The 72,089-nt window shown below is 44.4% G+C and overlaps 2 long non-coding RNA genes across 2 annotated transcripts; one reads left to right on the top strand and one right to left on the bottom strand.

The window, feature by feature from the left end:
• Window positions 1-22,769: 22,769 nt before the first annotated feature.
• On the top strand, window positions 22,770-41,184 carry LOC121020868 (uncharacterized). The gene is made up of 4 exons (XR_005786333.1): window positions 22,770-22,872; window positions 22,945-22,948; window positions 24,048-24,055; window positions 41,174-41,184. It is a non-coding gene; the product is annotated as an uncharacterized LOC121020868 (long non-coding RNA).
• Window positions 22,866-36,209, bottom strand: LOC121020869 (uncharacterized). Its single transcript, XR_005786334.1, has 3 exons — window positions 36,198-36,209; window positions 31,336-31,338; window positions 22,866-23,018 (listed from the first exon to the last, which is right to left on the bottom strand). It is a non-coding gene; the product is annotated as an uncharacterized LOC121020869 (long non-coding RNA).
• Window positions 41,185-72,089: the final 30,905 nt, after the last annotated feature.

The raw sequence follows: 72,089 nt of genomic DNA, 5'->3' as shown, positions 1-72,089 counted from the left end.
GTTCTTCCAAAGAAATTTCCCTCTGTCTCTGTCTCTATGTATATATACATAGTGTTTTATTTTATTTTATATACATATATAGTATTTGTTTATTATTATGTATATACACATACGTTTTGTAAATGTACAATGTTATTTATGTATGCATTTCAGTAGGCGTTCATGTATGCATTTATGTATGTAAGTGAAGAATCTATACATCAATATATATCTCATAAGATGTGCATATATATATACACATATGCCTCGTTGCTTCTGTTTCTTTGAAGAACCCTGGCAAATACACCTGGCGTTAATATCAATCTCTGAAGGAGACATCTGACCTCTCGCCATTGGTATAATCCTACATACCAAATCCTGGGAAGAAGATGTGTTATACGAGTTCCAAAGGCCCTGATGTTTATCATCAAGATTCAAGAACACTGAATTTAGAAAGGAGCAGAGAAGCCGAGCCAGTGGCAACCTGAACATGACTGTGTCTGTGATTCCTCAGAGGTCAGCTTTGCTACCCAGGCTGGTCCAGTTTCACAAGATTTACCTCAGTGTGACCAAGAATTCATTTCAAAAATCCCTCCTTCCAGGAAAGTGAGTTTTGGGTATATTTTGTCACCCACAAGAATGTTAACTGAGCTTGTTTTTCCTCCGACCTCAAGATTTTCTTTCTTTCCTCCATTGCTCACCTTTTAAAAAGATACTTTTTTGAGTACAACCGTAAAAAAGGAAAACAAAAAAAAGGGAAAAACGGCTGTGGGCCACTTATGGTCATTGGAGAGAACACTGAGATCTCAGTGTTATCCACGGTCAATTTTCCCTCCTCAAACTCCCTTTACCACCAATGATTCTCGTATGTTCTTTCTCTGAGAACCTTTTCCAGACCATCATGGGAGATTTCCCCAGTATCATCAGCCCATGGGATTCGATTCCTTTTCAAAGGGATTAGAAAGACCCCATTTTTGCACTAGGTGGAGTACTGCTTGCAAAACTACTTATCTATTGTTTAATTGGGTTGATTTTTCAACCGGTTGATTATTAAAATTTTAAAATAATTTTTTTACTGGAAGATACATAAAAACACAAAGTAAGTCAATATTACCAAAACCATGCCGGTTTTTTTTATAAGAGAGAGAGAGAGCAAATAGCAAGCAGGGGAGGGGGGAGAGAGAGAGGGAAAGAGAGAGACTCCCAAGCAGACTCTGCTGTCAGCACAGAGCCCACTGTGGGCCTCGAACTCATGAACTGTGGGATCCTGACCTGAGCCAAAATCCAGTCGGACGCTAAACCGACAGAGCCACCCAGACGTCCCTCAGGCCACCTTTTCAAATGATATGAAACATAAAAGGGCTTCTCTTCAGGAGACATCTTGCTAACTATTTACAGTATATGCTTCATTTCCTATCCTACTTGTAAATTTATGTTAGGGTTTTACCACACACCTTACATCTCAACTGAACAGTATGGTTTTTGAGGGGCAGACGATGTCATATACACCACTATGTGCCCCATCATTTTACAGTGACCTGAATATGTAGTAGCAGCTCAAGAAAACACCTCTTGTTGAATGAAAGCAATCAGCGTTCTTAGTTTACCTACTTGTCCCCCACTGCAGGGCTCGTCTTTCGACATTTGGACTTTTGTTCATGGGCAGATTATTGCAGATAGGCTAGTTGTGTTGTAAATCAGACAATTCTTTCTCGCAAACAACAGGCTTCCACCATTGGCCCATCTATCAGCCGAGTCTCCAACTCAGAAGAGATCCCCTTGTTGTCACGGAGATCACTACTGATGTATTATTCTTCGTGGAACTCTCAAGTGAAATGAATCCAAGTGTATGTCAAAATAAGGTCCACATTCTCTTTCTGCCCCAAGTCTGTGCCGCCTCCTCCTGGCCCCGTGGAGCGGCTGGCTGCCTTCTCCTTGACAGAGCAGTGATCCCATCATCCCCAGGGGGCTTCTCTCCAAGCCCTGGATGTGCGGGATAGTTCTAGAAGGCATAACAAGAAGATAGAGGGCTCAGGGAAAATGTCAAGGCAAACACAATTTGAAAGATTTTAACTGAGACCAATGGAGAGTTTCCCAAGAACCTTAATATGACCAAATCATAAAGCAGCCACCAGATGGTTATAATTACTATCCGGCCTTGTTCTCCTCATACCCCCCTCATGAAGGAAAAAGAAGAGGAACCGTTACCAATCTGCAAGGTCTGCTGTGGGTTTATGCAGACAAAGATGAGGCCTGTCTGGGCCCAGACGGGACAAGTTCATCCAAACGTGGCCAAGAGGTACTAAGAGCCTAAACGGAAACCATACAGCGTGATTCTCTCCCAGACTCCAACCAAAGCCCAAGTAATTTAGGGAAAAGTAGGCAGCTACTTCCACACTGTATGTCTGGGGGGAGCACTAAGCAACAAGTTGCCACCAAATGTCTCCCTTAGTCTCCTGCCACGGTTCTAGGCGTCATTCTGATAGAAAATGATTCTCTGCATTCCTGGGGCTTCCGGGTCCTAAGAAGCCCCCTGCTGTAATGTCCCCATCACGAGCCCCTCTCTTTCCTGGCACTACCCACACCGTTGGAAGCACCAGAAGTAGCAAGTTGTGGAGAGAGGGTGATGGAGAGAGAGATGTCTAACGAGGGTGGGCCGGGAGTGCCACAGAGAGAAGGGATGGCCGGGGGAGGAATCGGATAGATTTACAATGCAGTTAAGGACTGACTCTGGAAGTAGGCTTTCCTGGCTACCTACTTAACTCTCAAGGCACTGCTTGAGGAAACACAACAGAAGTGTACTAGGTAGCCATTCCATGAGGCCAGGAACCGTGCCTTGTTTCTTATTCGTATTTTTCTCCAATCAATACGTGTAGATGAACGAGTGCAATATGCACGAGATGAAGTGCAATATGATTCCAAATACCACAGAAGTAGGTTTTAGGGAAGTTCGGTTCTTGTGTTCCCATTCCACATCTAGCCTGGCTCAATGACTCTGAGACACCCCAGAGAGACTTCTTTCCTTCAACCGGCTCCTCCCATGGTGCATTATCTGGTAACCCTGTTTCTGAGCTCTATCTCCCAATGGCCATCCAGATGCGGGCTCCTTGAGAATGAGGCTGCCTCTGAGACACCCAGCCCCTTTGAGACACCCAGCACCCGATGCATAGTTGACTTTCAATATCGGTTTGTACAATGAATGTGGCCCGCAACCACCTTCCCAGAGTTCTTGAGTCCGCACCAACAACACCACAGCTAACCTCATGCTGGGGAGAGGCACCATATCCTTCAGAAAGCTCCTGTTTGCACCAACGGTTCTGTGGTGAAATCAGGGTTGACGTGGGGCCCTCACGATGTGGAAGGTTTCTGCCCTTTGGAACCCCGTGAACTCCAAAGGCTTAGTGGTTGCACAGTGGCTTCAGCTGTAGAATAAAGGGATGGAGAATCCAGGGGCCCCTTCTCCTCATGCCTTCAGCTGCCGTACAGCTCCCACCTCCTGTGGCTGCCGGGACCCCAGCCTGTCCGGCTCCTTTGAGAAAATGCTGCGGCTTCTCCATTGACGGTTGGGGGTGAGGACACGTGAGGAAACCCAGGACCCACAAATGAGATATTAGATTCCTATCCAAAATATTCTGTCCAGTTGTCCAAACATATCACAGATATCGGGTCTCGGATATCAGTTTTCGGTTTCAGAGGTGGTCAGGGGTTAATGTGGTGCCAGATACTAAATAAGTCAGTCCATCTGGCCACGTTACCAAATGTATTTTCCCTCTGGAAGCAAAAAGCAATATGGCCTAGTGGAAAGGGCACAGGCTCTACAGCCCAAGACGATCCAGTTTCATTTTTAGCCCTTCTGTGTACTAGTTGTGCAGCCTTAGGCACGTTGTACCATTTCTCAATCTCAGTTTCCTCATCTGTAAACTTGAACGGTAATAAGATTGTCCACTTCACCTGTAGACTAGAGATCATATACATAAAGCATCTCACACTTATTAGACATTTCTTAGTCTCATTCTATGTCATTGAATCTAACATACTGTCCATTGTAAGATGCACCTTTATTTTACGCATCCAAAAGAACGAAAAAAATGTTCCCAGTTAAACTCTGCCACATTACTTTATCCTTTTTTTTTAATGTTTGTTTATTTTTGAGAGAGAGAGAGAGAGACAGAGTGTAAGCAGGTTAGGGACACAGAGAGGGAGACACAAAGGTCTGAGGCAGGTTCCAGGCTCTGAGCTGTCAGCACGGAGCCCGACACAGGGCTCTAACTCATGACCTATGAGATCATGACCTGAGCCGAAGTCTGACACTTAGCTGACTGAGCCACCCAGGCGCCCCGTACCCTTTTTAATTTCTATTTCCTACTCATTATGAGAGTTCTTTAGACTTCTCTCACATGGGTTTTTTAATCCTAGAAAACGTGTGCAGACATGAAAATACACACAAAATAAAATGTCAAGGTGTTCTTAAAACTTATTCCCATCAGTTCTTAGAACCCAGTTTTCAAAGATTTTAAAATATGAAAATAATGGATTTTATAATGGAGGCACTGAAGAGCTGTTTCATAGGCAGACAATAGGGCATAGCAATTTCTCTGCAATCCCCAGCTCCATAACTAACCATGGGGCCTTCTGCAAAGTACTGACAGTCCTTAGACTCGGGGTTATTGGAGGATTGTGTAAAACAATAGTTACATCAGACTTTGCACATGGCACAGAATAGAACTTAACAAATATCCCTTCTTGGCCAAGAGCCAACAATGTAGTCAGAAACAGCAGCAACAATGGGGCACCTGGGTGGCTCTGTCAGTTAAGCATCTGACTTCCGCTTAGCTCACGATCTCACAGTTGGTGAGTTCGAGCCCCGGGCTGGGCTCGCTGCTGTCCACACGGAGCCTGCTTCGGATCCTCGGTTCCTCTCTCCCTCTGCTTCTCCCCATCCCTCCCATGCTCTATCCATCTCTCGAAAATTTAAAAATTTTTAATTAAAAAAAAAAAGGAAAGAAACGGCAGCAAAAGAAGCCACAATAATTCCTATCTGTATCAGCAGCTTCACCCACATTCTCTCATTTAACATCCCCAACAGCCTTGCCAGATGGGGAAAGTAAAAAATGTGACCCCCCCCCTTCTGTATGAGGAAACAGAGGTTCAGAGAGATCAGGTCATTTGTCAAAGGTCACAAAGCTAGTCAGTAGCTGGGCCAGGATTCAAACCCTGACCTCTACCTATTTGGGGCTATTTCCATCATACTTGGATGCTATTCTATGGGCACAAAATATTCTCCCGTGGTCAAGTACAAGGGGAACATCTCTCTGACTTTTGAACCCTTGCAGTACGTGTAGGATAGACGGTCTGATCGACTTGGATTCACATCCCTATTGACCCCCCCTCCCCTCTTTGAAGGAAATGAGCCACAAGGAGGCAAAGTAACTCTCCCAAGCTCCCATGGATAACAAATATGTAACTAGACTGTAGAGTGCCAGGACCCGAAATCTTAGCCCCTCAGCTGCACTGCCTCTTCCACATAAGGGAAAAATTGTACCTGCTTTTCAGAGTGGTCAGAATTTAAAGTAATTTAGATAAAACATCTAGCCCAACGGCCAGCATACAATAGGCGCCCAACAAATAGCACCTATAATCACCTGTAGTTAGCAATAGTAATATTGGAGAGGAGCACATCTTTTCACACGTCCCCTAGCTGCCTTGTCTCCTTTCTAACTACAGAAATAGACTGGAAGCTACATACAGAAGAAAAATGGCCAAAAGAGGTCTTTGACATTCAGGGACTAATTGATTTTGTGTTTCAGAATTAATTTTTACCTTCAGCAAAAGTCTTCTGCTGAAGGAAGAGTATTAGTCTTACTCAGAGCGAGTGCGCTGGCAAATTCAGCTTTCCTACAGGAAATGCAAGCCTCGTGACAAGGTTCTTGTGAAATCCAAACAAGGTTTCTCGCTCATGACTGCTGTTGGCTCGTAACCAAGGGACGACCATCAGCTCCACAATCTTCAGAACTGACATGTAAACAGAAGGGCAATCTGCAAATGTGCTAATGGTTCCTCTTTACCATGGCCTAAACCTAGATGCCAAGAAAAGAAAAACAAAAGCAAAAAAAAACCTTGGTGCCTAAGGTCCCAAAGTAACAAATGTCTAATTGGCCCATTGGTCTATAGATTCTGAGTGGCTGAATTCTTACTCAAAATGCCCCATATGCAGGTACTAATTAAAATCAGTTGTGATGTTTTAGAATGATGTTTTAGAAGAGAGCCTCTTTACCTGAAGGATCTACCCATGCATTCTAAGAATCTGAAATGTCATCCAAAATTCTCTGGGTACGTAGAGAAGTTTTCCTGGAAGAAGCCCTCAAAGCTTTTGTTACTTTCTTGAGTGAGCTCTGTACCCCCAAAGCCATGGGGAGAATTATTGATGTGCAAGTAAAGTGTACATAGAAAACAATGCTCACAATACGCTGTTAAATAATAACAACAAAAATTGGATAGAGTATTTTTAGGTGTCATGCTATTCTTGTCCAAGCGTGTTTATAGAAAAATACTTGAAACATACACCAAAAACAGACGCCAAAAATATTAACACTGGTCATCTGTTTGTCAGATTGTTTTTATTTTGTTCTTTATGCTTTTGCGTGTTTGGTTCTTTTTCTACAATGAACACGTGTTCGTTTTAGAATCTGCAAAAGCCTGATACATGTTCTTTTCAAAGGGATTTCACAAAGTCTTTCTATCCTCCTCGGAACCTTCCCGAGTTATTGCTCACAATTCTCTGTCTACCCTGTGTAACAAGTGTAGGTAACAAGAATCAACACTCCAGTCCAGGAAGGCCATCTGTATTCAGATGCCCACTCCTGAGCAGGAAAATCTAGATGCACAAATGTTAGGCCAGTTCAGATTTGAACACAGTGGGGCATTACTCTTGCAAGAAAAGAGGACTGGAGACTGAAAAGAAGAGGAAGGACACAGAAGAAAAGCTGTGTAACCCAGAGAGAGTTGAAGCTGTTTTTTAAGTCTGTGAGCAAGCCATTTGAAAAAGATGGCTGTGCCTTGTAGGATGTTTCCACCTCTTTAGCTCTGCAGACAAAACAGGAAAATAAGGTTTACATCAAATACCCTAGTAGAGTTTTCCTGTTCTTTGAGGTAGAGCTGACATACAATAATACATCAGTTCCAGGTATGCAACATAAAACATAGGACATATGAACAACATAGTTCAAATATACACCAAACCCTAATTCTCCATGGTTCGGGGATTGTGGATCTCATTTCTACACGTTACAAAATGCTCACCACGTAAGTTTAGTTACCCCTCTGTCACTATACAAAATTGTTACAATATTATTGACTCTATTCCTTATGTTGAATTGATACTTTGTGTTTGTGGCAGAACTGAGAAACCCATCCAAATGCTAGAAAGCAAATACGGTACTCAAAGAGAATCTGGTAAACCGTCCAAAGCTTGGCTTACTATTGGCAGTCCTGTCCGTGTGCAGGATTTAGAAAGCAGGGACCTTAGGGGACTGGGGATACAGAAAGCATCCACACTGAGGTTGCCAGTTTAGCAAATGCAATTCAGGATGCCTAGTTAAATTTAAATTTCAGCTCTCCAACAAAATTTTTCTTAGCGTAAATATGTCCTGAGAAAAACGTACACTAACAATTATTTATTGTTTCGATGAAATTCGAATTTACTTGAGCATCCTGTAGTTTATCTGGAATCCTAATCCGCAATGAACAAGGAAGCACGAATCTATGGGCATATTTTCTCCCCTTAATCAGACCGTGTACATATTGAAGAGAGAAAGGGTAGCAATGCAGGAAGTCCAGGGGCAAGGAAGGATTCTTTAAGGAGCCAGAGAAGGCTCCTGGAAATAACAGTGAAGCAAGGAGCTATAGAAAGCCTCTCTGTGCTCCCATGTAAGAAAATTAGATCTTTCTAATGTTGTTCTTCTGGTGGTTAAACCAATATTACCCCAAAAGCAGAAGGTAGAGAAACCCAGGAAAGTCCCAGGGCATACAGTACGCAAGAAGACAGCAAAAGGAACGTGTTAATGGCAAAGAGTAAACCTCAGAAGTGCTGTAGTTGGGGTTGAAGTAAGTGTTGGTTGATTATGCTTAGCTTTTCCTGCAGCCAAGATCTCAACACTTCATCTGAGTAACTTGCACCTTGCAAAATTGTTTTCCAGAAAAATCCCACTGAAAAATAAAAAGATACATTAAAAAAAAAAAAAAGGAAAAGAGACGCGTGTTGATGCCTAGATCTATATGACACCAAATGAATGAAAAATGGGAAAATATCATCCCTCCAGATGTTTCATCTAGGTAATAACAGAGAACACGTTTGCATTCCACACACAGATGTTTGGCACATAAATGCAGACCGTGGCAAAGATATTGAAAAGCATTGATTAGAAAATCAGAAAATCATCCTTTTTTGCATTGTTCACAAACGGCCATGGAAACTTTTTTGTCAGTTTATTTTTAGCCCCTCTTAAAGACAGAATTAGCTGCAAAATAGCCCGGCAATCTGTTAAAGTAAATTAAAACACTGAAATGACTTCTCAGTCTTCTGTTTTGCATGGAGTACCTCACCCACCTTTGTTCTCTGAGCGGCTGATTGAGGAAGTCCTTAGGTTCCCAGAGGCCAAGGGTTCAAATCCCACTGAAACCAGCCTGCTCTCTCGCTATCCTTGTGGGTGCAGACTACCAGACGGTTGGAGTCTGAAGGAAGGTAACAGCTACAGTTGGATGGCAGGAACCACCATATGTGACGTGAAATAAAGAGTTCCTTGTAGGCGCAAGACCACACACAATTGTGGGAGCTGGTGACAAAGCCTGTTGGAGGCTTCTGCCTCTGAAAGTGGCCCTGAAGTCACTACAGGTCGGCAGAGCCCGCGTCAGGAAGCTGAGCTGAACGTGAAGCAGGGAGACGAGGGATGAACCCGAACCCATGTCTCATTCCCATGGCCTCCAACCTGGACACTATAGATAACCTGTAGAAGCAGCCGGTGCCCTTTGCCACAAAGCTGCATACGGCCCAGGATTCCAAGAGCCTAGAGGAGGGGCTCTGCTGGGATCCGGGCTCTGGAACAGGATGTCGCCCCATACCCACAAGGCTGCCGTCTTACTTCCTCCTTCCAAGTCCCCTGCAAATTCCTCTTGTGCCAATCCCTGCCTGGAACCACACAGAGAAAGGGGATTCTGGGGCACAAGGCCCCCCTCACAGCATAAAACCTTCACACAGTACCAAGCCTGATTCCCAGTACTGCCAGTATCTAGCCGGGTGAATCTGACAGAGTATCGAATCTCCCTAATCCTCTGTTTCTTCGTCTGTATGGATAATGTTGATTAAGTCATTCAGAACGCAAACGTACCAAGTGCTCAGCGTATACGAACGAACCCAGGTTCCTGCTTTCATCCTATTTATATTCTTTTTTTTTAATTTTTTAATTTATTTTTGAGAGAGAGAGAGAGGCAGAGTACAAGCAGGGGAGGGGCAGAGAAAGAGGGAGACACAGAATCTAAAGCAGGCTCCAGGCTCTGAGCTGTCAGCACAGAGCCCGACACGGGGCTCGAACTGGTCAACCGTGAGATCCTGACCTGAGCCAAAGTCAGCCGGCTTAACCGGCTGAGCCACCCAGATGACCCTATATTCTTTTGATAACAATATCTTCACTGAAAAGTCATTGTTTTGGATTTAATAAGATAGTAAAAAGGAATCTAGAACATAGATAGGCCTCAATCTATGTTACTGACCCAAGTTCATGATCTTGAGTGCTTCTGAGAGTCGGCCCTCCTTCAGACTTCCCCACCCACAGACTTGGAGAACCACCATCAGGAACAGCCAGCTCATGAGTGGACTCCTAACACCATGTATGGTCATTCCTGGCTTTTTAAAGGAGCACCCCACTCTGCTTCCTTACCATTAGCATTCTAGAAAGCCCTGGCTCCTCTTTCTTCAGGGTCACACGCAGAGAAGAATCTGCCAGGGAGAAGGAAAAGGGGGTGAGATCTGCCAGGCAGAAGGGTTCAGGCGGGGAGGAAAAACGCTCACTTTCCAAACGGCTGCCGTGGTACTGTTGCGGAGACCGCCATGGTCATTGTCACATTGGATGGTTAACACGAAAAGAAAAAGGGTCTCCAGCCAGGTCTGGGAGGGTTGGAAGAGAACTTTAAGGGGAGCATAACAAACACCCCACACCCCCACCACTCACTTCATTTGAAGCCTTGTTCCTGCCACCGATGCCAACTGGGCAGCGACCACATCTGCCTCCTTTCTGTTTTCTCTACTATCTTAGTGGCAAGCTGGCAGTTGGGTGTTGTATGTGGCTTCTGTGCTGTGGTTTTCAACATTTTGTAGCCCGGAGCCTAGCTCTCCCCTCTGCGTGGAACAGTTGTGACTTACAATCTGTAGTTAAGTAGTTCCCCAACCAGGGAGTATTGGGAACAAGAAGAGTCTCCCTGAATAACACGTCTGAGTCTATCCTGTCGCACAGATGCGCCCCACCGTGAACATCCATACACAACTCTGGACTACAGGGCTCAGTAGGAAATGCCATGCTTGAACGTATCGTGAACATATCATGCTTGAACAAGCCACTTACCTGCTAGACCAATACCTCTTTAGTATCAGTTAACCGACTACAAAAGAAAAGATCTTGTCTAACTCTTCACAGTCTCTGATCTTGTCATTTGAAAAGTCACATATGCAGATATGCATTCTCTCTCTCTCCTTCCTTCCCCTCCCCTCCCTCTCACCCTCTTTCTTATATGGTCATGTTCAATCTCCACACGGGGAGGTTCAAACTACTCGTTTTTGGTCTACAGTCATATTTACAAGCTCAGATCACTGTGACAGATAATTATGCTCTGGAAATGATACAATATTTGGGTGTCAAAGAGAAGTCACCGTTCTTCGAAATAGATGGCTGCTAGCTTTCTCAAGAACTCATTTTATGAACTCAAGTAAAAACAAATGAATACGTGTTCCTCTTTTTGCTTCCTCTTTTGAGCAATTTTATGATTGAAAAAAAGACATTTTACCACAATGGAAAATACCTCATTTTTCCATTAAAATGTACTCTCTTTTTTTTTTTTTCTTAACAGTTTTCAATCCACTTCCCTGTCCATTGGGTTAAAAGGAGCTGTTCCAAGGAGACCAAGTCAACGTCTCAACAAGGAAGGTAGAAAAAAGAGGTGCTCAGCAAGGAGGACTGTGAACCACCGAACACCAGGACGACCATGGCTGTGTGAACAATAGCACTGAACCAGCCAGGTGGAAAATGAGAACAAATCACGCTCTTGACCGACAGTTTGGTCTCCTCTGTGCCAGACTGATTTTCTCCACAGTTGGAGGCACGGGCTCAGTCAGCCCTTTTGATAGACCGTGGGCCCAGACCGGGGGTGTTCTTGGTGCATACACTACTTTGTGTCATCAAAGGGAAAGAGTCCACATGGCCCAACACCTAGTTGCAACTCAGTTGAAAAGATAAAAGTGAGATTCCTGGTGACGTGACCAGCGACGTTCAGTTGGTTGAGTTTTAAGCTTTTTGTATAATGGCTCCCATCTCTTCTAGTTAGATATCAACTTCCTCCCACTGAAGTCTTCCAAAGGCAAATAAGAATTCAATCCATCAAGCATACTGATATTGACTATAATGTAAACAAATGGTTTGAAGGACCGATCAGAGGCTTTCCTCTTCAACCTGATTTTTTTTTTGGTCACTAGTTAGGAAGTCACAGTATTGCCAAAGAGAAAACGAAGAAGCTATGGAGAGTTCAGGATTTGGCTCTGCGTAATTTTACTCTCGCAAAGTAAGATTTCCTTATCGACAATAAAATTCTTCCTGTGTTTAAATTCATCTTTCTGGAAGGTTCCTAGGTCTTCCCAAAGCCTGAGATATATCCACAGACAACTTCACCCCTACAATTACCTCAGGTTTATGCACGTGTGGTGTGTTATCATCACATCCAGACGCGTTTTCCTGTCCTTCATAGTTTAACTTTCAAAAGTATACGATGGATAAAATACAGGAATCTCCTCATGATCTGCCCTGAGAGGTGCTCACACAGTCCAAGTAATTTAAATTTATAGGTAACAGAAAATATCACCAATACCTCTCAATTCTCTCTCTTTCTCTCTGTCTCTCTTCCTGTCTCACACACACATACACACACACACACACACACACACACACACACACACACACTATTATAAAAGCATCCAGGTGGTGTTTCTCACAAGAAATTAATTACTTAAATCCCACTGATTCCTCTTTGGGAATGCACTACAAAGCAGTACCTTCTCCCCGAGGTGAAGAACTAACTAAAGGTGAAGAGGAAAAGCAAATATTTGGGATAGTCTTCATGCTAGATTATAACTTAAACCCTAAGTAACCTGGATTTGGCTGAAATTCCTTCTTTTTTTATTGTTTTTTTCTCCCTCCCCAAATAAACGGCATGAGATTGTGGTGCTAAAATAGAAATACCGTCGAATCGTGTTATTACAAAAATTTGGCAAAGCTACCAGTGAAATCATGTCCCTTGAAACATAACAACCACACACAGTAAAAACACAATTCCTCTCAACGCGGCCATAAACAGGGTGTTAGCCCTGTTCCTCAGGGTCAACACTATAAAAGGGTTCCCGCATACTTAGTGAACCCACATTCAACTCAGTAATTCTTATCTTGCCATTAGTGTCGCATGCTAAAATCCACATCCCAGTAAATTGCTGTGTGTGGTATGTGAAATGTATTAAAAGTACATGAGGTAAAATTGTTTTCATGAGATCTCACTCGAACGCCTGATCATTAGAAGATCATTTTCTCATCCCCATTATTGTAGTTATTGTATTCCTCTGAGGCGTTTGCCCGTGACTGTGGAGGGGTGGGGTGGGCAAAGGGGCGCAGGACTTTTTTGAGATTTGTCAAAAGAGTGATGGAAAAAAATAGGGCTGAGAATTTTTTTAAAGCCCCTACACATTGTACTTAGTGGGGCCAAGCCTTGTCAATGCCACCCGGTTGCCGGCACTGGGCCTCATACGTGGCAATGCTCACAGTCTAGTTACCAGGACCCAAGCACGATTGTACAAGGGTCCCACGTGGAACATTTGGTTAACAGGCGAGGACGCTCCAGGCCAGCCTTCACCGAGGCTCGGGGCCATGGGAGTTTCCCAGTCAGGAGAGTGTTCACCGCTTGCCTCCAGTTATATGTTGCACAGCCCCACAGCGTCTGCTGGCACAGCCCAGATCCCTTCCACTGGGCGCCATATTATTTCACTCAGTCGGGAGCAAAGGAATATATGTGAGAATGTGTGAGGAGCCCACAGATTTTTCCAAGACTGTGTTTTCAGCATTCATAAAGGTAAAGAGAAGTGGGATGGCTTAACATTTTCCGTTTCAGTGATGTGAGTCTGTCTGAGGTGATGGTGGGGCTGCTCCAGGAGGCAAGGGGAGTGAACCACAGGCACCGACCTCTCCTCGCCCTGTGTGTCTGCCCGGCCCAGAGCCCAAGACGTGTCAAATAGCGACATCCCCCATTCTTTCTCGCAAGGTGCCCCAGAGAGCTGATTTCAAGGAGTGGGTACAATTACAAGTGGGATGGCGGCACAGTTTAGCACGAGGAAAGGAAAGAAAAAAGAAGTCATTCTCGCTAAATATACCTGTGGTTTAAAGAAGATTTGGTTTTGGGGCGCCTGGGTGGCTCAGTCGGTTGAGCGTCCGACTTCGGCTCAGGTCATGATCTCACGGTTCGTGGGTTTGAGCCCCACGTCGGGTTCTGTGCTGACAGCTCAGAACCTGGAGTCTGTTTCAGATTCTGTGTCTTCCTTTCTCTCTCTGCCCTTCCCCTGCTCACACTCTGTCAATCTCTTTCTCTTGGAAAAGAAATAAACATTAAAAATTTTTTTTAAAAAGAGAAGATTTAGTTTTGGGGTGCCTGGGTGGCTCAATCGGGCAAGGGCCCAACTCTTGGTGGCTCTGGCCAGGATCTCATGGTTCGTGAGTTCCAACACCGCATCAGGCTCTGCATTAACAGCACTGAGCCTCCTTGGGATTCTCCCTCTGTCTCTCTCTGCCCCTCCTTGCTCTCTTCCTCGTTCTCTCAAAATAAATAAATAAATGTAAAAAAAGAAAGAAAGAAGATTTAATCAGATGCTTCAAAGACTGGACACCAGACAGAAACTAGGTCCTTTTGGAGGCTGACAGAATCCAAATGGAGAGGAGGCACTCCTGCAGGGGGAACGCTGTGTCTTTTGCAGGCCCTGTATGAGACAAGAAGTAAACCATTCATGGGAAAAATAAAACTGATTTTTCTGGAGTCGGTGCCATGAAGAGACAAAAACAAACAAAAAGCTATGGCTATTTGAACATTTTGTATATTAAGAGCTTAAGATGATGCCATTGGGCACAGTCTGGCATTCAGAGTCTCTCAGGAGAATAGAGGATGTTGCCAGAATGTGAGTAGATCGGGTCCAGAAATCACAAGACCTGCAGAACATTTAGAGGCAATAATATACAAAAGCCACAAGGCATGTGCTGATGTCTTTCCTAGAATTCAACTAGAAAGCTTCATTTCCCTTCCTGAAAATAGCCTTTTCTAGTTTTATTTCTCCAAAATGGAATCTTCCTTCCTTCCAAATCTGCTTCTCTCCTCAGAGGCAGCACAACTTTTCCTGGCATCAAAGAATACCAAAAGAATTTCCCCAGGAGATATGGATTTATATAAAAGGGGGTTCTTTCAAATTCAGCATGGGTAATCCCACACCATTCATTCATTCATTCATTCATTCATTCATTCATTTATTCATTCAGCAGTTAACTACTATATGCCAAGCAGTGTGATCAGGGCAGGACTGAGGTGCCACCAATGGCAAACTCTTCTAATATCTGGAGACTTTGTGTTAAATCAGGTCTGTGTGCTTTCTGTATATAAAGAGAGAGTTTCCTTATGTTTGTGTCATATTATCTGTGTGGGTATATATAGAGAGAGAGAGAGAGAAAGAGCGAGAGAGCAAGTCTTTAATTGTCCTTAGCAGGGGGAATAGAGAAAAGTAGGTCTCTTCCACCTCCCCAAAACAGAAGTTCTTATTAAGTGGGCTTGTTCTTTTTTAAGTAATTAATATTGAGCGAACAAAAGCTACTTAATTTGTGAATGTCTTAAGCTATGTCTAAATGGTACCAAAATACACGATTCTTCTAAAAGTCTAGTTAGTCATATTTAATTACATAGGGAAATATTTACCAAATACACTTCTGTGAAAAAGCAGGCCACAGGATAAAATGTGGACCATGATTCCAAACACATAAAAATTATACATATATACATATATGCATAAAGATAAACAGATAGATAGATGGATAGGTAGGTAGGTAGATATAGATGATAGGGAGATAGATGATAGATAGATAGATAGATAGATAGATAGATGATAGATAGATAGAAGAAATGTACCTAAAAAGGTTGAATGAGTGAGAAGTGATGAAAAGCTATAGATATTTTTATGTGTCTCTTTCTATACTTTTAAAATCATGAAAATTATTACAATGTCCACAATACCCAAAGCTATCTGTAGATTTCATGCAATCCCTATCAAAACTCCAATGGCGTTTTTCAAACACATAGAAAATACTGTTCAAAATTTTATCTGGATCTATAAAAGCAATTCCGAGAAATAACAAATCGGGAGGCATCACACTTCCTGAAATCAAATTTTATTATAAAGTTACAATACTCAAAACAGTGTGGTACTGGCATAAAAACAGACACAGAGACCAATGGAGCAGAACCGAAATCCCAGAAATAAACTCAAACACATACAGCAAGTGGTATTTGACAAGGGAGCCAGGGTCTACGGCCCTACTACCCTGAACACACCCAGTTATGCCTGACGAGGGAGCCAGGTATACTCAATGTGGAAAGGACAGTCTCTTCAATGGATTGTTCTGGGGAAACTGGATATTCACATGCAAAAGAACAAAACTGGACCCCTATCTTACCTCACTTGCAAAAATTAACTCAAAACGAATTAAGGACCTAAATGTCATACCTGAATCTGTAAAACGACCAGAAGAAAACATAGGAGAAAATTTCTTTGATATTGGCCGTGGCAGTGATTTTTTGCAGTAGTACAGAAATCACAAGGAACAAAAACAAAATTAAACAAACGAGACTACATTAAAGTAAAAAGCATCTGCACAGCAAAGGACCAAGCACAACGAAAAAGGAACTTATGAAATGGGAGAAAATATTTGCAAACCATCCATCTGACAAGAGGTTAATGTCCCAAATACATAAGGAGCCCATGCAACTCAATATCCAACAAGCAAATAATCTGACTTCAAAATGAGCAGAGGAACTAAACAGATATTTTTCCAAAGAAGACAAAGCAAATGGCCAACAGGTACATGAAAAGATATTTGTCACTAATCATTAGGCAAATGCCAATCAAAACCATGATGAGCTATCACCTCACATGTGTTAGAATGATTATTATCAAAGAGACAGGAGATAACAAGCATTGGGGAGGAAGGGAAGAAAGGGGAATATTCATGCACTGTTGGTGGGAAGGGAAATTAGTACCCCACTATGGAAAACACTGTCGAGTTTCCTCAACTTTTAAAAATAGGACTCCCTTATAATCCAGCAATCCCACTTCTGGTTATAAATCTGAAGGAGACAAGAGCACTATCTCAAACCTTCATGTTCATTGTAGCGTTATTCACAACACCAAGACATAGAAACAATCTAAGTGTCTATCATTAGGTGATTGCATAAAGAAGATGTGATAGTTATATGCAATGGAATATTACTCAGCCAAAAAAAAAAGAATGAAATCTTGTCATTTGCAACAACATGGATGGACCTAAATGGTGTTATGCTAAGTGAAATAAGCCGGATAGAGAAAGGAAAACACTGTATAATATCACTTGTAGGTGGAATCTAAAAAAAAGGTAAACTCATAGAAACAGAGAGTAGAATGGTAGTTGCCAGGGGCTGGAAACTGAGGGAAACAGAATGATATTGGTCAAAGGGTCCGAAAATCCAGTGATAAGGTAAATAAGCTCTGAAGATCTAATATATAGCATGGTACTTATAGTCAACAATACTGTATTATACACTTGAACATTGCTAAAACGGTAGATCTTAAATGTTCTCACCACAAAAAAAGAAAAAGAAAGAAAGCACGTAAGGTGATGGATGTGCTAACTAACCTTATCATGGTAATCATTTCATGGTAGATACACGTACCAAATCATTGCCTCAGACGCTTAAACTTACACAATGTTATTTGTCAGTTATATCTCAGTAAAGCTGGGGTGGGGCGCCTGGGTGGTTCAGTTGGTTAAGCATCCAACTCTTGGTTTCGGCTCAGGTCACGATCTCATGGTTTGTGGGATCGAGACCCGCGTCGGGCTCTGTGCTGTCCTGCTTGGGATTCTCTCCCTCTCCTTCTCTCTCTGCCCCTAGCCTCCCCCCCTCATCTCTCTCAAAATAAATAAACTTAAAAAAAAAAAAAAAAGGCTGGGGGAAAAAATTAACAATTATCTCTAAAGACTGGGATTAGATGAAAAAGACATTTTCACTTTTTATTTTAGATTCATTTGCATTATTTGTTACATTATTCGTACTTTAACTTACTTTGTTTTTACTTAAACCAGTTAGTTAACATACAGAGTAATATTAGTTTCAGTTATACAGTTTACTGATTCAACAATTACACACAAGACCCAGTGTTCGGGGCACCTGGGCGGTTCAGTCAGTTGAACATCTGACTTCAGCTCAGGCCATGATCTCGCAGTTCATGAGTTTGAGCCCCGTGTCAGGCGTCTGCTGCCAGCTCAGAGCCCACTTCAGACCCTCTCTCCCCCTCTTTCTGCCCCTACCCCCACTCATGCTCTCAAAAACAAACAAACAAACAAACAAACAAACAAACAAACAAAGGCCTGGTGCTTATCACAGCCAATGAAACCAACTTAGTTTTAACTTAAATTTAAGTACTTGAAAATTGTATTTATAAATTCAAAATTCAAATATGTAAGAATGTGATCATTTTGACCATATCTGTGTAATATAATCTTGAGAAATTAAAAAAAAAAAATAAGTCAATAAAATCTGACTCTACATACCAAATAGCCAGTTCTTCTGTATTTTAATTTTTTCCATTTTGCTCACCAAATATGACAGTACTACCCATATAGTGTAAATCTGGCCTCAAAAATTAGGTTTTAGGGGCGCCTGGATGGCTCAGTTGGTTAAGTGGCCGACTTCAGCTCAGGTCATGATCTTGCAGTTCGTGGGTTCGAGCCCCGCATCAGGCTCTGTGCTGACAGCTCGGGGCCTAGAGCCTGCTTCAGATTCTGTGTCTCCCTCTCTCTCTGCCCCTCTCCCACTCATGCTCATCTCTCTCCCTCTCTCTCTCTCTCTCTCTCTCAAAAATAAACACTAAAAATTTTTTAAATTAATTAGGTTTTAATATCATATTTGAAAGAAGCCCAACTCTAAATTCCCAATTTTAACAAATTCTCCATTTTTAGAACACAGAATAGTTCTTCATCCTTGGCAATTAAATTCCAAATGCTATTTTGGGTGCTATCCAGGGGCTTCCGATCACAGAAAACCATACAAGCTCTTGTGTGCCTCGCTCAGAAAGTGGAGACTGAAATAAAATTCTCCAGAGTGACTTCCTCCTGGCCCCTGATGCTTCAGTCACCCCACAGAAGCCTGACTGATGCCACGTGCTCCAGAAAAGGGGTCTGCCAACCCCAACAAGATGGGGATCTCAGAAGTGCTCAAATTCTTGGCTGGGTCAGCTGATTTAACAGCCTCTTTATAGAGGATGTTTTTATTTTTGATCCTATATCCCAGAAATTTGAGTTTCTTGGAATAGAAAATGTGAATGTGGGTGGGCCTACCCCTTTCATATTTCCTCTCTCTCTCTCTCTCTCTCCCCCACCCTCATTTCGCATCCTTCAGTCTTTCCCCCAAGCACTTTCTTCTCTCTGTAGGCTGCTCTTTCTCCCCATTCCCTGCAGAGACATTCTCTCTGATTCTCTCTTCACTCTCATGGATGGTTTTCTCTACCCTAGACCTAGCAGTTGCTTGAATCACTTCATGGCTACTCTAATTCAGACACCAAGATGACCAAAATAAACAAGCAGGATGAAAGTCTTCCTAATTTTTCAAACATCTCAAGGATCAGAGGAGGCCAACTGTGGCAAAATTCATCCGTTACTTCTAAATGACTGCTCTCCAAACCGCCCCCCCCCCCACAGGTCTCCCCCACAAAGGACAAGAAACCTGTAGTGTCTCTGACAACTAAATTGAGTCTCTGGATACAATTCCAACATGTTTCTGCACCTTCAATCTCTTTCTTCCTCTCCTTTCTCACTTGGCCAAAGACAGACTATGAACCGATTTTATTTTCAAAGATTCTATTCTGGCCGCTGCAGCCTAAAAACAAAGCAAGGAGTCACAAAGTGAACCTCGTCCCCAGTTACAGCCTTCCCACCAGCCATACTCTCTGAGTCCCTTCGGTCTGCGTGTAAGGCCAAATGTGGGTCACGTAGAGGACAGGGTGGGCTGAGGAACCACGTTAGCTGTGAAGGCCTCTGGAAGTCACATCCCCTCTGTGTGCCTTAGGTACCTTGTAGTTACTTATTAGAGCCACTCACAGATATCACTCTTCTCTGCTCCCAGTTATGTGCTAGAATTTCCCTTCCCTACCCCCTCTGTAGATAAGCATAGCCATATGACCTGTGTTGTTCCAATTAAATGTTAGCAGAAATGCATGGATGGCTTCCAAGCAAAAACTAAGAGTCAGTCACCAGATTCCTTTTTTCCTTTTCCAGAGACCATAACAAACATATTTCAAGATGGAATCTCCATCACCCTGGGTCTCTGGATGACTTCAATGAGTAGCACTCCCTCTGCCACCCCATGTAGAATGGACCCCATAGTAGCATGTACACTATAAGCCACTGAGATTTGACAGTTATTTGTGATGTATCATACCAATAACGTTCTTCCACTTCTTCTTGGGATGTCTTCCCAAACCAATCCTGAATCCTGCAGGTTATCCCATATTATACAGCAGACCACTCTTTCTACTTAGGTTTCCCTAAAAGTGTCTTTTGTTCACTTCATCATTGTCCAATTTTGCTACAAGGACAGGAGCTATGTCCTCTGTTCCTCTGATGCAGTTTCTATATTCCTTCTGCAGTTTCCAGATTTCCCCACGTGCACCCTTCTCTCTTTCTCTTGCAGTTTCCACAATCACCCCATATGTATCCTAACCCCCACCGCTCAGAACCTGTGGCAGGACCTGCATTTAGCAGATGCTCCGTTAATGTTTTTTGCTGACTCGTTTTAACCCATGCCAAGATCTACAGAAAAGGTGAAATAAACAACGGCTTGCCCAGGATGGGTCATCAAGGTGATTGCAACTCCTCCTTCACCTAAATGAGGATTTCTTACCATTTGAACATGTTTTATTATCCAAAGGGGTAGCTGCATAGGCTTGCAAAGCATTGCCCCAAGAGGCCCAAGTGGTTTGTCATCTTGCTCACCTGATTACAGTCATTAAGAAAGTACATGAGAACTTGAGCTACCCAACGCATTCAAGGGTCCCTCTGGGTTCACCAGAGAGGCATGGGAATCACAATAACCCACTTCCACAGCATGGCCACCTCTCCCTGCAGGAATCTGCTGTGTAGACAGTACCCTTTGGGTACTTCCTGCCAAGAAGATAAATCTGAGCTTTCTCAGAGCAGAGCAAAGGCGCTATGAGACAAGGCTTGATTCAGTGGCTTTCCATACATCATTTGTTTGTCTATCTGTTTGGGTTAGCAAGCCAGCTCTCAAAGAGCCACTAAAGAGTGGATCAGGAGCAGAACAGACAACAGAAATCCAGAGATAACTGCTGAACCTGACTTCAGTCTTACACTTCTCCTTTCTCCTTTAAATAGGCAATGCGCTTTGTTTGTGTTTGACAGCTCAGTGGTGGCTAAGCATGTGGGGCACAGAATCTCTTTCAGTTCCACATTGCCTAGTTTCCCAGAAACCAGCCTTAGATCTCTAAGCCACAACAAAGAGATGCCCATTTAGCAAACTGACCTCCTTTATCCCCCACAGGCACTTCTGTATTTTCAAAATGGTAGGCTGCACCTGAGGGAAACGAAAACATTTTATACTGCCTGTTTTCAGCCTGGACATCGGTCCCTCTCAGATGCGCCTGCTCACGGGGCTGCAAATAAACTGGAAACATAAGAGCCATAAACAGCCCCACCCTCACATTAGCCGAGCCTTCAACATGTGCTCCCGTAATTAGAGTACTTACTTATGGGAGATCCACTTCCTCCCTTCTTCGGTGAGGCCCCTTCTCCAGACAACCTCCACACTTCCTTTTGGTTAACACAAAGCACTGTTCACGTGCATAATCTGCTTCCAAGAGATCCAGTGAATAGACTCGGCTACACGGGTACTCTGATTGCAAGAGACACAGAAAGATAAGCATGCGTTCACCCCGTCCACGTAAAATTGAAGTTAAGCTATTTAGGAGAATGAAACTTAAAATTTTGCCAATCAAATTTCATCCCTTTAATTTTTTTTTAAGTTTGATTTTATTTACTTGAGCGAGACAGGGACAGTGCAAGTGGACGAGGGACAGAGAGAAGAAGAGAGGGAATCCCAAGCAGACTTTGTGCCACCAGCGCAGAGCCCCCGCCAGGCTCGAACTCACAAAACCGCCAGATCGTGACCTGAGCCAAAACCGAGAGGCCACAGGCACCTCGGTGGCTCAGTGGGTTGAGCATCAGACTTCATTCAGCTCAGGTCATGATCTCACGGCTCACCGTTCGAGCCCCAAGTCCAGCTCTGTGCTGACAGCGTGGAGGCTGGAGCCTGCTTTGGATTCTGTGTCTCCCTCTCTTTCTCTGCCTCTATCCCGCTGTGCCCCTCCCCCCACTCACATTCTGTCTCTGTGTCTCAAAAATTAAAAAAAAAAAAAATTTTTTAAATAATGAAAATTAAAAAACCAAGAGTTGACGCTTAATCGACTGAGCCACCTAGGCACCCCGTATTTCATCTCTTTAGAGACTCCCTCTTGAACCACCCCATCTAAGTTTATGTCCTCCTCCTTATCACTTTGTGTATCCTAGCCCTGTTTTTTTTAACAGACCTTATCATTTGAAATTCTTTTATTTATCTCTTGGTTTGTTTGTTTATTGCTTGTTTGTAATATTGGAATGTAATCTCCATAAGCAGGAATTTTGCCTAGAACATTTCTTAGCATGTAGTTGGTGCTAAGTAAATGTTAGCAGTTTTAGGTAGAGAGAGATGCTTACACAAACATAAAAAGCTCCCAATTAGTAAGGGAGAAACTATTAACACTGATTCTGTTGTGCCCAGAATTCGTGATCCCCAAAGACCACCAGGGAGTCGAGTCCGATGCAAAAGCAAAGAGCCTTTATTCAAGCTAGCTTGAGCTCAATCCCCTACCTGCACTGACGCAGCGGTGAGATACCGGAGAGAGAGAGCGGGTTTCACACAAACGTTTTATAGGGATCATGGCCTCAGCCGATTGGCTGGGGAAGGGTCGTGGCCTCAGCCGACTGGCTGGGGAAGGATCAGCGTCCCGTCACGCAGGTTGCCGGGCGTGGTTTGATCGGGAAGTTTGAATGGGTGAGCGGGAAGTTACTCAAGGGGAGGATACAGAACAAGATGGAGTCGGCCGGCCTAGGTCTGCTCTTTCATTCCCCCCTTGTCATGTATCTTGCGGACCCAATCATGGGACCGGCTGCATTTCTATTTTGTCCTCTCCTGTTATTAGGGGCTTGTACTGAGCACGGAGGACCATTAGTTGGACGGCCCTCATGCAGTCCCTGAGTTGGTGTCTATGATCTGCCAGGTAATGTTTTGGGGGCCGTGGGTACTCCCGGCAGCATGAGCAATGACAAGCAGAGTTAACAGCGGAACCAATATCAGGTGGGTCGAATGCGCTGTAACTTGACCTCGAGCGGGTTGTGTTGGTCCTGATTGACGGCCCATTGTGTGACGAAGTCCTTCCCGATCGAGGAGGGGTCCGCTGGCCGAACGTGGGTGTGATGGACCCAGGTCGCGATGCCGTCTACTTTGAGAGCGGTGGGGGTTGTCAGCACCACGCTGTAGGGTCCCTTCCAGCGCGGCTCAAGGGTCTCTCGGTGGTGCCTCTTGACGTAGACCCAGTCTCCCGGCCTGTACTGATGAGGTGTCGGGGTCGGGCCAGCATCGCAGATGGCACGGTGGCACGGCCAAATGTCCTCGTGCGCCCTCTGCAGCCCTCTCAAGGAAAGAAAAAGTTCTTGATCTTTAAACTCAGCAGAAAGTTCAGCTCGAAGGTTGGGAATAACAGGCGGTGGCCTGCCAAACATGATCTCGTAGGGAGTAAAACCCGGAGTGTAAGGAGTGTTTCTAACCCGGTAAAGGGCGTACGGTAGGAGAGTCACCTGGTCCCCGCCAGTCTCCATGGTTAATTTGGTAAGGGTCTCTTTTAGGGTTCTATTCATTCTTTCTACCTGTCCTGAGCTCTGGGGCCTATAAGTACAATGTAATTTCCACTTTGCCCCCATAGCCTTGGCTACTGCCTGCGTTACCTGTGAGATAAAAGCTGGTCCATTGTCTGATCCTACCATGGCAGGAAAACCATACCTGGGTAAGATGTCTTCTAGTAGCTTCTTAGCCACCGTCTGAGCCGTTTCATGCTTGGTTGGGTATGCCTCCACCCAGCCAGAGAAGGTGTCTGTAAATATTAAAAGATATTTATAACCATACTTTCCTGGTTTAACTTCAGTGAGGTCGACCTCCCATTGGGCTCCCCGTCTGATGCCTCTGAGCCTGGTTCCTTTTTTATTTGATGTGGCTCTCGCGTTGGTGAGTTGGCAGGTCTTGCAGGCAGATACAACTTGCTCTATTTTGGTGTCCTGTTGGTGAATCTTGATGCCCGCATGTCAGATTAAGTCTTTTAATTTTCGGGCCCCCATGTGAGTAGACCGATGCATGTGCTCTAATACTGAGACTCCGAGCTGGTCTGGTAGCACGAGCTCCTTGTTAGGTGTATACCACCATCCCTTTATCTCCTGGGCCATGGGGAGTTTCTTGATCCACTGTACCTCCCCCTGGGAGTATTTGGGCTGCTCTGGTAAAACTGGGTCTCCCGGGTCCGGTAGTTGTATGGTCATGGTGGGGACTGAAGTAAGGGCTACTGCCTTGGCTGCCTGGTCAGTCTTTCGATTACCTCTAGCTACCGGGTTATCAGCTTTCTGGTGCCCTTGGCAGTGGATAATGGCCAGCTTGGCAGGAAGCCATAAGGCCGTAAGCAGGTCAAGTATCTCCTGCTTATTTTTTATAGTCCGGCCTCCACCGTCAGTAACCCCCTCTCCTGATAAATTGCCCCATGGATATGAGCTGTGGCAAACGCATAACGGCTGTCTGTGTAGATGTTAAGCCGTTTTCCAGCTCCCAGCGTCAGCGCCTTGGTGAGGGCTATGAGCTCTGCTCGCTGGGCTGATGTTCCAGAGGGTAGAGCCTCCACCCATACGGTGTCTGTTTCAGTGACCACCTCTGCGCCCGCATACCTGTGTCCATCCCGCACAAAGCTGCTGCCATCAGTGAACCAAGTAGCCTCGGCATCAGGGAGGGGCCGGTCGGTCAGATCTGTCCAGAATCCGTGTACTTGCTCCAGGATCCCCTCACAGTCATGTAGTGGAGCACCTAGGTCAGGGTCGGGCAGCAGGGTTGCAGGATTGAGGGCTGCACTGGGGTGGAACCGCACCCGTGGAGGGTTGAGTAGGAGGCTCTGGTAATGAGTCATATGTGTGTTGCTCATCCATCTGTCAGGAGGCTGTTTCAGGACCCCTTCAATGGCGTGTGGGGTCGTGATCCAGATCTCCTGTCCTAGGGTCAGTTTGTCTGCGTCCTTGACTAGGAGTGCTGTCGCCGCAATAATTCTTAGGCATGGCAGCCAGCCGGCAGCCACTGGGTCTAGCTTCTTGGACAGGTAAGCCACCGGGCGGTTCCAGGGGCCTAAGGCTTGAGTTAGAACCCCTTTTGCTATTCCCTTGTGTTTGTCTACAAAGAGGTGGAAGGGCTTCGTAATGTCTGGTAGGCCCAGGGCTGGGGCACTTAGGAGGGCCTTTTTTAACTGATTAAACAGTTTCTTCTTTTTCAGTCCATTTAAATGTTTGCCCCTCTTTGGTAGCTTCATATAGGGGCCTGGAGATCTCAGCAAAACCCGGAACCCAGAGGCTGCAGTAGCCGGCCGATCCTAGGAATTCCCTTACTTCCCTTCGGGTGGTGGGAGTAGGGATCTTTAGGACAGTTTCTTTTCTGGCATCTGATGACCTCCGCTGTCCGCCCTCCAGGCTGTATCCCAAGTAACTTACCCTCTCCCTGCATATCTGAGCCTTCTTCATGGATGCCCGTTACCCCAAGGCCCCCAGGGTATCCAGCAGGTCCTGGGTCCCTCGCTCGCAGTCCTTGGCCGTGTCGGCGGCAATCAGGATGTCATCTACGTACTGTAGGAGGGTGAGGCCAGGGTGCTCCCTTCTGTACTCACCCAGGTCCTCGTGTAGTGCCTCGTCGAAGATGGTGGGCGAATTTTTGAACCCCTGAGGCAGTCGTGTCCAGGTGAGTTGTCTGCTGTAGCCCTCCTCCGGATCATGCCACTCGAAGGCGAACAAGGGTTGGCTCTGGGGTGCCAGTGGCAGACTGAAGAAGGCGTCCTTTAAATCTAGTACCGTATACCAGACCCTGGAGAACTTCGCCAAGGAGCTCAAGAGAGTATATGGGTTGGGAACAGTTGGGTGTATGTCCGTGACCCTCTTATTTACTTTCCGGAGGTCTTGTACCAGTTGATAGTCATTTGTGTGAGGCTTTTTGACCGGCAGTAGGGGGGTGTTCCCCTGGCAAGGAACTAGTACCCCTAGGCTTCGTAGTCTCCGGATGTGTGGCTGGATCCCCTTCCAGGCCTCCTGAGACATGGGGTATTGTTTGATCCTTACCGGACTTCTCCTGGCTTGAGCTCTACTAGGACCGGGGTCCTGTGAGCGGCTAGTCCTATCCCCCCAGTCTCTGCCCAAACTGAGGGGAATTCTTGTAGCCATCTGTCTATATTATCCTCTCTCAGGAGGGCCTCCTGGTGGAGGCGGTATTCATCCTCTAGTTTCACGGTCAGGACCTGGATGGGGTGGCCCTTGCCATCGGTGACCTGAGGCCCCCCCTTGTCTGAAAGTTATCTGAGCTCCAATCTTGGTCAGTAAGTCCCGTCCTAACAGCGGGTAGGGGCATTCTGGTATTACCATAAAGGAGTGGGATACCCGGCCTGTCCCCAAATCTACCGTTCTTCGGGTAGTCCATGAATACTGGCTCATACCAGTTGCCCCTTGTACCCAGGACTTCTTGCTGGCTAGCTTTCCTTGTGGGGTGCGGAGGACCAAATGTCGCGCTCCGGCGTCGACGAAGAAGTCAACAGGGGTCCCCTCCACTTTAAGAGTTACCCTGCGCTCGGGGAGAAGGTCCGAACCCTGACTCCCCTAATCACTCAGTTCATCTAGCTCTAAGACTTTTACTCAATCAGTCTTGCTTCCCTTCCCGCCAGCCTTTTTCGGACACTCTCAGGCCCAATGCCCTATCTCCTTGCAGTATGCGCACTGATCTTTCTGCAGCCTCTGCTTCCCCCCCCCCCCCCACCTTGGTGGTTCCTTTACCTCCTCTTGAGTCGCCCGCCAGCTGCCGGAGATGGCGGTCTCGTTCCTCGGGGGAGTCAGCAGTGGTAGCTAGTAGTATTCTGGCCAGGTCTCGAGTCTGCTTACTGCTGGCAGCCGCCATGGCAGGAGCCTGCTTATCCTCAGGAGGCTCCCAGTTATTATATACCTTTTCAGCTACCACTAGTAAGTCCTGCAGACTTTTTTCTCCTGGCCTATTTTCTGTAATTTTTTTCCTAATGTCTATGGCCGATTGGTTTACAAAGGCCATGATAACAGCTGCTTTGCTTTCTGGAGCCTCTGGATCCATGGGGGTATAGGTACGGAATGCCTCCATGATCCGTTCTAAAAAGGCAGCCGGAGATTCATCTTTTCCCTGTTGTACATTTCCTACCTTGGCCAAATTGGTTGGCTTTCTAGCAGCCATTCGGAGACCCCCCCATTAGAGTCTGGCAGTAGACCCGGAGCCTCTCCTTACCTTCTGCCATGTTGAAATCCCACTGGGGCCAAGTTAAGGGGAAGGAGGCATCTATCTGAGCCTGGTTGGTGGTGGAATTCCCATCTGTGCCCAGAACTAGTTTTCGGGCCTCATTGAGGATTCTTTCTCTTTCCTCAGTCGTGAACAGGACCTGCAAAAGCTGCTGGCAATCGTCCCATGTGGGCTGATGGGTAAAAAGAACAGAGTCTAATAAATCAATAAGCCCTGCCAGTTTCTCAGAAAACTTAGGATTCTGAGCTTTCCAAATGTAGAGGTCACTAGTGGCGAAAGGCCAATAGTGATGGGGCTGATTCCCCTCTGCATCTGGGGGGTCTGGTGGCTCGCAGGGGCAGAATAGTGGAGTCGGTGGCAGAAGCGGATTGCTCCCTCTGAGCCCTTTGTCTGGTAAAGGGTGGGCTTCCCACTGGAGCGTTTCTGCCTGCCGCTCTCGGAACAGCGTGTTCCGAGATGGTGGGATGGTGTTCTTCCAGCATCCTAAGGGGGGTTATACGAGGGAGGGAAAATTAATTCTTCTTCAGTCCCCCCTTGTAGGACAGGGTAGAGGGGTGCTGAAGGCTGGGTAAGACTTTTCTTGTTCTCCTTCTCTGTCCCCTGTAAAGCAAGAATGGGTTTTGGCTCCAGAGGGTGTGGGGCTAGGAAGGGCTTAAGCCAAGAGGGTGGGTCTTCTACAAGGTCCTGCCAAGTGATAACGTAAGGGAGCTGATCAGGATGGCCCATCTTAGGCCGAGAGATGATACCCCTGACTTGGTGGTAGGGAGGTCGAAAGTCCCCTCTGGTGGCCATCCGACATTGAAAGCTGGCCACTCGCTAGAACAAAAAACCTGCCACCAACCCTTTTGGACTTCCACACTGAGGTTGTCAGCTCTTTGGCTGACATCCTTAAAGTAATCAATCATAATGGTTAGAGGGGTAGTCTGAGTCTGTCCCATAACGTCCGTCCAGTAAGTCCACAGAACAAAACAGAGAAACACAGAAACAGACAAACAGAGGGCCCTTAGAAACAGTCTTCCACCTCCGTGGAAGCAAAACCGAAAGCTAGACAATGGCCTCACGCCGACCGGCAGGAGCAACCCACCTCGTCTCAGACCTTTGAGGGGATTCCACATCCCTCCAGAAGGGAGAATCGGGACGTCTTCCGAAACTCCCAGCCCGTGGTCCTCCAGTGTGTCCACTTAGACCGCGGCGGGCATTACCAGAATTTCAGAAATGAGCTCACACAGAAAAGACAGGGAACGAACAGACACCAACCGTGGCCAATCAGTCCCTCTGGGTTGGGAGTCCCTTGGGGGTCTTGGGGATCCCGGACGAGCCCCCAAATGTTATGCCCAGAATTTGTGATCCCCAAAGACCACCAGGGAGCTGAGTCCGATGCAAAAGCAAAGAGCCTTTATTCGAGCTAGCTCGAGCTCAATCCCCTACCTGCACCGACGCAGTGGTGAGATATCGGAGAGAGAGAGAGGGTTTCAAGACCACAGAGGTTTTATAGGGATCATGGCCTTAGCCAATTGGCTGGGGAAGGGTCATGGCCTCAGCCTATTGGCTGGGGAAAGGTCGTGGCCTCAGCCATTTGGCTGGGGAAGGATCAGAGTCCCATCATGCAGGTTGCCGGGTGTGGTTCGATAGGGAAGTTTGAATGGGTGAGCGGGAAGTTACTCAAGGGGAGGATACAGAACAAGATGGAGTCGGCCAGCCTAGGTCTGCTCTTTCAATTAGCATGGCAAAATTGTCCTAAGAATTCCAAATATTGGGAAAAAAGGCTTTTGCCTCTCACTCTGTACCCTTTTGTACCATGTGCATTTTTACTATGAAGATATATTTCTTTCATAATGAAAACATAAAAAATAATAAATTTAAATATATGACTATATAAAAATTTGAAATTTGATATGACAAAAAAAAAAAATACCACAAAGTTAAAACATAAACAATGTATTAGGAGAAAAAAAGTTTCATCACAGATACAAAGTAATATAATTCCTAATATACAAGGGAGCATCTAAAAGTTAATTGAAAAAAAAAAGTCAATAGAAAAAGGGGTAAAAAACATGAATAGGCAATTCAGAGGAATGAATTTCCAAGAGGCAAATAAATCAATAAAAATATATTCAACCTCATCGATGGTTAGAGAAATGTTAAGTTAAGATGAAATACCATATTTCCATGCATCAGATTAACAATAATTAAAAACAATCAGCATGAATGAGGCTGTGAGGAAATCAGCTCCCCCACATACTTATGGATACAGGGGTGGAGAAAAGGAGTGTAAATTGCTACAATGTTTTGGAAAGTAATTATGCAATATCTATCAAAATTTAAAATATACATGTCCTTTGGTGATCAATTTTATGGTTTGAACTCTTCCCGGTAGAGATAAACATATAGATAAGAATATGTTTTAATATTGATGCAGCCCAGTTTTTAATGCCAAAACAACCCTAAAATCGCATCAATAGAGGACTAATTAAACAAAGTTTATATACCCACATAACAAAACTTTTAAAGATATTAAAAATAAATATAGTCATTATTGGCTAGAGAACTGTTTATAATATGTGAATAGGAAGTTACAGGGCAATGTAACTAATGTAATTAATAATCCCATTTAAACACACACACACACACACACACACACACACACACTATTCCCTTCAAGACTCTAAACACAGTGTTCTGTACATATACATACATACAAACATGCACACATATGTATACACACACAGGCATATGTTTTTACGTTTGCATGAGTGTGGAGAAAAACAGGAAATGATATATAAGGCATTGCTAATGCTGGGACATTGAAGAGATCCTGGTGTTAAGTAAAGGAAAAAAATATTAATTTGTTTATCTCTTTGATTTAACCTATTAAAATGAGTAAAAGCAGCATAATTAGATGCAAAGAAAGCTGATGGCTTTCCCATTCACCGCACAGTCCTTAAGTCTACCTCCATGCCTTAATTTTCTCTACAAAGAAAAGCCAGCCCTATTATGGGTCTGTTTGTTCCTTAGGAAGAAAGACATCTACTGACCAGGATTTACCTACCCTTGTTCATCCTGAGTTATTGGAACGTTGTGGGACTCCTGCTGTCACACTACAAGGGGACAGGCCCTGATCAACCCAATCACCCGACACGCTCCTTGAGGCAGCAGCAAGGCCCACGACAAGCCCGGAAGGGGAAAGAAGTATAATTACTAGCCTTCTTGGGCGACCCCTGTTTCCTGGTTCAGGTTGGGTGCATACCCTCCATGAGACTTCAACCTTGCGGGAAACTGCTTCTGGGAACGCTATGACTTCTGACTATGAAGTTCCAAGGCCAAAGATTTGACTTGATCCAGGACTCCGATCCAGAGTTGCATCTAGCCAGTCCTGAAAGGTCTCTCAGTCTCCCCTCACTTTCTTCTCCTTACTCAGTCTCTCCAAAATCATCCCCATTAGAAAATTTAAGTCCTGGTTTCTTTTTCTCCCTGGAAACCTCTCCAGAATGTAGCTCCCTAACCAGCAACCCCCCCCACACACACACACACGAGTCAGACAAATCCAGAAAGAAAGATAAAATACACCTTTGAGAAGAAATGATGATTTATGAAGTAGAGATAAGGAAGCCAGGGAGGGGTTTGGCTTAACTAGATTTGAATACTCTAGAGAATTGCAAAGTATTGTGTATCTCTACCAGATTTTTTTATCGGATTTATCACCCAGAAGGAGAGTTACCAGATAAAATAAAGGACACTGTTATATTTAAATTTCAGACAGATGATGAAAGATTGTTTTAGTAGAAGCACATCCTGCATATTACATGAGTCCCATATTTTGATTTGCTGGCTCTGGCCACTCTCCCCAGAAGGGAGCTGTTTATCTTCTCACCCTTATTCTCGGGGGTATCTTTATTCTCTGTATCAATATTCTTCATTTACAAATGCCTTCGCTCCCCTCAAGCATTCACAACAGCTTCATTCCCTTTTATTTCTCAGAAGCTTAGAAATCCTCACTTAGTAATAGGAAATTCCAGGCTAGTTTCCTTTCTATGCAATGTTCCATCAGAAGTACCAGAAGCTTGTCTTGCTCAAGTTACCGACTGACATATTGCATCAAGTTACTGATGGCAATGCAACCCGCTAACTTAAGGACCATTTCTCAGCAAAATGAGCAAGCATTTATTTAGATATCGTGTTGTAAAAACAAGCAAAAGCAACACAAAACATAAAACTCTTCCAAATCCTGGGGAATCCTGATAGAACTTGGTACGTGGCAATTATGGAGTTTTTTTTCTAAACACTGTAAAGAATTTAGTTAGTTCGTTCAGATTGCAAAGAAGTGCATAAGACCTACAGTGGCCAGAAGCGAACTCTGATGTGCTTCGTCATCTCACATACTATGATCATGATCACAGTCCACTGTCAGGAGCACCTGCTATAACCTGATAACAAAACCAGACAAAAAACAACAACACACACCAAAAAAAGAAAAGAAAATTACAGGCCAATATCCCTGATAAACATAAATGCAAAAATCTTCGACAAAAGTTAGCAAACCAAATTCAAGGATACGTTAAAAGGATCAAGTGGCATTTGTTCCAGAGATGCAAGGATGATTTCGCATCTGCAAATGAGTCAGTGTGATGCACCAGGTTAACAAAACAAAGGGAAAAATCAGGGGCGCCTGGGTGCTCAGTCGGTTAAGCCTCCGACTTCGGTTCAGGTCATGATCTCACAATTTGTGAGTTTGAGCCTGCATTGGGCTCTGTGCTGACGGCTCAGAGCCTGGAGCCTGCTTCCCATTCTGTGTCCCCTCCTCTCTCTGCTCCCCTGCTCAGGCTCTGTCTCTCTCTGTCTCTCAATAATGAATAAACGTTAAAAAAATTTTTTTGACGGGTAAAAATCACATAATCATCTCAACAGATGCAGAAAGAGCATTTGACAAAATCCAATACCCATTTATGATTAAAAACTCTCAGCAAAATAGGTATAAAAGGAACATACCTCAATATAAGACAGGCTGTATATGACAAATCCACAGCTGACATCATACTCAACGGTAAAAAGTGAAAAGCCTTTCCTCTAAGATCAGGAACAAGACAAAGATACCCACTCTCACCACTTTTTTTTTCAATGTTTATATATTTTGAGAGAGAGAGAGAGACAGAGAGAGAGAGACAGAGAGGGAGCACAAGTGGGGGGGAGGGATGCAGAGAAAGAGGAAGGGAGAGAGAATCCCAAACAGGCTTTGCATTGCCAGTGCTGACTCTGATGTGGGGCTCGATCTCACAACCATGACATCGTGACCTGAGCTGAAATCAAGGGTCAGACAATAACTGACCGAGCTACCCAGGCGCCCCAGCCCCTCTTACCACTTTTATTCAATATAATTTTAGATGTTCTGGCAACAACAATTATGCAAGAAAAAGAAAGAAAATGCCTCCGGCTCGGAAAGGAAGAAGTGAGGTAAATACTATTTATTTGCAGGTGACATGATACTATATAAAGAAAATCCTAAAGACTCCACCAAGAAAACTATCAGACCCAAAAAACTGAAGACAATACAAATAAATGGAAAGATGCTCGCTCCATGCTCACAGGTTGGAAGCATCGACATTGTTAAAATGTCCATATTGCCCAATGTACTCTACAGATTCAATGCGATCCCCATCAAAGTATCAGTGGCATCTTTCACAGAACTAGAACAATGAATCCTAGAATGTGTAGGGGACCACAAAAGATCTTGAATAACAGACAAAGCGATCTTGCAAAGAAGAACGAAGCTGGAGATATTTCGCTTCGGACTTCAAACTATACTACAAAGCTATAGTAATCAAAATAGTGTGATACTGGCATAAAAACAGACCTGTAGATCAATGGAACATAATGGAAACCTCAGAAATAAACCCATGCATATATGGTCAGTTAATCTATGCCGAAGGAGCAAAGAATATCTAATGTGGGAAAGACAGGCTCTCCACCAAATGGTGCTGGGAAAACTGGACAGCTGCACACAAAAGAATAAAACCGTGCCACTTTTCTACACTCTACACAAAAATAAAATCAAAATGAATTAAAGACTTGACTGTAAGACCTGAAACCATAAGACTGCTAGAAGAAAACATAGGCAGTAAGTGCTTTTAGATCAGTCTGAGCAATATTTGGGGGCCAGTCTCCCAAGGGAAGGGTAACAAAATCTAAAGGAAACAAATAGGATAACATAAAACTAAAGCTTTTGCAAGAGAAACAACCATTAACAAAACAAAGAGGCAAACTACTAAATGGGAGAAATATTTGCAAATCATACATTCAATAAAGGGTTAATACCCCAACTGTATAAAAAACTTAGAGGGGCGCCTGGGTGGCTCAGTCGGTTATGCATCCAACTTCGGCTCAGGTCATGGTCTCACAGTTCATGGGTTCGAGCCCTGCGTTGGGGTGTGTGCTGACAGCTCAGAGCCTGGGGTCTGCTTCAGATTCTGTGTCTCCCTCTCTCTCTGCCCCTCCCCCACTCACTCTCTGTCTCTGTCTCTCAAAAAAATGAACAAACATTTAAAAAAAATTTTTTACAGAACCTATACAACTTAACATAAAAAAAAAAAAACCTGATTTAAAAAGAGGAAAAAGGCCTCGACAGACATTTTTCCAAAGAAGACAGACAACACACAAGCACATGAAAAGCTGCTCAATATAACTAACATCAGAGAAATGAAATTCAAAACTGCAATATCACCTCACACCTGTTAGATTGGCAATTATCACAGAGACCAAAAAAAAAAAAAAACACAAATGTTGAGGATGTGGAGAGAAGAGAACCCTCGTACGTGATTGGCGGGAATGTAAATTGGTGTAGCCAATTTCCATACATGGAAAACAGCATGGAAATTTCTCAAAAAATTAAAAACAGGCTACCATACAGCCCAGCAATTCCACTTCTGGGTGTTTATTCAAAGGGAATGAAAACACCAATTTGTAGAGATATATGCACCCCTATGTTCATTGCAGCAATATTTACCATAGCTGCATTATAGAAGCAACGTGTGCTCATCAACAGATGAATGGATACAGATGATGTGGTATATGTAGTGTGTGTGTGTGTGTGTGTGTGTGTGTGTATACACACACACATACAATGGAATGCTTCTCAGTCATAAAAAAAGAATGAAATCTTGCCATTTGTGACTACATGGATGGACCTAGAGGGTATCATGCTAAGTGAAATAAGTCAGACAGAAAGACAAACACCATGTGATTGCACTCAGATGTAAAATCTAAACAACAAAACAAATAAACAAAATAAAATAGAAATAGACTCATAGTTACAGGAAACTGTTGATTGCCAGAGCAGGCAGGATTTGAGGGGTGGGCATAATAGGTGGGTTAAGGGGTGCCTGGGTGGCTCAGTCAGTTGAGCGTCTGACTTCAGCTCAGGTCATGATCTCGCGGTCCGTAAGTTCGAGCCCCGAGTCAGACTCTGTGCTGACAGCTCAGAGCCTGGAGCCTGCTTTGGATTCTGTGACTCCCTCTCTCTCTGCCTCTCCTCTGCTTGTGGTCTCTTCTCTCTCTCTCTCTCAAAAATAAACATTTAAAAAAAAATTTTTAAAGGTATGAACTTCCAGTTATAAAAGAATTAAATCATGCAGATATAATGTACAGCATAGGAAATATAGTCAGTAAATTGTAATAACTTTGTATGGGGACAGATGGTAACTAAGGGATTATTTCATAATGTATAAAAATTCAAATCACTATGATGAACACCTGAAGCTAAAAGGATATTGGATGTCAATTATGCTTCAATTTTAAAAAGAGACATTTTCCAGTAGTCATAGTGCATTGCAACAAGTCCGCCCCCACTCTCTTGTTGGATCTTTCTGTGACACAATTCTAGGACCAGAAGCTGGAGCTAAAGTAATTCTCTTTGTGCAAACCTTCCAGATCCTCAAGAGAAAGATCTGGCTCTGAGATTTAACAGACTAAGTGAACTGGCTGCCACTTAGACCATACGAATTGTCTAAGTAATTAATGTCTATTTTCCCTCATCCAGTGGGCCTTGTTGATTTGCTGTTACCTATTTATACACCGTATTCCTTTGATTTCAAAAGAAAATTAATAAAATTATTAATTGAAGGAAGGAGAAGAATAGATATGAGGTAGGAAAGATGGTAGGTAGAAGGGATGAAAAAATAGGTTAAATACCAAACCTCAGTAGAAAACAACGCTTGTTTAACCATGCCCACAGACACCGTGCTGTGGCAACCTGCCCTCCCCTGTTCTCTTCGGGTGTTCCGTGTCTGCCCCCAAGTGAATAATGTGAATAATTATGTCAGTTCAAATAATATGCATGGTAAGATTTTGTTAAAGAATGTTGAGGGGCGCCTGGGGAGCTCAGTCATTTAAGCTTCCAACTCTTGGTTTTGGCTCAGGTCATGATCTCACGATGGTGAGGCCAAGCCCCACCTGGGGCTCTGCACTGGGCACAGAGCCTGCTGGGGATTCTCTCTCTCTCCCTCTCTGCCCCTCCCCCGCCTCTCAAACTAAGTAAATAAACTTAAAAAAGGAAATGTTAAAAAAAAAAAAGAAAAAAGAAAAAGAAATGTTGAATGGGTATTTCCAAGTTGAGTTGAGTTAATATGGATAACTTTAACTTCTTGCTCATCATATGTTTTCTAAATTTTTTTAAGTTTGTTTATTTTTGAGAGAGAGGAAGAGGTGCGTGCATGCACACACACGCATGAGTTGGGGACAGTCAGAGAGAGAGAGCCCCAAGCAGTCTCCATGCTGTCAGTGCTGAGCCCAACAACAGGCTCGATCCCATGAACCACGATATCATGACCTCAGCCAAAATCAAGAGTCAGATGCTTGACTGACTGAGCCATCCAGGCACCCCTAAATTTTTCATTTCTTTTTTTTTTTAAATTTTTTTTTCAACGTTTATTTATTTTGGGGACAGAGAGAGACAGAGCATGAACGGGGGAGGGGCAGAGAGAGAGGGAGACACAGAATCGGAAACAGGCTCCAGGCTCTGAGCCATCAGCCCAGAGCCTGACGCGGGGCTCGAACTCACAGACCACGAGATCGTGACCTGGCTGACGTCGGACGCTCAACCGACTGCGCCACCCAGGCGCCCCTAAATTTTTCATTTCTAAGTAAGTGTGTGTTGCTTTTTCATTGGAAATATATATTATATTACCATTATATATATTATATATATATATATAGAGAGAGAGAGAGAGAGAGAGAGAGAGAGAGAGAGAGAGCCTCAGTAATAAACTCAGACTTGGATTGAAATTCCAGTTCTGCTTCTTCCTTCCCCTCCCCACCATCTCTGTAAATCCCAATTTCCTCACCTACATAATGGATAACAACCATATGTACATCAAAGGGACTCAGGAGAACCGATCCATGTAAAGTAGTGTGTAGCACATAGCACGGGCTCAGTGGATGTCAGTGAGGAATTATTAGCAGGTAGCATCATCCCCATTTTACTGATGAGGTCATTAGACTTGAAGAAATTAAATGGCCCTTGCTCAAAGTCACATGGATGTAAGTAGAAAATCTGAAACTGGAACCCAGTCTTCTTTTTTTTTTTTTTTTAAGTTTATTTATTTATTTTGAGAGGGAGAAAGAGAGGAGAGACAGAATCCCAAGCAGACTCCACACTGTCAGTGAAGAGTCTGATGTGGGACTCAAACTCACAAGCCATGAGATCATGACCTGAGCTGAAGAGTCAGACGCTTAACTGACTGAGCCACCCAGGCACCCCAGAACCCAGTCTTCTAATGTCATATGCAGTCGTCTTCCTTCTATGATTCTCTAATTCATGGTTTAAAAGCAAACATTTTGGGGCGCCTAGGTGGCTCCGTCCGACTTCAGCTCAAGTCATGATCTCGCAGTTTGTGAGTTCGAGCCCCACGTCAGGCTCTGTGCTGAGAGCTCAGAGCCCGGAGCCTGCCTTGGATTCTGTGTCTCCCTCTCTCTCTGCCCCTCCCTGGCTCATGGCTCATGGTCTGTCTCTCTCTCTCTCAAATAAACATTAAAATTTTTTTAAAAAATAAAATAAATAAATAAAAGCAAAACTTTTATGATACCATTATTGCAGTTTGATTGAGTCTAACAGGATCAGATACGAAGCGGTAACTCATGTCAGAAACCCAAAGAATACTTATACGGATCCTTCATTTCACTGTGTCTGGACTAGACTCAGAAGGACGAAGGACAATCATCTGAGTAAAGACACTGAGAAAAACACACAGGATTTTGGTCCTCTGGGCTCCTCCCGCCCCTCAAGTGTTATTTGGAACCAAGGCTCCTCTCGTGTCACTTCCTGCTTCTGAGTCATCATCATAGATTAGTATCACTAACCAAAGCTGTGTTCCAGGACCTCAGGAAAGAAAATTCTCTGAGCTTCACTTTGGAATTGGCTCCATCTGATAATAAATACTTTCTGAACTCATCAAGAGAGGTTATAGAAGAATTAATGTCCCCAAAGAACTTCATTTATTTTACAGATTTATGAAATATATCCTCTTGCCAAGACCTTGTGCACCCTTCTTTTTTCAGTAAAGGTGACACAGAGTTTCTCCCAAAATAAAATTGACTCTTCCAGATGCTTAAATTGAGGGTCATGACTCATCCTGGCTGCCCAGTATCACTGAGGACACAGGGTAAGTTCTTAACATAAAAGCCTTAATAGCATTTAGGCCCAGTCCCTTAATATACCTGCCAAAAGAGGCCGGGGTGATGGGCTTTCCCACTCCCATAACTGCTTCCGGTCAGTAAAGTTTAGTGAGTGCCATCTTTTCTGACTAATGGTTTTTACAACTAACCTCTGAGTTCAATCAGGGTTTGTCATTCAACAAGTCCTGAGCACTCATTATGGGTAAGCACTTCATTAGGCACTGGAAAGGTCCAGATCGATAAGCACCTCTGTGTCCTTGAAACTCGCAGTCCAGGAGAGAGGTGAGATGTTATTTTTAAGCTTCATTGGCTGCTTTAATAAATATATAAGCAAGGAACTGGAGAACCTACTCTGTCGTAGGGGCTTTACGGAAGAGATGACATTCAGTCTGTGTGGTTTAGGAAGTTTGCTGGGAAAAGAGGAATAGAACATTCATGACAGATGGAACCACATGCGAAGAACATGGAGGTAGGAGACAGAATGGGGGTGGGCGTGTGGAGGGGGTAGGACAGCATTCCAACATGGGGAAACACGGTTGGACGGTGGCTGGAGTTGAGGCTAGTGAGGACCCACCTGTGATAAGCTTTGCATGTTCTGCTAAGGAGTTTAGATGTCACCCTCACGCTTTCCAAAAAAGGGGCCCTTTGGGTAATAATAACACAGCGACCGGTAAGAATCAGCTTATTGATAACCAATGTTCGTAGCCACTGGCCATCCATCTCCCACAGCTGTTTACCCTAAGGACACTTCTCCTTGGGTCTCTCTTATTGGAATAGTACTCTTCACACCCTCTCCCACACACACCCAACACACACCCACCCTTCAAACCCTTTCCACTCAGGACTACAACTCTGTAGTTTCACCGTTTCAACCCAGTGGTCACTACTTTCCTGACAGAGACCTATGGCCCCACCCTCACCCCACGTCACTGCAGCACAGCTACTTTGCTCTGTGACAGAGCCACTAGCGCAGGACAGAGAAATGTGTTCCTGGTCTCCCAAACTGGAATTTGGATCACCAATATCCTCCTATCGGCTAAATCCAATGTATTTCTTAATCTTGGTATCTATACCAGTGACTCTTTTTTTTTTTTTTTTTCTGTCTTCCCCGAAATCTTCTACTGTCTTGACTTCTGGGCAAGGTTCTCTTCTAGCTATGATCCACCACCTCTGATGACCCCCTTTAAACCCTCCTCCTTCTCACCGATCATATCTCCTGCCTCTATTGTTCCCAAGTACGTCTTTCATCTCCAACCTTCTGAGCAAAGTAATGATTCCAGCACACAGACTTGTAACTGAGCTCCTGCCCCCAGGTCTATGCCTCCCCTTTCCTTCCTCCCTTCCTTCCTTCCTTCCTCCTTTCCTTCCTTCTTTCTTTCCTTCCTACCATCTTTCCTTCCTCCCTTCCTTCCTTCCTTCTCTCCCTCCTACAATCTTTCCTTCCTACATTCCTTCCTTCCTTCTTTTCTTTCTTTCTTTCTTTCTTTCTTTCTTACTTTCTTTCTTTTCCTTTTCATTTTCTTTCTTTCCTTTCCTTTCACTTTTCTTCCTCTTTTCATGTGTGTATGAATAGTATATTCCCATTCTTTCTATTCATCTCTAATGTTATCCTATTACTAAATCAAATCTGTCTTCAGGTCCTGGCAAATTTACCTCCTTAGTATCCCCAATCCATCCCTTCTTTCCCACGTAGCCTCCCCTCATGCCCCGGTATTTTTTTCTGACCTCACTCCAACAGCCCCCTGCTCCCTCTCCCTACCCTGGGCCAATGGCCTAGCCCATTCAGTATAACAGAGTGGCCAAACGAACTTTTAAAGTGCAAATATGAACATGTCAATCCCCGACTGGAAATCTCACCTCCAAGTGAAGCAAACAAACCCCTATTTGCCAAGCCCCATTGGCAAGGCCCTTGCTACATGACAGTCAACCTTCCCACCTGTTCTTAACAGGCTAAGATCTTTTAAGTCTTCATGATGATTCCCCTTCTCACCAAGAGAAAATTCCCACTTTCACTCCCTTCCCTGACGCCATCCATCTCTTCTAGCAAAAAGAAAAAAACAAAAAACAAAACTCAGACATCCTCTGAGAATCCTGTTCTAACCCCCTGCACCTTCACCTTATGTCCTGGGTACTTGCAGAACATACTACTTTATCTTCCATGATGGCACTTGGACTAAGAAACAAGCATTTAACTGCCTGATTCAACCAACACGTTCTTACCATCGGACACCCAGGTTGTCTCTGAATTCCCACCAAGTAAGCACTCAATACATTTGTGAATGAATAAATAAATGCTTGTACCCCCAGAAAATTTATGATCAAGTTTTTTTCATACTGGTTTTTAGCGGCATATGGGTTGAGCATATTCTGTGGGCTGGCTAGGAAACTGACCTACCAGTGATAAATTTGTTTCGATGGGAAAATACGCCCACAGTTCCAAAAGAAAGACTCACAAGTGGACTTTGGAACAAAACCCATGAGGAAACTGAAAATTGATTATATTTATCTCTTTGCATTTCTGCTAGCTATGAAATTGGTCCATCATTGTCTGCTCTTGGATAGTGAAGTATTAGAATAGAAAGAATGTAAATAAACCTCTGACACTAAGTATTCTTTGATTACCTCTTTTTTAGTAAATAAAAACTCATAGGCTGGATACAACGGCATGGACCACAGGCACACTTCCCAAGTAGTTGCTTAGACATTTCTTTTGTTTTCTGGCCCTGTACTCATGTGATCCTATTTAGGAAAACCTGACATTTGGAAATCCAAACATAGAAACCAGATACATTCAGGGGTTATGACTCAGGTTACAAAATAATTTTTCACTTTCGAAACTGAATAGTGACTTACTCTGTTCATTAAAGAGTAATAAAAAATTATCATGGCCCTCTGAAAAGAAATACAGAATTTAAGAACAGAATTAAGCCCGGTTATATTTGCAGTCATGAACATTTCTTTTTGAAACGCCATAATTTACCCCTCCCCACTCGGGATTTATTCTTGCAGCATTACAACTCTCCCTCTACTGAGAAGCACAACAAAAGGCCATTTGAGTAGGAAGCAGATGTGTATCTTCTGGAGCTTAACACCCCTGGCTCAAATCTGACGGTGAAAATTTACAGCCCTTAAAATATCCTACGCTGTGGTGGCTGTGACTGGGAGGCCTCCTCCCCAGCCGAGGGAGCAGGATTGCTAAAATGTTAGTGGCCAAAAGGGGCTGGTGGGGGCGGGGGCGGGGGGGAAGAAGGAGACTGAATCTTCACTGGGAGGAAATGAACCCAGAGATTATCAGTGGATGATATAATCAAAAACTCATATACCGGTATCCGAGTTTTATTACACTACTGAGGAAAACAGTTCATTTATATTGGATTTCCTGTACTTTTTTTTTCTTAATAAGGGGAATCACATATCTATGAGTCATCGTGATTATTACAGATTTGCTGGGACGTTTTACCATGATAACACACATACTTTTTGGAAAGGGATTATAAGCCACAAGAACTGCATGCCTCTTAATTTACTGACAGAATAGTAAAAAGATGAGTTGATATACTTTTCTCATTTTTCATGTTTCTTGAAATAGCTTTGACTATTTCCAGTAGGCACACATATCTGTTTAATGGTAACATACAAAAATTAATAAATAGGAAAACGGCACTACGGGAATAGACCATAATAAAGACAAATGGAATCCATATTTCAAAAGTTGGCAAGAGCTAACAGATACGCTCTCATTTTTTTTATCTGTGTAATAAAATGTTCTGTATTCAGAGTCATTTCTTTCCTTGTTATTTCTCTTGTCTTGAGTAAGAGCCATAAACGCTTCAACAAACAGAAAGTAGATTGAACGTTCAGTTAGTGCTGCTAACGTCTTTTTATGATGTACTTCTTAATGCCGAAATAGCATAATAATCTTTCCATAGGAAAGTTCAATTTGTTTTATAACAAGACCACTTACACAAATATTCTTTGGGATATTGCAACCAGCAATTAGTCCTCATTGAGTATCCAGTACTTGGGAGCCATACTGAAAACAATAAAGGGGTAGAATGAGCAGGACGAAGATGGAGTTATTTTTCAAAGGGCAGAAGCATACTTACGAGACAAAGCAAAGAATCGAGCATTTTCAAAGCTGTATCACAGAGGGAAAACAAAAACCTGACTTGGATTTCAGGGTGGTATGCAAATAGCCCTCCAACAATTGGCTTCGCGTCCCTTGCAAACAAATCTAGAATTGTTCTCTAGCCTCACGGCATTGTGGAGTGTTGATAAGTGAGTCCCACTTCTGAGAAAGAACAGACCTTGGAAAGTATCTAGTGACTAGAAGATCTGGTCAGCAGACTTGGAAACACAGACATTAACAATGCCCTCTGGTCTGTACCCAAAGAAGGCTCTATTATCTATTAGCAATAGAGTCTCTGCTTGGATTGGTTTTTTTCCAGAACTGAGATGGACTATCAAGGTCAATGCCACTCTTCACCTGGTTTGGCCTAAGATGGTCTGCTGTGCTTTGTCTAGGGAGCTGGCCAGTGCTGACTGCTGAAGAAACTCACCCCAGTAGGTAGCGTGAGGATGAAAAAACTTACACCTGGAAGCCAAACGATTGTCTATGGTCTCACTTACTGCTAACTAGCAAGGACATATGGACAAATCTTTGAGAAAAGGGGAAACATGATACCAAATGAAATAAAAAGTCACTACCCAAGAGAACACGTAGAGACAGCCAGTCAATCGATGTGACACATGTAGAAAGATTACTCTACAAACTCACAGAACATGATGAAATCCAGATCAGGTCAAATAAATTTTTCCTGGTTGAGTCCCAACTCTTACATCAGAAGGTCCATCCTCAAACTGAAGATGTTATCGGCAAACCCGTAAAGAAAAATGATCAGCAGAACAGATTACTTCATTAAGGTTTTGTGTACACACTATTGTCAAAGCTAATCGGTTGCCTAAGTCAGATGCACTGGCTTCCTTAAAGTTGCTGATACTCACTATGAAACCATGACTTAGATTCCACAAAGTTAAATCAATTTCATATAATAAAATTTCCTTGAGAAAATGAATGAATGTCACCATGGATCAGTACCCACAATAATGACTTCTCCCATATACAAGTGATCCTCATCACTTGATACAGAAATTGGCCCAATACCTGGGTCCAAGTTCATCACGGGTTCTTCCAAACCTGGTTCCCATGGGATGATAACATTTACACCACATGTGCGTTTTGCGACTCCTCTGGAGTGAGTTTAAACTGTTCTGGATGCCTTGGCTGGGGACGCAGTGGACGCAAGCATGTCCTATACAAAAATGCTCCCGCCCCTGGTTTATCCCAATGAGCACAATTAACCACAACCATAACATTTGAATTATTAATGCTCCCTAATAGGGTGGATAAAGTGTCTCTGGAGCAAAGTTGTTTGTAGTTCTGGTAAAGCTCATGCCAAATTTAACTTAAAAGTTCATCTTGAAGAGAGACAATGCTGGCATTGTGTTACATTGATTTAAAACAAGTCTGTCCTAAGGATTTTCTTCATCCTTATCTGCAGTAATAGAATATGAAAGAGAGGAGGGGGGGCAGAATATCAAGTGCTGGAAAATATCTTTCTCAGAAACTACAGCAGACGGGTCACAACATTTTTAAACAATGATAGTAACATTTATTATATCAAAGCCATTTTATGTTTTATTTGGAACTCTGGTGCCTTTTTTTTTTTCAGTTCCCATAACATGACAGTAATTATAGCCATCAAGATGTTCCCTAGAAGACAGCAGTCCAAACTCCAGATGCGGCTGCCCCATTGTCCCATCACTGGAGCTCAGAGTGTGCACATTACATCATGGCGTAGTTTATTTTAAAAGTGCTTTAAGAATGTAATGATAGTAATTGTAGACAGGGAAAATTAATGGGGAGCATTGCCGGTCTGCAAATTCCATTTATAAAACACTCCCGCTGCTCAAAAAGAGAGTGCTTTCTTGTTAACAGAGGCTTCAAACTACAATTTGGAGGATGTATTAAATAAACTCTGTGCTAAAGTCGTTTTCAGCTGGGCCCTGTGTGTACATATTTCCCTCTCATTTCGCCACCAGCCCACCACACGACTCTCCCTGAGAGGATACAAGATTCTGCAGACAAGCAGAGGGTACATGGTCCCAAGCAAAAACTACCATGGCTGTGGGGCAAGGACAGGTTAAGTGGTAGAACTGGTCTGGGGCCAATGAACACATACACAGTGTTTAAAACAGAGAGAGCCGATGAGGTCCACACACCGCCTCCACCCATACGCGCTGCTACAGCCCGTTAACATACTGTGCCTGGGTTTTAGGGATTTGGAGGGCTTCGTATTTCATTGATGGCATGTCGTGAACAACCAAACCAAGAGCACGTCCTTCCTTCTAGCTTGATGGCTCATGATACATGTCCTTGCTCAATACTCCTTCTTTCATGGTCCTGAAATCTATCAGCTTCTTTCCCTTTTCTAACTTTAGCAAAAATAACATCACCTCCTCAAGATCGCTCTCCAGATCCCGCTGATGATGATGGAATGGGCTGCTCATAATGGGACAAGTTTTGTCCTGTAAGGTGGCCAGGGAAATTCCAGTTGTTTCTGAAGTCTCAAAAGAGAGACAAAGAACAGAACCAAGATGTGTCAGGGGCGCCTGGGTGGCTCAGTCGGTTCAGTGTCTGACTTCGGCTCAGGCCATGATCTTGCAGTTCGTGGTGAGTTCGAGTCCTAGGCGTCAGGCCCCGTGCTGACAGCTCAGAGCCTGGAGCCTTCCGTTTCTATGCCTCCCTCTCTCTCTGCCCCTACCCCGGCTCCCATTCTGCCTCTTTCTCTCTCAAAAATTAAATAAACATTAAAAAAAAATTTTAATGTGTAAGCCTCTCTTTCATTCGAATTTTAACAAAAAAAAAAAAAAAAAAAGAAAGCTGCTCCGTGCATCCAGAAATGAGCTTTAAAAATGTATCATGATGAGAAGATGAGCCAATGTTTATACTCGGAGCATGACTACCTGGCTCATTATGTCACAGCATCACACCTCACACCCAGGAAGGGGGTCTCTGCCCTTACTCCAGCCTCCGTGGACAGATGAGTAACTGGAAGCGATTAGTGCTAGGGAAGGGAAGTCTGAGGTAAACGTACATCTTCTTCGAGTGCAAATACATCTGTTCATTTGCCTGTAATAATCACTGGTAACAACAATAATTTTGGAAAAGGAGAAATCAGTGCCTGTGGGTGGGGAAAGGCAGCACAAGAGAAAACTTACGGTATTCTCAGGCATAAGAAGAGAACAAACACACTACTCATTGCTGGGCCATTGACCATCTATGGCCAACTTACTGCATATTCTGGGGCCACTTTTATATTTCCTAGCCCTTCAAGCTTAGTTCAAACACATGCATATCTGAGACTTCATTTATTGACAATCCTGGGAAGCATGTAACACCAGCCTCACCGCCCCCACTTTGCAGATGAAACTATCAAGCCGCAAAGAGGCTGCTCAAGAAACTAGAACTGTGGGGCACCTGGGTGGCTCAGTCGGTGAAGCATCTGGCTCTTGATTTTGGCTCAGGTCATGATCTCGCGGTTGTGAGATCGAGCCCTGCATCAGGCTCAACGCTGAACGTGGAACCTGCTTGGTATTCTCTCTCTCCGCTCATCTCTCTGCTCATGCTCCCTCTCTCTGTCTCTCAAAATAAATAAATAAACTTTAACAAAGGGAGCTAGAAAGCTAACACAGCTAATGCAATGGCTACTAGCCACAGCACACTTAAATGTGCTCCGGGCCCTGCTCTAAACTTTTCCACCTGATGGATACACTCTTCATCTTAAACCTGTGTAGAGAGTGTCGTTATCAATTTCTCCATTTTATAGGTGAGGCAGAGGAGGCACAAAGATGTTATGTACCTTGTCCTAGGTTGTACAGCTAATACATGACGAGCCAGATTCAAACCCAAGCAGACTAGCCCCACAGTGCCTGTTCTCAACAGCCCTTCTATTCCAGCTCTCGGTGACAAAGCCAGGAGCTGTCCGGGGACAGAACTCTTTCCACTACAGTATAAAGTTCCAAGGATGTATTCCCCAACCAAGCAAAATGGGGCTTCAACAACCCTCTCCTCGAAAACATTCTGCGGCACCTGCGTGGCCCAGTCGGTTAAGTGTCTGACTTCAGCTCAGGTCATGATCTCACAATTCATGAGTTCGAGCCCCGCATCGGGCTCTGTGCTGACAGCTTAGAGCCTAGAGCCTGCTTCGGATTCCGCCTCTCCCTCTCTCTCTCTCTCTGCCCCTCCACCGTGCATGCTCTGTCTCTCTCTCTCTTTCTCTCTCTCTCTCTCTCTCTCTCTCAAGAATAAATATTTTAAATAATAATAATAACAAATAATTTTTAAAAAGCATTCTAGTACCCCAAGCTTTTCTCCCTCAACTTTTCTCCCAATGCAGAACGCCCACACTCACCCAACCCTTCATTCCCCCACCAACCCCAGATCACTATTCCTGTCTACAGCTTGCTTGCCTTACCCACGGGAAATTTGTGTTCTCTCTCTAACCTCAAAGAAGCAGCTAGACAAGGCTGAGCCAGTGAACTAACCTGTATTAATTGGTGTTGGTAGAAGAAGATATGAAAACCAGCAGTGGTTCATTCCCACGTTAATATTGAGAGCTGGGTGTAGAGTAATAAGCCAGTCTCTTCAGTGTCAGACACTGCATCCAGTCACTCATCGGAAATTTACATGAGCCATCTCATGACGTCTTTATACCAACTCTGAGAAGTAGGACTTCCTATGCTCATTTAAAGTATGAGAAAGCTGGGGTCCATGTTGTTTGGGTAAATTACCCAGAGTACGAAAGCTAACATGGAGCTGAGGTTGGGTCAGACACTGGATAAACTAATGAGCTAACACCCAGAGCTAAGCCCAAAGCCTCTACCTGCCCCACTATCCCTCTCATTCATCCATTCAACAAGCAATTTTTGAGCATGTTCCATTTGCCAGGCACTCTTAGGCACTAGGGATACCATGGATCCCTACACCACATTTTGGGAGACAGAGGCAGAGAATAAATAAACAAGCCTTCTGGCCAAAAGTATCAGCTGGTTGTAATTATTACCATGTGGATAAGTAACATAAGGTGTCAAAGGCTGGTGGCAATTGCACATTGATTAGTCTGGATTAATGCTGCTGCAAGGGGGCAGCTGTGTGTGGTTCAAGGGAAAGCATTCGAAGCCATGGGAAGGGCTGCACAAAGTCCCTAAAAAGGAAATGAGCTTTAACCAAAAGAAAATTGGTGAGCGAGGGAACTGGAGAGGGTGCAAGTCCCATAGGGTGTGGTAAGCCGGAGTAGGAAGTCTGGAATTTGTTCTAAGAGTGGTAAGGAGCTCTGGGAAACTTTTTAATCAAGGGAGTATTGTGACCTGATTTCTTTTTTAAAGTCTCCTCTCTGCCATACCACCTGCTCTTCGGGGTCCCGTGTCTTTCTTCTTTCACTTCTCCCAAAACAAAATGTCCCAGATTCTATATTTTATTGTCAGGGCATTTCTTCACTCTGATGGCTGTAAAGATTGGAAAGTAGCGGGTAAACCACTTCCTATGTGGGAGTAGTTGATAATTCCTTAATGTGTCCCCCCTCCTGAGGGTACCCATGTTATATTCAGGGATAACTGTCCAACACAGTGACATGCCAGTCAAAGCCTTCTGCTGCTGTCATGTGCAACCACACAGGAATCCTACTGCGCATGCCCCTAAGCCAGTCTTGACCCCCTCAACCCTGATGCTGATTGCCTGATAGTCCCTACTCCACTAAGGATCACCATCATGACCAGGGATTCATTCGAATGACATGCTTGAAGAGCCCCCATGCTCTGAGGAAACCCCAGACCCAGAGAATTTCTTTTTGAACAGGATGGTTCCTTTATGTTCCATAAAAGAGAAAATAAATGGGAGATAACGGGATGAGGACAGGTCTCTCGTGAGCATAGACCTTGAAGCCAAGAAACAGAATTGAATTGTGACCCAGACACCAACGGTGTTTACCTTGGGCAAATCGTTCACAAGCCTGAATTTCCTCATCATTGAAACAGGATCACACGACTCCATAGCTTGTTTTGTGGAGGTAATGAACAATGTCTGCTGCAGAGTATCTACTACAAGACCACATGGGTTCTACCTGTTAGTAGGGGCTCAGTAGATGGTGTTGGAGGTTGTAACAGCAGTTGTTGCTGTTGTAGAAGCTGCCGCCTCTGTAGTCATGGATATTGGATGAGCAAGCCATGAATGGGTCTCCATTCTCCCCTTTGAAAAATGAGAGGATCCGATGGTCCCGAAGACAAGTCTGTCTCCAAAATGATTCGACGTCCATTGAAATAACAAAACTCTTAAATCTGTAGGCGAGACTAATGGAGTATGAGAAAGCACACCCTGGAAACAAAAAAGGCAGAAGATTTTTGTCCAGGCTGCACTTCTGCAGCCCCAAATGCCAAGTGCTCCCACAGATGAAGTTTCTACACCCACAAGTCTTCACTGGGAGCAGCCATTCAAGACACGGTGGCCCTTAGTGTCTCCATTCTCCATTTACTCCTGCTTCATAATCAGAGTCTGGAGAGGCCAGAATGTAATATCTCTAAAACTGAGTCTACTAAAGCTGTTCATTTCATGGGAGTTTATGATTTTTTTTTCTTCATTGGCATCCCAAACTTTCCCCAATTAGTCATCGTTTATTTATTTTTTTAATGTTTATTTATTTTTGAGAGGGAGAGAGAGACACAGAGTGCTAGCAGGAGGGGGGAAAAGAGAGGGAGACACAGAATCCAAGGCAGGCTCCAGGCTCTGAACCATCAGCACAGAGCCCAACATGGGGCTTGAACTCACAAACCGTGAGATCGTGACCTGAGCTGAAGTCAAACACCTACTGAGCCAGCCAGGCGCCCCCAATTAATCATTGTTTAGAGTAAAATACATTTCTTTTTTCTCCACGATGTCAAAGAAAGTATCTGGTCCCTGAGTTTTGTATTCGACACACAGTCAGGCTCTGTAGGTTCCGGAAGACACTTCTTGGTACTTAGTCCAGCAGACCCTCAAGAGCAAGGATCAAAAGGCAGAAATGGATAGCTTTCCGTAGGCCTGGTCCTGAACAGTGACTCACTACTCAGTAAGCTCCCCTGCAACTCCAGTTTTCCATCAGCAAAGAGTCCTTCGATGCTATTGCAACCACCTCGTCCCTGAGGCTGCTCAGGGTAACCCAAGTACTTAGCTAAAAGGTGCCTTGAGTCACCACTTCCCAGCCAGTCCCAAAAGAACTAATTTTAATATCATATATGGATTTATTACTTTAAGAAATGAGCATTTCCTGCTTCAAAAGGAAGCTTATGCATGCCCATGGGACACGTCTACAGAGTACCAAGAACCAATATAGAGAGAAAGTAAGTCATCCTTCAAGATCCCCCAGGGAAACTCCCCTTATTCTCAGGGAAGCATGTGTAGTGCTCAAGGAAATGAAAAGTCTGTAAGAACATTCTTGGGAATTTCATCATGGGGAAGTTTACTAATAATTTTCAAGGAACACTTTCCATTAGAAATAAATGGAGCCACGGTCATTTTCCAGTTGCATGTTTGATCATCCAGGCCAACCCTTAATGAGGCTCTGAGCCTCGAAGCCTGTCACCAAAGCAGAAACTTCCAAGGGCACAAATCAGGGTATTCCTCAGATATTCATCAGGTCACAAGAAAGCAGGTATATTTATTTCATAGAAAGGTCATCCACAGCACATCTGCCAACAAGTTGAGGTAGATTGATTTTTAAAAATCCAATTTCGAGGGTGCTTGGGTGGCTTAGTCAGTTAAGTGTCCAACTCTTGGTTTCCACTCAGGTCATGATCTCACGGTTCATGAGTTCATGCCCCAAGTCAGGCTCCACATTAACAGTGCAAAGCTTGCTTGGGATTCTCTCTCTCTCTCTCTCTCTCTCTCTCTCTCTCTCTCTCTCTCTCTATATATATATATATATATATATATAATAAATAAATAAAAATTCAATTCCACATACCAGTACATCAGCCATCTGCCAGTTGCTTGATCTTTGATGTATTTAAGCTCTCCATTAATAATTAATAATTAATAATAATACCTTCATCACAGTGCTATTGTGAGATTAAAGGAGATAACATGTGATTATATTTGGTAAAATAAAATGCTTATGTATTGTTTTCCTTTCATTCATTTAACTAATATTAATTAGGAACCTTCTAGCACCAAGTAACATGGGTCCTTGTAATACACTAGTGAACAAAATACTAAAAGAACAAAAAAACTGCCTTGTTAGAGCTTATATTCTTGAAGGAGGTTGGGGTGTACATACAGTTATTTTAATTGAATATAGGGACACCTGAGTGGCTCAGTCCGTTAAGTGTCTGACTTTAGCTCAGGTCATGATCTCATGGTTCATGGGTTTGAGCCCCGCGTTGGGCTCTGTGCTGACAGCTCAGAGCCTGGAACCTACTTCAGATCTGTGTCTCCTGCTCTCTCTGCCCTGCTTCGGTTCTCTCTCTCTCTCTCTCTCTCAAAAATAAATAAACATTAAAAAAAATTAAATTTAACACAATAGACAAGTGATTTATAGGTCACAAGATGATAGATGCTATAGGGAAACAAAACCCACAGTAAAATAAGAAGGTTTGGGAGTGCCATGAGGTGGGTTACAGTGTGCAATAAGATGGTCAAGGCAAACCTCATCAAAAGGTGACATTTGAGCAAAGGTTGAGAAAACTGAGGAAGTTAGTTGGGTGGATAGTTCAACGAGGAGGCTCTTAGGCACATAGGCTCTGTAGGTTCTAAAGACACTTCTTGGTACGTAGTCCAGCAGGCCCTCAAAAACAAGAATCAAAAGACAGAAATGGAGATTTCCCAAAGGGGAGCATGTCTGACACCCAGATATTCAAGAAGGAGGCCAGGGAGGCTGGAGCAAAGTGAGAACAGTTGGGGGCACAGTAGGAGAGAAAAGCATGGAGGTAACTAGTGGGGAAGAGTACAGACCCTGAGGGCCCCTTACCATTGTAAGGACTTTGGCTTTCATTCTGAGTAAGGTGGAGAACACTGGAGACTTCTACACAGAGCATCGATGTAAACTAACTATTTATTTTACAATAATGACTCTGCCCACTATGCTGAGAAGACCATGAAGGACACAGGGAGGAAGCAGACACTAATTAGGAATACTTGGGACAGTCAAGACAAGAGATGTCAATGCTTGAACCAAACAGCAGCAGTGGAGATGGCAAAAAGGGATTGGATCTTGAAATTATTTTCAAGATAAAACAAACCTCTAGGATTTCCTGATGGATACTGGATATGGGAAGTGAGAAAGAGAAGCATAGATCAGATGTCAATGCTTTGGGCCTCAGCAACTGAGAAAAATGAGGATGCCAGCAACTGAGATGGGGAAGACTGTGTGAGGGTTTGAGAGGAAAACTGGAAGTTGAACTTTGGGCATGTTAAGTTTAAAATACACTGTTGACATCCAAGTACAGATGTAGAGTAGGCCGGTTTAGAGATGGGAGTCTGGATCCAGGAAGAGGACTGAGATGGAAATATAAATGTGTAGTTACAAGCATAGGTGGTAGTTAAAGCAATGAGACTTGGCTCATAAGACTGGATGAGCTCGCCAAGTAATGGTTGTAGATAGAGAAGAGAAGGGATCCAAGAACTGAGCCTTGGACATACCAATGTTCAGAGGCAAAGAGGAGAGGAGAAATATTCAAAGGTGGTTGCAAAGGGGTAGTCAATGAGTTTGGAGCAAAATAAAGAGAGTTCTATCCAGAGAGAAGACCTTCCAGTGTCAAACAGTGCTGATAGGTCGCCAGATTTAGCAAAATGGAAGTCATTAGTGACCTCAACAAAAGCAGGCTTTTGTGGAATGAAGGGAAAATGTCTAACAGAATGGATTTAAGAGAGCATGAGTGGGGCACTTGGGTGTCTCAGTCAGTTGAGTGACCGACTCTTGATTTCAGCTCAGGTCATGATCCCAGGGTCGTGGGATCAAGCCCCACATTGAGCTCTGCACTGAGTGTGGAGTGTGCTTAAGATTCTCTCTTTCTCTCCCTCTGTTCCTCTCCCCTGTTGTCTCTCTCTATATATATCAGAAAGAAAGAAAGAAAGAAAGAAAGAAAGAAAGAAAGAAAGAAAAAGAGAGCATGGTAATATAGTCAGGGTATTGTAATAGCTATATATGGGGACAGATGGTATCTATATTTGTGATGAGCACAGCATAATATATAAACTTGTCCAGTTATTATGTTGGACATCTGAAACTAAAGCAACATTGTGTGTCAACTACCCTCAGATAAAAATGAGACACAGAGAGAGAGCATGACAGAAAAGAATACAAGGCAGCAAGGAGATACAAGACTTTCTAGGAGACTCTCTGCTGAAGATAGCAAAGAAATGGGATGCTATGGGGTGGGGAGTGGGATAGGGGATCAAAAGAAAGATTTTTTAAATAAGAGTAATGACATGTTAATAAGCTGATGAAAGTGACCCAGATGAGAGAAAAAAAATGATATTTTTTGTGGGAGCAGCACCTTGATTTTGCATGGGGGCACCAGTGCATAAGCGGACAGGCTGGCTTTAGAGAGGAGCACAGATAGTTCACTTCCGATGAGAGGCAGGAAGACAGAATGTGGGTGAGGCAGACACTCTGTGGTGGGAACTTACGAGGGTTACCTTCTAGTCCTTTCCCTTATCACCTGCCACTGCCCCTGGAGAGCCTCTTGTTAATATTTACTTGTTCCAAATCTAACTTCAAACCTAGATTTTGTTCGAGAATCCTCAATAACATTTCCTCCCGCCATAGGCCTGTTTCCACAGGGGAGGAAGGTGATGAATGAGGATAGGGGCAAGGAACAAGATGAGCTCTGGAAAGCCGTCCCTCAGCACAGCCATCCTGGGCATCCAGAGTCACGTGTTGCAAAAGGGGGTTGAAGAGAAACAACTTCAATCCGTGCACAGTGCTCCCAGGATTCGCTATAAGAGAGTCCCAGGTATCCACCCGGAAGACTTCCCCTGCCGTAGTCGCCATTTTCCCAAGTTACACGTAGTTTTTTTCTGCTAGTTTTCCTGACCACAATACCAGCCAGAGGTGTTAACTACATTATTAGCTGTCTCAGGAAACCCCTGAATACATTTTTGAATGCACAGAAAAGACACGATGTTCCTTCTCGGCAACCTGGCTCCCTACGGTAAAGCGGAGGCCAGATTATTTTTCACTTGCTTCTGGAACATAAAACCGCCCCTGAGCTTGGCCAAAAGTGCACCACAGAGGGCTGAGTCCTCAGGGTGTGTGCGTGGAGAGGGGAGGAGGAGGTGGGTATAGCCATACACCGATCTGCGGTGGCAAAGTATGTGTTACATCCTAGGAATGGTGTGTAGGGAGGGAGTTTGCCCCCGGGGATTTATCCCTGCCCGGGTTCCAAACGCCCCACGAGCAGGTCTGCACTGTACTATTAAGAACCAATCTAATTAAGGAAAAATGCACTGCACTTAGGGAACAACCACCACCCATAACTCATCAGCTCTAAGGGCTGGAAGTAACACGGCAGCAACTCAAAGAAAGGGGAAGGGTGGAGAAGGGGGGGGAAACCGAGGGGACTGCAAAGGCTAAAACTGCCCAGAGCCTGTTCGGCCTCCAGCTCTCTTTGCCTGCTCGGCCTCCAGCTCTCTTTGCCTGCTCTACGTGCCATCCACACATCTGCGTCCTTAAACTTGCCTCGGCCTTGACTGCCAACCCCTTCCCAGCACGCTCTCTTTCCCGGTCCCGAGAACTCTCCATAACCATCGGAACCTTGCGATCTGACGTGATCTTCTAGATTTTTTAAATTATGGTAAAAAAAAAAAAATGCGTGTCGTTACAATTACCATCTTAACCGCTTGTAAGTATGCGGTTCGGTAGCGTGAAGTAAATTCATATTGTGGTGCAACGGGGTCTCTAGAACTCTTGCATCCTGCAAAACAGAAACCCTCCACCCATCGAGCGCTAATTTCCTCTCCCTCCTCCCCCGGCCCTTGGCAACTACTTTTCTCCTTTCTGTTTCTGCAATACTTCACATGAATGGAATCACACAGTATTTGTCCTCTTGTGCCTGGCTTATGTCAGTTAGTATAACGTTCTTGAGGTTTGTCCGTGTTGTAGCACGTGACAGGATTTCCCTCTTTAAGTCTACGTAATATTCTATTGAGTGTGCATGCCATATTTTCTTTATTTATCCATCCGTGGATATGTGGGCTGCCTGCATTCTTGGCTATTATGAATAACGCGGCAACGAACAGGCGTGTGCAAATGTCGCTGCAAGACGCACTTTGAGGGGCGCCTGGGTGGCTCAGTCGGTTAAGCGTCGACCTCAGATCACCATCTCATGGGTTCGTGGGTTCGGGCCCCTCGTTGGTCTGTGTGCTGACAGTTCGGAGCCCGGAGCCTGCTGCGGATTCTGTGGCTCCGTCTCTCTCTCTGCCCCTCCCCCGCTTGCGCTCTGTCTCTCTCTCTCTCTCAAAAGTAAACATTTCAAAAAATTAATTTAAAAACAAAGATGCACTTTGAATTCTTTGCGGCATATATCCAGAAGTGGGATTGCTGGCTGGGGTGACAGTTCTATTTTTTCATTTCTTAAGCAGTGTTCTATGCCGATTTCCATGGTGGCTGTCCCACTTTCACACACCCACCAACAGTGCACAGGGCTCCAATTTGTCCGCATCCTTGCAACACTTGTATTTTCTGTTCTTCTCCTAGGGTCCATCCTAACACCTGGGTGTGACGTGATATCTCAGTGGAAATTTGGTTTGCCTTTTTCCTATGATTCATGACGTGGACTATATTTCCTTATGCTTGTTGGCCATCTGTATAGATGGCCATCAGTTTAGAGAACTGTCTATTCGAATCTTTTGACCATTTTTAATGGAGTTTTTGGTTTTGTTTCTTGTTGCTGATCGTGTTGGAGGAGTTCCTTCTATATTCTGGATATGAACCCCTTGTCAGATGTATGATTTGCAAATATTCTTTCCCATTCCATAGCTATCTTTTCACTCCGGTGATTGTTTCCCTTGATGTGCGAACGTTTTTAAGTTTGATGTAGACCCATTTGTCTATTTTTGCTTTTGACTCAACAAGAGGTAGAATTGGCAGGTACGACACTGATCTGACCGAAGCTGTGTCTCCAATGTCTTCTCTTCTTTCCTGGATAAGGATGGGTAGCAGCTTGGGGTTGCCGGGAGCGGCGAGTTCTCGAAGTATAGTCTTCAAACTGCTTCTTCCCGTGTATATTTCAGGGTTCTTTATCCTTTTCAGTGCTTACAAGAGAACAGTGCCTAATCTCACGTTCCTGGCATGAATCACAGATTTTTAATCAAACCAGATGAGCTCTCGATGGTGGTTCATGAACCAATGATCCCAGCATCTTGTTTGCACTGGGGCAAGCTTTTCTTGGGTAACCCACTAATGTAGACGGTCCAGATTATCAGACAAAGTCATCCTTCCCTCACCGACACTTGCCCCCCCTCTTCCACGGTTATTGGCCCCCTCTGTCCCAGGCTGACCTTCTTTCACGCTGTCTTTGCATATGCGGCTTCATCTCTCTGGAACATTCCCCGACTGCCTCCCCCCTACAACTTTTTGCTTCCATTTACCTGCAGTGCCTAGTAACATTCCAGGCTCAGCTCAGGGCCTTCTCCTCCTTCATTCACACAGATAGACTCTCACATCTGCCCTCTATCTGAGATGGCCTCTCTTTTTCCATTCCCATAGCATCCTTCGCCTTCTCCTGATTTAGTACATTCCACGCCGTCTCTGATTACGCAGTTGCTCCCTACTGTCTCCCACCACGTAGGAAACACTGTGCAGATGCGGACTATCTTCCCAAACTTCACACCCTTGACACTCAGTCCAGTTCTTGAAACAGAGTAGGGTCTCATTCATTGTTCAATGATTGGAATGAGAAATACCAAGGCCTCTATTTGTCTTAAAGTTTCTACATGTCGTTGAACTGACAGAATGGAAACAAATTTTTCTTTCCATTACAACTAACACCGCAGCCTGAAGGAGAAAGATGGCATTGGTACCACCTGACCACAGTTGTGAGCAGGTTACACAGGAGAGAGTGTCCTTTCTTCCTGCTCAGGTACAGACTCCTGTATGATCCACAGTCCTTTAGGTGAGATTCCAAAATACGAAAGGCCCTCAACACTACAGGTTTTTTTGTAACTATTTGGCCACACAATCTGACCTGATTTCCTTCTATGTAACAACAAAACTTGACCCGAACAGATGTAACACTACTTACAGTCTTCATTTATTTCACTTCGTAAAAAGCATTTGTGCATGTTGCTTAGGAAATACGGTGTTTGTTAAAAAGTGCTGCCCTGGGCCGCATGAAGGGTGTTATTTAGGGCGCCTGGGTGGTTCAGTCGATTAAGCATCTAACTCGTGATTTTGACTCAGGTCATGACCTCATGGTTTGTGGGATGGAGCCCCGCGTCTCGCTCTGCACTGACAATGCAGGGCCTGCTTGGGATTCTCTTTCTGTCTCTCTCTCCCTCCCCTCTACCCCACTCATCCTCGCTCTGTCTCTCTCAAAATAAATAAATAACGATTTAGAAAAGGGTGTTATATAATAGGAGGTATATGCACCTTGTTATCCTGGTAACAACTGAAAAGATCCAGAAGCATCTCGTCCTTAGTATTTTAGGATTAGGGCTATGAATGCAAATTAAATATTATGCATCAGCGCAAGGAGGTTTGGATTCTCTAGTGAGAGAACCAGTGAGACAACAGCACTTACCAAGCAACTATTTTTTTTTTAAGTGGGGGAGGGGGGCGCTTGGGTGGCGCAGTCGGTTAAGCATCCGACTTCAGCCAGGTCACGATCTCACGGTCCGTGAGTTCGAGCCCCGCGTCGGGCTCTGGGCTGATGGCTCAGAGCCTGGAGCCTGTTTCCAATTCTGTGTCTCCCTCTCTCTCTGCCCCTCGCCCGTTCATGCTGTCTCTCTCTGTCCCAAAAATAAATAAACGTTGAAAAAAAAATTAAAAAAATAAAAATAAAAAAAAATAATAATAAAAAAAATAAAAGTGGGGGAGGGTCTTCTTCATTTCACTGCCCTCTCCATTTTTCTTCACTAGATGCATTCGGGGGCCTGTTTTTAATTTAGTCTCCAGTCTTTGTTTATCCTACTGCTTACATCACAAGAACCATGCTACCGGCAGGCACAATTCTCCGGACAGCATGGAGTCCAGTAGTACTTACCTCAGTTTCCCAAATCTGGCTACTTTTATTGTCATTTCCTTGTGGTCCTAACATCTTTACCCACGTAGCGCAAGAATTTTATAAAAGGATAATTTACCAAACTATAAATGTTTATTGTTCTCCCTATATTTTTGTTGGGTGAACACACCCTTTGGGCTTCCTGGCTTCTGTGAGTTTAGCAGAATTAACAGTGAATGAAGAACAGAAGCATCCTGAGGCTGAGATAGCACTACGAGTACCAAGCAGGTCAAGGGATGGAAACCCTTTCGAATCTTAGAGCCATCCTGCCGGGTCTTGGGAAGGGAAGGGGCGGGGGGGCAAGACCTGGGAGATGTGTAGACCTTTTTATTCTCCGGGATGATGCTTGAGGAAGTGACACATGGTCTTGCCAGAGCCGAGAAGGACTTCAAGGGGAGGGATCCCAGGCCCTCAGGATCCAGGCTCAACAGAAATGCCTGTGCCCCATACACAGCATGGAGGCAAAGAGCAACCAGATACCAAAGACTCCATGGTTTAATCATAAGGATATCAGTGTGTATATAGGGGTCCAGAGATGAGGGGCCTTGTACCCATTTACTTGGGCTCACTAGCCTCCCAGATCCCATCCCTGACAAAAGTAAACAGAGCCCAACAAGTGGCCATGATGGAATTTCTGCCAGTCGGGCAAATGGGGACTCATGACATAAAGAAATAAGAAAGTAAACATCCTTTCCCATTTGAGCTGCTAGACCAAGATTTGTACCCATTCTACATAACTCGATGGGAGAGTTTCTGTTCTATACACTTACTTCCTCTCCTTGCCTCATTCTTCCCCATTACAGACCCTAAGGAGGGAATTCTAAGTAGGTCTCTGCTGCTTGGCTCTTGATTCGGGTCCATGGAAATGCCCCCAAATGAAATTATTTTTTTTTAAGTACCAACAGAGCATAAAACATGCAAGTACAATATAACCTATGAGTGCGAAGTAGAATTTACACTTAAACAATGTATATTTATGATGTTCCTCTCCTTCCTCCATTGGGGAACAGAATCACTTCTGTATACTTAATCAGAACACATTTTAAATCACACCGTGCAACGGGCCTTGTGGCAATCCATGATGGCCAAAGTATATAAAATATGATGAAGTTAAGAATTTGCAGCTGAACCAACAATATATCCTCCTGGAAAGGAGACATTAAATAAATCTTCGCTGTTTTTTGATAGCCTATTAAAGTTCCTTAAGAGCTCCAGTGCATTTGACTACGTTTTTTTTAGCCACGATGCCTTAAACAAGCCTTTGTAATCATAAATATAACACTAAAAAAAGCAAAAACAAAGAATTAGCAATTACATGTGTCTCTTTTTGGGACTAGCCAATGAACAGGGCCTTCCTCCAAAGGGAAGTAAAGGATTATGTAAAAAGCCAGGCTATATAGGAATTGGGTTTTTTTAATTTCTTTATCCATTTGTGGGGATTTAAGGCTTAATTTTATTCTTTTTTTTTTTTTTTTTTTTGTTTATTTTGAGAGAGAGGCAGAAAAAGAGGGAGAGAGAGAATCCCAACCAGGCTTCACATTCAGCACGGACCCGGACGCAGGCCTTGATCCCACAACCCTGAGATCACGACCTGAGCCAAAATCAAGAAACAGACGCTCGGCAGACTGAGCCACACAGGTGTCCCACAATAATTTTAATTAAGTGGATAGACACTGGGTAAAATAAAGGATCCAAAGCTTCTCTTGACATGAAAATTTTTTATGGCCAAGTTTCTTTGCTTATGTTTGTGTGGTCACAGACAGGTATTCGTTACAGCTGAGCACCACAGAAGTTAATAACATTGCGGCAACAGAAACTTCCAGATACAGGCATAGGTCCTGATGGAACTGGGGCAGAAGGTAAGGGTAACATAAGAAGAGGCCCCCGGGGCACCTGGGTGGCTCAGTCAGTTAAGCGTCCGACTTCGGCTCAGGTCATGATCTCACGGTTCATGAGTTCGAGCCGGGCACCAGGCTCCATGCTGATAGTTCGGAGCCTGGAGCCTGCTTGGGATTCTGTGTCTCCCTCTCCCTCTGCCCCTCCCCCGCTCACACTCTCTTTCTCCTACAAAAGTAAATAAGCATTAAAAAAAAAAGAAGAAGAGGGGCACCTGGGTGGCTCAGTCGTTTAAGCATCCGACTTTGGCTATGGTCATGATCTCACAGTTTGTGAGTTCAAGCCCCGTGTCGGGCTCTGTGCTGACAGCTCAGAGCCTGGAGCTGCTTCAGATTCTGTGTCTCCCTCTCCCTCTGCCCCTCCCCTGCTCACTCTCTGACTCTCTCTGTCTTTCAATAATAAATAAACGTAAAAAAAGGAAGAAGAAGAGACGGCTACTTTCAGCCAGATAATATCGGCTAAGGAAAATAGAGCTTGAAATAAATACAAATGTAGCCCAGAAGTACAAATGAATCTCTTAAGAGTGACTTCAAATTAGTATAGCATTCCTGATGGGATTCAGTGGGAAGACAGGACACGGGATGAAAGGTTAACAAGGGATTTGTGCTCACAATGAAGTCAGGGATGTAGGAGCCAAGGTGCTACCTTGAGCTGGCTGAGATGCTGAACTTGGGAGGGTCTGGGGGGAGAAGCTCCAGTCAGAACCCCAGGCCACTCTGACTCTTCCAAAAGGGTCTCAAAGGCCATGGAAAGAATGCAGGGCTACTGGTAAGCTGGAGCCACTGAGGTGGGGAAAAGGAACTAAAAGAAGGAAAGGAAGAAAGAGAATAAAAGAAATTTTTTTTTTTTTTTTAATTTTCCACCATAGCGGAAAGAACACTGGCCTGGATGCTGAACACTCAGGTCTGGCTCTGGCAGCCATCGGCTGTCTCTGGGCTTTTCACTGAGTCACTGAGTGCTTTGCCTGAGCTTCCTGGTCTATGCAACAGGAACGTGAGCTCATCACGCAACTTTCTGATGTGAATTTCACAAAACCTTGGACCCATAGAAAATGCTTCAAGAATCTTTTTAAATTTTTTTTTTTTTACATTTTTATTTATTTTTGAGAGAGAGAGACAGAGCACAAGTGAGGGAGGGGCAGAGATAATGAGACATAGAATCCAAAGCAGGCTCCAGGCTCTGAGCTGTCAGCACAGAGCCCGATCAGGGGCTCGAACTCACAAACTGTGAGATCATGACCTGAGCCGAAGTCGGATGCTTAACCAACTGAGCCACCCAGGTACCCCTAAGAATCTTTTTAAATAAGCCTTGTGAGACCAAATATATTTGGAAAATTCCACACATTTTAACCCAAGCAAAAATGCACAATGCATATTAGTACATTTAAGACTCTGAAGTCTCACAGTAAAGAAATCTGGTAAGAAATTTTATTGTTTCCTAAACCGACTTGATCTCGGAATGCTTTTTTCCCCTGTGAAACATTTTTTAACATAAAGCATACCCTTTGTGAAACACATAGGACTAGATATTTCCAAATTTGTTTCTTTTTTTTAACATGAAATTTATTGTCAAATTGGTTTCCATATAACACCCAGTGCTCATCCCAACAGGTGTTCTTCTCAATACCAAATTTAAGTTTCTATGAGGCTCTGAGCAGAGACTCATAGAAAAGGCTTGAAGCCCAAACTTACAGTTCCTATCCCTACCCCAGGGCTGTAAGATGAGTATAGACTGGTCTTAACCTAAAACTCCCATTTGGAAGTATAACATGAGTAGCTGATCAGGCAACTGAATAGAAATCAATGAGTGAGGGGCCGCCTGGGTGGCTCTGTCGGTTAAGCATCCAACTTTGGCTCAGGCTATGATCTCGTGGTTCGTGGATTTGAGCCCCACATTGGGCTCTGTGCTGATAGCTCAGAGCCTGGAGCCTGCTTCAGATTCTCTCTCTCTCTCTCTCTCTCTCTCTCTCTCTCTGCCTTTCCCCAGCTCATGACCTGTCTCTGTCTGTCTCTCAGATATAAATATTTAAAAAAATGAATTGAAGACTACTCTTGAGAAGATACATCTGAAAAAAAAAAAAAAGAAAAGAAAAGAAACCAATGAACAAAAACTCAGCTCTTGTGACCTATCCAAGTTCTGGTGAGCTACCCAGTCAATTACACATGAAAAGAAATGCCTCTCATGCACCCACTCTGTGCTGAGTCCTGACATGTAAGACCTTATTTTGTATCCCAAATAAACATACTAATTTATAATCCCAAAATTACAATTTTAAGCCCCAGGAGGACAAGGGATTCCCTAATGTATCCCCAGAGCCTATCCCAAATCTGGACATAAAGTAGATTTATTCACTTGTGAATGAGCGTTCCAATGGACAAATATTTGTAGAGATGCACTAGGTATAATATCATCCCCCAAGGAATTTAAAGCCTGTTTCAAGTAATCTTAAAATAACTTTATTTATTGCCAAAGTCAATAACAATTGATGCTGAATGAAGACATATCAGTTTTCAGCCAGAACATAATGCAGTGATTGACTATCTCCAGGTGCAAAACTATGTCCATCATGTATTGGGACATCTAGAACTTTACATAAATGATAATATATTAATAATCCAGGATGGGCTTTTACTCTAATAATATAATGGACAATTCCGAACAGACTGACATGTTACTAATGTAACTCTGGCTACAGAAACAAAATAATTATAAAAGGAGAGAAATAAAGGACCCACATATTCATGAGTTTCATTGAGAAAGGTTTTCTATAGGAAAACTTGAAGATGCTTTTCAGAAAAAAAGAAGAAGGGTGGGGGGGCGGTTAAAATAGGACTGGTTTAAAAGGTATTCCAAGATTCTTTCTGTTATTGTCTTTCAAAGCAAGAAAAATGCAGATTCTGGTTTGTTTTGCAAATAAAGACTCCAAAGAGGTCCCTGACTTGTCTGCAGGCACACTGGGAACAGCCTAAGTAAGGAATTCACTGAGCCCAATGACGGAGCCCCCAGCTAGGGACACAGCCCAAGCCCCTTCACAACGGACCCAACCACGATGCCTTCGGTCACTTGCTTCTATTCAGAAATGGGCATCTTTGGATGTTGACAATAAAGTTATTCAAACTAATTATTCTTTCTCCAATTTCTTGATCCCTTTGGCTTTTTCTTCAGCCTAGAGTGTGTGGACACCTTCTCTTCCTCCCTGTCTCCCCAACCTGCTCTTCAGCCCCCACCTGCATGAGCAGTGCTGATACACGCCGTCACCACATTCTCAGCTTTATCTCAGAGCCAGTTCCATTTGCTCTCTGCCCCTGTCAAGCACTCTGCTCCAGTTCTTCCACCAAATTCAATAGGAAAAGCAGAGCAGATATCCCTATAGGACACTGTCATCACCTCATAAGGCCTGCAGCCTGGAACATAAAATACTTCCGACTTCTCAGCTCTCTCTCAGCCTGAGCAGATTACAAGTAGGACACTTAAAATCAAAAGCCAAGAGGGACCAGACCATGACTTTTGAATAAGAAGGAGAAGCAGAAGCCATGAACCACTTCCAAAAATTGGGAGTTTCAGATTCAAAACTCTAAGTGCCCTGGAGAGAATGTGAGTTTGATCATCAGAATGTTCCCAAATACAAAAAGCAGAAAAGCTGGCCTAGGTTTAAAACATGACTTTGCAACATATGGGTTTTGATCGAGCATGACACAAGGCAAAAAAACAAGACAGAGAAGCTTGGAAGGACTGCTCAATTGTTCTCTTATCTGCCACCAAGAGAGACAGACAGTATTTCTCCCTTCCAAGGCTTACAACTCAATAACAGACCACGTAGAACTCACACCATAGGCAATGCAAAGTTTTTTCACTTCTCAGGGTACTAGCATCCCAGATCTAGAAGGATCATTCCAAAGCCACACCCTCAGCACTTGTCTACTGATGTACTTTAGAAGACCCCCCAATGCTTTTTTCTTCAACAGAATTACAATCGAAGAATAAGCTAACATTTTGAAGAAAGTTACTGGTAAGTTCCAGAATGACTTACCCTCCTATCCGTCATTCTCCAAGTCATGCTCAATCACTGAACCACCCTGTCACCTGCAGAATAGAAGAAGACCCAGCTTTTTCTACCACTCACTGTTCAATCAAAGAGACAAACTCTCCACGTTGTTGCAAATGGCAGGATTTCATTCTCATTGCCAAGTAGTCTTCCATTGTTTATATAAACCACATCTTCTTTATCCATTCATCAGATGATAGAACTGGAGGGTATTATGCTAAGTGAAATCAGTCAGTCAGAGAAAGACAGATATATGTTTTCACTCACATGTGGAACTTGAGAAACTTAACAGAAGACCATGGGGAAGGGAAGGGGGAAACATAGTTGCAAACAGAGAGGGAGGGAGGCAAACCATTAGAGACCCTTAAATACAGAGAACAAATGGAGGGTTGATGGGGGTGGGGGCAGAAGAGATGGGAAAATGGGTGATAGGCATTGAGGAGGGCCCTTGTTGGGATGAGCACTGGGTGTTGTATGTAAGCAACGAATCACGGGAATCTACCCCCGCAACAAAGAGCACACGGTGTACAATGTATGTTAGCTAACTTGACAATAAATTACATTTTTTAAAAAAAAAGGGACAAACTCTTTTTACCAAGCACCTCTCTCTTTCTTCTTAATCAATACAAAGAATAAGATTAATGATCCTTTGCTTTTATAAAGCACCCTGAGTTTAGAAAGCAGTTTAACATCCTTAATCTTTTCTTCCAGGGTAAATGACCATTATCTATTTTCTCTCCCCCTGTGATTGGCGTTGTGCATCGATCAGATAGAGTTCATTCACATCATGCCTTCGATGAGGCCTGTACTGTTCTGCTAGGTTGATTACTTGTCAGTTGCACTCCCCCAGTATTATATTTAGAGTCTGTCTCTACTTTATGTAACCTGCTCAAATTCCTGCTGGAGAATTGCAGAATCCTAAGATCTAAGGCTAATTCCATTTACTGCCTCTGCATGTGAAAAAAAGAATAATTATTAACAGTGCGAGACTTCCACCTTTCCTCCCTGCCCCGCTGAACAGCCAAAAGACTTCCAAAATTGGTCAAAGTCACAAATCTTGCTTGGGTCCGTTCCTTCCTATGAGAAGAATAACTGGGGGAGAGGGCAACAAATCAGGAAATATAATATTCCTAGGCAGACTTTCTATCATCCATTAGACCAGACCTCACAAACTCAAATGCCACAGAGGCCAGACAGGTCAGTGAGTGAGTGAGCAGGCATGAAATATTCACAGTGGTGGGGATTGTAGCAAACCAACAAACACATTGCCCAGTACCTACAGACTCCCCATCGTTCAGCTCCAGCCCGTTGTGGACTAGAAGTACAGGTCTAGGGGAGGCCGATCCTTGGATTTTTCATGAGGCTCCCAAAGAAACTTCCCAATTTGTAAATGTTGGCAACTAATTAAAAACATTTCAAAACAGTGTGAAGGCCAAGGCAAACATGTCCACGGGCCAGATGTGGCCTGTGAGCCGTGGTTTGCAACCTCTGTGATAGGCTCACGAGCTATTTAAACGCAGTAAGACAGTTGGGGTGCATAAGGGAGGAAAGAGAAATGGCATAGCCTCCTGGCTTCGGATGGAAGTTTAACAACCTGTGTGGAAGAAAGGTACGCCGCGGGGGAAGCACTAGGCCAGCAGCCAGCGCTGGCTGGCCCAAGCCTTTGGGTTGACAATTGTTTCCCTTTGTCCAAGAAATAATCTCCGCAGAATAAGCTAAGGGATGGATTTGGGAGTCTAATTTAAAGAGCATACCAGTATGAATAGATAAATAAGAAATACATGTGTTTCCATTCGAGGTACAAAAGCAAACGGGAGTGAGATTCAGGTCCCAGTTTTTCCAGGACGGAGAGAAGAACCGTGGGGAGCCAATGAGTGATGTGCAGGTGTTTGGTGACAGAGAAGTGGGGTGAGAGAAAGGGCACAATGCCCGGTGTAGACCCTGGGGTAAGACAGAGTGGACCCCGCGTAGACACTATCCCAACCCACCTCCCCCAGTGCCCTTGTCTAAGCACTGCACAGGGCCAGCCAGCCTGAACTGTTTAAATGGATGAATGTAACGAGGGCCTCTGTCTCTCTCTGGGTCTGTCTTCATCTAACAGCTGCCCACATCAGTACCCTGGGACCTACACCTTTAGGGAGACCTGCGACGGATTCCTATTGCACCAAAGGGAAAAGCCATGTGTGCGGAACCGAAAAACAATATTTGCTAATTTACAGCTATTAATTAAAAGCCCCGTCACCAAGCCAGGCGCTCCAGTGTGGTTTTAAAAGGTCCAACTTCTCCAGGGAGGTTGCTGCAGAGAATGTGAAGTGAGCGCGCGGTGCTTCCTTCGGCAGGCAGGCTGGGGAGCAGACAATGTCTTTAGGCTTTGGATTTGCACAAAAAGACCCTGCCTCCTCAGAGCCCAGACAATGCCCTGCATTCACGGGGATCTCGGGAGCTCCAATGCTGTGCTGAAGAGCAGAAAAAAAGTAGACCCGAATTGAGAATAAATTGGTATTCACTAAATGGCACTTCTGAATTTACTGCAGCCTTCACCTTTGGAGGGAATTGCCAAGGTGCTCATAAAAGAAGAAATGATGAATATTCAGGATGTCTTTTGAATCCATTAGGCAACCGGGGATGAAGTCTCCATATGTAGACTTCTGGTTCTTTCCTTAGGCTGTTAAGGAGACTGCCAAAATGGCCGTCTGCAGGAAAAAATGGACCCTGGGTTTGCCAGTGGGGAGAAAGTCTACACGCCAAAGGTCAAGTCCATGGAAATAAACCTGGTTTAGGAGTTTCTGCAAAGGAAGAGATCTATAAATTTTGGATTTCTGGATACAATGAACGAGAGAATGTGTCTTTTTGTAGGAACACGGACCAAAATGTAGCAGCAATCTATTCATCGTATGTGAGCCTTTGTTTCACAGAATCAGATGTTCTGCAGATCTAACTGCGGCCACGCCACACGGGAAAATCCCAGACAATCTATACAAAAGCCTCATGTAGTTTTTTTCAACTGGGTTCACCAGGCACAGAACTGTTTGTTCATCTCTGAAGAGGGCACTGTTTGATCCCCAGTCTGCTTACTTACGTCCCGAACCCTTGCTCCTGTAACCTTACACAAAGAGGCATCGTGGGCTCTTTGTGCTAAAAAGAATTTTAAGAAATAATATAGCAAAGACCATCAATTTCCAGGAGTACTGAACAAAGATCAACCAGTCTTCAGGAAAAGGGAATTTTTGAAAAAGGAATGATACCCGTCACTTACCATCAGTTTCTTTGCCTTTAAACTAAAGGAGGGAAGTCAGATTCAAAGCCACAAGCGTTCATGAAAGCCGTCTCTGCACCTGGCCCGGGGGATGGAGATAGCACTCTTTTTGTCTTCCAGGCACTGATGCTATAGTAAGGGACATTTACATACAAGTATTTCTTTAACACAGTCTCAACAGCTACATTAAGGTGTTAAGCCAACTCAAAGGAAAGAGTGATTCATTTCTGTAAAGAAGGATGGAAGGTGAATCGGAGACTGGAAACTACTCAGGCAAAGAGACATTTAAGTTGTCCCTTACAGGAGAAGTTCAGCAGAAGAAGGAAAAAAATGAGGGAGAGGGCACCCCAGGTAGAGGACTCTGCCCGGGTCAAAGATATGGGGTAAGAAAGCACAGGAAGGAATGAGTTATCTGGTAGAAAATGCCTCTAATTATTTTGTAGGAAATACAAAATACCACCACCCTCAGGGAGATCATATTCCTGCCCCTATTTCTAAATCAGGAATCAAAAAATATAGTCATGTGTCTCCAAAGTCTCTTCCAGAAATAACACTCCACGATTTTTGTAATTCTACGTAACAGGGAAAAGTTGAACAACCCAAGAAGAGCCTTGTATTGAAGGGTCTCTTTTCTTGGCTCTTTTACGACCAAAAGTGAAATCGGTGATGATAAGTGGGATTACCACCTACACCGTCTATCGCGGTCAATCTTACAGGACGTTGACATCAGATAAATGCAAATTTGGGGGCAACCTAAAAAATACTTGACCGAAGGTGTCAAGGTCATTAAAGACAAGGAAAGACCAAGAAGCTATCACAGATTGGAAGAGACTAAGGAGACGTGACCACAAAATGCAACATGGTAGCCTGGACCGGACCCTAGAGAGAAAATGAACATTATTAGAGGCATTGAAGAAATTGCACGAAGTCTGGAGTTTACCTAATAGTGCTGTACCAATCAATATGAACGGCTTAGTTTTGGTAAATGTGCCATGGTTATGGCAGAGGTTAACATTAGGGGAAGCCATGTGAGGGGCATACAGACACTCTCAATACTACCTTTTCATGCTTTTTGTATTCTTTCAAAATAAAAAAAAAAAAAGTCCTCTTACGTCCAATATAATATCGACTACCAATATAGTTGCTAATCTTCTCTCCTCAGGCCAAGGTTATGAAAGATTTCCCACTATATCACTATGGAAATGTTGTGGAACAAAAAAGAGAAGATTGGTAGAAAGTGCCTAGGAGGAAAAGGAGACTAGAAAACGAAACGCTAAACAAGGATGAGAAAAGAAAAACTGGAAAGATTGGTGCTCCCTCTGACCTAGAACCCACCAGACCCCAGCCTGACATTGCCACGGTTACCCATCATTTCACTCCCTGCTGCCAGAGCCAGATCTGTTAGGGCACAGGCTAAACCGTTCTAACAAAAGCACTGACACAAAGATTAAGTAAGACTGGAGTTGATTTTTCTCTCATTTTGCAGTTCGGAAGTAGGTCCAGTGCTTACAGCGTGATTGTGCCGTCCTGTCTGTGGTTTCAGGTTCAAGTTAACTGCATGAGGTCTCACCCTCGTCCAACCCCCGGGGAAAGGAGGGGCGGGGGGTGGGGGGAGGCAGGGCCCATCAGGCACTTTCCTTGGCACATATCTTCTGCTCATATCCCACTGCCCAGAAATAGGGCACATGGCTGGACTAATCTCGTCTCTAACTGCACAGCCATGTGCTCAGCTACGGCTCAGCAGATGTACTACTCCAGAAGAGAATCAGTCTTTTTTTTTTTTTTTTTTTTTTTTTTACTTTATTTTTATTTTTGAGAGAGAGGTAAAGCGCAGGGGAGGGGCAGAGAGGGAGGGAGACACAGAATCTGAAGCAGGCTCCAGGCTCTGGGCCATCAGCACAGATCCCAATGCGGGGCTCGAACCCACGAACTGCAAGATCATGACCTGAGCTAAAGTCGGACGCCTAACCGACTGAGCCACCCAGGCGCCCTGGAAGGGAATCAGTCCGGGGGGGGGACAAGTAGCAGTCTCTGTCACTACTCCTCTAATCCAGCCTTGTGCTGCAGGCATTTTCATTGTATTCAAGGTAATGGCAAAAGCAGAGTTTCGATCTGACAGCATAAAATTAAGTTGTAGAGGAGGCAACGATGTGACATTGTGGCACGTGGGATAAGGGCAACACCACGACACAGACTGAGTTCATCTGAGCAGAACCAAAGGCAGGATCCTAGTGTGACAAGATGTTTGAGAAAATGCGCTCAATTCTCCACTCCTTCCCATACCTTCACCTGTTTGCAGTGTGATTTAACATCTACTCCCACCAGGAGAATCTATTTCCTTGCCTTTGAACCTAGACTACCCTTGTGACTCACTTTGTTCACTAGAACGCAGCAGAAGTGGGGCTCCTGGGTGGCTCCGTCGGTTAAGTGCCTCTTGACTTCGGCTCAGGTCATGATCTCACGGTTCATGGGTTCGAGCCCTGCATCGGGCTCTGGGCTGAAACAGCGCACAGCCTGTTTGGGATTCTGTCTCCCTCTCTCTCTGCCCCTCCCCTACTTGCTCTCTATCCCTCTCTCATAAATAAATAAATAAATAAATAAATAAGCAGCAGAAGTGACACTGTGTGAGGTCCAAGCCTGGGCCCCGGGAAGCCTTGCACCTTCACGCTCTGTCTCCTGGAATACAGCCACCATGCGAACAAGCCCAGGCTGGCCTACTGAAGGGCAGGGGCCATGTGGAGTCAACAAGGTCTTGCCAGCTGAGGCCATCCAACCCCAGCCAGCCTCCCACTGATGTGATGAGCCTGAAGTGCCGAAGGTAGCGGAAGAAGCTGCTCAGCCAAGAGCAGCTGAGCCTGACCTGGACCAGCAGAACTGCTCGGCAGATCCAAGGCCCACGGCTAAATAAATGGTCACGGTTTAAAGCCACTAAATTAGGGGGTGGCTTCTTATGCAGCAGTAGCCCCTGATGACATCGGTGGGGCTCAGTTCTTGATGAAGAAGCTGACCGAAAGGAGTTAATGAGATGGCAAAAGTCGGGGTGCCTGGGTGGCTCCGTTGGTTAAACCCCCAGCTCTGGATTTTGGTTCAGGTCATGATCTCACTGAGTTCATGAGTTCAAGCCCCACGTTGGGCTCTGCGCTAACAGTGTGGAGCCTGCTTGGGACTCTCTCTCTCTGTCTCTCTGTGCCCCTCCCACATATGCGCACATGCTCTCGCTCTCTCACTCTCTCTCTCTCTCTCTCTCTCTCTCTCTCTCTCTCAAAATAAGTGAAAAAATTTATTCTCGAAAAAAAAGGTATGGAAAAACTGGAGAAACTAGTCAGAGAGCTGTGAGGAGAGCAGGGAGCGTGCACCACGGGGATCAGAGGAAACCTTTCAAGATGAAGGAAGTGGTCCTCAAGCAAGACGAGGCTTGAGAGAGAGAACTTTTGAGGACAACAGAAATAACAGTTGAGAGGCCATTCGGGTGATGAAAACCCAGATGGAAACATGAGCTGCCCAACAGCGGCACAGAACTCAGCTCCTCCTTTTGCTTAAGCACATACCCCCGCAGCTCTGTGTACCTTTCGGCCCGGGAACTTGCTTCATACTTTCTACATGAAAGACACATGAAACTCACACGACCCTACTGACCTCCTAGGATAGGAGTGTGAGTTGCTGAGGCTCTCGCCTGTGAATTGCAAACTAATTTATATCCACTCAGATCTCCGTCATTTCACATGCCCCAGGTATGGATGGTTTGTCACACAGCCACAGCCACTTGGTAATATGGGTGGATAATACTGGTTTGAAGTGGGCCGGAAGTCTCCTCCTGTGGTGACAGTCACATGCAGTGAGGAAGAACACAGCCTTTAGCGTCAGCCCTGGATTTGAGCTACGGCTCTACCACCTATTAGCCGTGTGGCCTGGGACTTACTCCACCTCCCAGAGCATGAGGTCCTTCATCTGTAAAATCAGGTGAATAATAATCTCTACCTTGAAAGTCGGATATGAGCCTGCGATGATATGAAATAAGCTAGAACGTCAGCGTTAGGCCAGAGTCAGAGACGGCGTAAGGAAATCACCCAGAAGTGCCCAGGGCATGAGGGCCTCAACAGTGCTTCTGTCGGGGCCATCCGGGCTTGGTTTCCCACAGCCTTGCTCCACTGGCCTGGTGAGACCCTGTAGCCTTGTGTTAGGCCTTCCCAAGCCTAGTCCCTGACAGATTACCACCTGTTCTGCCTACTGGACTCGATTTCCTCCAATCATCTTCTTCCCGGCCCGGTGGGCCAAGGTCGGCCCCCTCCTGCTGGACCTAACCAGGCTGGGCCCGCCTGGGTTTTAAAGAGGCAGTTCGTTCCTCAAAATGATTCTCTCGATAAGTGGAATAAGACTGCAATGGCAAACAGGGAGAGGAGGGGAGGGGCGTGCGTAAGAGGGCACGGCATCTTGACAAGCACATTCAAGGCCATAAATATGTGGCAATTGCTTTTCTCATCCAATTCTCTTATTTTGAAACTTTCCTGGAAGGGACCTGGTATCATTAAGCATTATTACAAGTCACCCAATCACGGGCATCCACGTAGGACTGACAACCAGCAAGGAAGATTATGTCATTCTCAAAGACAGAGGGAAGAAGGGGGGGGGGGCCCGGGGAAGAGGCTCCAGTGTAGACAGAAATGGGGGGAATGGTATTTCAAACACCCATCAGTAAGTCATTATGCTTTTAACAGCCTGAACTTAACATCGGTTAAGGCCTCCCGGTCACCGCTTATTTTGTGAGCTGCGCGGTAACGTTTCAAGTCTACCTTTCTAATCCCTAACCACCTAGATGGCTGTAAAAGCAGATTACTTAGAGAGCCAGGAGGAAACACTGCACATGTACAAGCAATGGCACAACAGATCGCTGTTCTTGCCCAATGTCCCCGACAGTGCTTGGAAACCTCCTAAGTCTTTGCTACTCCACAAGGTACCGGGGGTTCGACAGAATCAAAGACAACACAGCTGCATTGCTCTTGTGCACCGGGCATCCCTCCACGCGGTGAGTCCCCCGCTCCGCCTCTGCACCGAGGCCCACGTTGGCTGATCACACCCTGTTCGCCCTGTTGTGGGTGCAGCTGCCCCTGCGCGGCCCCGGGTCCTGGCGCCCCCAGCTGAGGAGGGGCCCTCCTGGCCGACACCCAGAAACTGTACCCCACGGCACGACTCTCCTCTCATTGGTCTTCTTGGGGATGCAGAGAGCCCAGGATCGCACTGAGAGCCAAGACTTAGAGCTGGAACCACCTGCTCTTTGTCTAGGGAGCTGGTCTCTCTCTGCCTGTGTCAGGGGGATGAGCCAGTGCCCCCAGCCCCCACCGGATTTCCCCCCCAAACATAGATACCCTAGGTACCCCCCTTGCCAGACCCTGGTGGGGCAGATGAACTGGCTGCTCCCATTGTCTGCCTCTCTCTCTTTCTCCCTGTCTCTTTCTCTGTCTCTCTGTCTCTCTCCCTCTCTTTCTCTGTCTGATAGATAGATAGATAGATAGATAGATAGGTAATAGATAGATGACAGATTTCCATTCACATCACATTCTGATTGAAAAAACAAAACAAAACAAAACGTTCGCCATCTTCTCCTTGCCTTCAGGACAGAGCCCGCCCTACCGAGCCTCGCATCCAAGGCCCTCTGCAGCCTATTTTTCCTTGCTGGCTCCCGCCCCAAATCCAATCCACCCCCAG

Source organism: Herpailurus yagouaroundi, unplaced genomic scaffold, assembly GCF_014898765.1.
Source record: "Herpailurus yagouaroundi ecotype Mexico unplaced genomic scaffold, PumYag 253, whole genome shotgun sequence".
Taxonomy (NCBI): domain Eukaryota; kingdom Metazoa; phylum Chordata; class Mammalia; order Carnivora; family Felidae; genus Herpailurus; species Herpailurus yagouaroundi.
This window is presented reverse-complemented; position numbering and strand designations above follow the sequence as displayed.